A 70,741-nucleotide genomic window follows, 5' to 3' on the forward strand; every position below is an offset into this window, starting at 1 on the left:
TATACAATCAAGTTCTCTTGTGCTAATGAATATACAGTTTTATACAATTTTCATTTTTCCATCAGCTTTACAGAACAGTTATATTTGAATGTATGTATTTTTCCAAGCACTGTTTTCAGGTGTCTCCACATATTTCCCTGGAGCTGGCAGAGAACAAACACAGATCTAAAAGAGTTAAATATATAAGAAACTTATTAAAATATTAGAGCCGTAAGATTTCTCCTAACAAAACTCAAATTTAAATGTTTAAGCATGTGTTTAAACATTGTCCTAGCATGGTGTTATTAGCTTTTCAGTAATAAAAAAAATTACAAAAAACTGAAGAAAAAGTTGTTAACTAAACTTCATGGCTATCCACTGAATTGCTGTCAACATGTTTGACTTAAAAACCGAAAATCTCACAGCGATGCTAGAGGGAAAATCTGCAAAATTCATCCAGTAACCTTTGAATACAGTCTGACTGCATCACACTCACCTAAAAATGAGTGACCCAAACTTAAAAAATTCAACAATGTCCCTTAAACCTGGACCCTTGACCCTAAATGGTTGACTCTGCTGACCCAGAAAGATGGTGCAAGGGAACGGCCTCTTTAGCAGAGCAACAAGAACAGGCTGGATGTATGAGGTAGCACTTCCCCTCTCTCAATCACATTGTAGAAAAAGCCATCAGAATTAAGAGTCGAGCACTGGGCCAAATAGCTGGAGATTAACGGCTCCAAAAATAGGTGAAATGGGCTCTGTATGTGTGTGCCACTGAGCAAGAAAGGAATTAACAGGGAAGAGGATGGCAACCAAAAGAGAGAGAATTATAGAACTCATTTGGTAAAAGGACATTTAAGTCCTTATATAGGTGCGGTTGCAGCTTTTATGCGGTTTAAATCCAAATTTAAAAATTGCATGAAATTATCCACTTACCTGGTAAGTAGAAAAAAATGTGTGTTTCCCTTCCACGCAGCATCTAAACTTACCTTCAGACCTGAAGAGGACTAAAGTTTACAGCTAAAGTTAGCACTGTCTGTCAACTGATCCCAGTCAAGGGTTAAAGGTTAGATCCCTTTCTGGTGCCATGGCTGGGTTTCACAGCTCCAAGGCCATCATGTGACTGTCAGTAAAGCACTTTGAAATGTATGCTATCAAAACTACAAGGACACTATCAAATACAGCAATCAATCATTGGAGCAGAAATAGCAGGTGGGGAAAAGGAATGTGTGTTTTTGAATTGATTTGTCTTCATCTTAGTCAGTTGATTAATTAAATATTCTGCATACTTTCAGGATATTGAAGAATAAGGGAGTCAAGACGAATTACTGTTAAGATTTAATAGCAATGAACTGTAAAATCTAGGAAGAGACATAAACTGTTGTGGTGAAACATGTTTGCGTGACAAATCTTACTGTGCCCCCCTGTGGTGGAAGTTTAAACTACTACGGAAACCACTTTCTCAAAGCCAATACTGCTGTTTTAATACCTGGCGTCAACGCTGCGTGAAACCTTAGAGAACAGCTGTGCTGCCGGAAGGATCAATAAATGCTCACAGAAGAGGAAAAAATTGGAAAAAGTGATGGGTGGAGGAGATAAGGGGCACCAGTGTGGGAGTGGGTGGTGACGCGAGGGACACAGGGAGAAACCGAATGACAGCTGAGGTGAGTCACGTCTATTTTTATTCAGCCGCATGTCTCTGTGGGAAAGAATCAAAGCTAAACAGACGTGTTATCGCTCTCTTGTTTCATATCAACTGATGAGAAATCAAATCTACTGTAAAAAGCATTTCCCTGGAAAACTACAGCAAACAAAGCACACACACACACATGCACACTGCTGCAGAGTGAAACTACAAAAACACAATCACTGAACACAAATTCTTAGAATATATTTATCAGAGCGAGAGTAACAGGAGCTACTTCCTGTCTGTAAAGCAGGATATCTAATAGGATAGCAACAGGTTTGTTTACAGAGTGTCAAAGCTGCACTTTTTACACACGTCAGACATCTTTTCATCGTGTCACTTCATTCTACGCTTCCTGTGTTTCCTTTTCATCCTTTCCCATCTGACATTTCTGTCACACCAGTTTTATCGTTACACATCCTCTATTCTTCAGTTTTTTATGTTTCAATTTACAGAACTTATTGCAGTTTACTCCAACTTCTTTCTTTCAGCCTTTCTAGCCCGTAGTTGATTTGCAATTCTTAAATCTTCCACACGTTCCAACTCTACTTTTATCGTTCAGAACATAGTTTCTTTTAATTAGTATATAACCAAATACTTGAGATGAATAAATGAAAGTGATTAAATGGTCAAATTTTCTACAAGCATGGCCAATCCAAGCAGATGTTGTGATTTTTATCACCAGCCCTTAACTGCAGCTTTAAAAAACAATATTACAACACTAAAAATGCATGTTTAAAAAAATATTGCTCTGTGTTCCTATAGAGCCCTTATTCATTTTGTCCAGTGCGGCTTCTTTTCAGTGCGTGGTGGAACTGGGACGCCAGACGCAAGGCTGCAGACCCAGGTTGGACGTGCTGAACCTAGGCCTGGGGACCCTGCTGGGTTGAGTGCTGCTGGAGGCCAGCTGAGGGGGGTGAGCAGGTTGTAGTGGACTTAGATTTGGAGTACTCTTAATCTGCCTGTTAGCCTGTGCAGCACTGGAGGACTGGGAAAATGTAGGAGAAGCATGAGCAGAGGAGAAGGTAGGTAGCCTAGGGAGTGGGGTGGTAGGTGCAGGAGACGGTGGGGGAGACAGCAGGGAGGTGGCCCACTGAGGCTGGCTCGGAGGTGAATAGCACTGGAAGGGTTTGGCACCTTCACTGGGTGGAGGAGACATGATATCAGAGCGTCGGAGGGGTTCCCCAAGTGTCGTAGCTGATCGAGGTGCAATAACTTTGAGGGTGGGCCCTGTGGCTGTCGGTGGAGGTGTGGAGAAGCGTTTGACCTCACAGACTCGTGCTGTTTTCTGAGGACCACCTGTTAGTCCTCTATCCTGCTGATGGGTGGAGGTGTCTTGGAGAGCCCCACTTCCATAGCTGAACAAAGAAGAGTTGAGCTGGTAGGGCTGGTGGCTCATGATGTCCACAGGCTTGAGGCCTGCTTTCTGCCCCTTAGGTCCAGCTGCTCTAGACTTCGTGATCTCGGGTTTCTTCTGTGCCTTAGGAGGACAGGAGGGAGATAGGAGAGGGTTGTAGTTGATGGGAGGTGGAGCACGGATATTGGATGAGTACTTCCATGTGGCAGGGAGGGAAGGTGTGGGTGAGGGGTCCCTTGTCTGAGCAGGAGAGTAAGGGGCAGCAGCAACAGATGGAGATCGCTCTACAATGTACCGATCCATCCTGTTCTGTCTCCGAGCAAACAGCTGGCCTCCTTTCCCTGCCAGCTGTGGCACTTGAGGGGTCTGTGGTTTGGGGGCTACAGGGGGTGCTCTGGATCCACGCTGTGCCTGCATAAAGTTGCAGGCCTCTGCCCCCAGCCTCAGCCAGTCCTCTTCAGGGCCTGATTCATGCCCAGCCTCCCCACTAGGTGTAACTCCAGATTCACCAGTCGGGGTTCTCTCAAAGCGGTCATCCATGTTTTGGACCATCGACAGCAAGTCCGGGTTTGGAGAGACATCTCTGTTCTGGACTGAGTGGAACATTGGCTTCTTGTTGCTACGACGACGGGCATCTTGCAGGATACCAGTGCGAGACGCTGGGACTGAGATGCGTTGCTCACGTGTCACCGGGGAATCATTGACAGGAGCCTGGGCAGGTGATGTAGCATCTGTCAAGTTATTGTAGGTATGGAAAGATGGAGAAGGAGGAGGCTGGGGTGCAGTAGGAGGAGGAGGAGGTGGTGGGGTGTATTGGCCATGGAAAGAGGTCTGATTAAAATTTTGGGGGTGAGGTGGGGAGATGGGAGGAGCTGAAAAGCAGTTGGAGGGGGGTTGATTAGCAGAAGCAGGGGGAGAGAGATATGACGGTGGAGCCAGAGGGGAAAAGGTTTGAGCTGGTGAGGCACATGGCAGAGAACCTGCAGAGGGAGAAAATGGGATGGAAGGGGAAGCATGCACTGTAGGCTGTGGAGAAAATGTGTGTGCAGGAGGCTGCGTGAAAGATGCAGAAGACAGGGAGGAGGGAGGTGAGAGGGCTGGCGGGGGAGCGGTAACAGAGGGTGAAGTGTTGCTGGTGCTATTTCTTGGCGGGATATACAAAGATGTGCTAGACACTGCTCTCCTTGCATCTGATGGAGGGTGAAAAGTTGGGATATTCATTGTGGAGACAGCGGCCACAGGTTTGGATACCATCGTTATGGGTGTGGGCTTGGGCTGGGGAGGCCGAAACATCACAGAGGTCACAGACGCACGAGAAGGGGTGGAGCCAGAGTTGAAAGGCCTCGCCGTGCGGTTCAGAACTGCAGGGTTAGGAGTGAAGCTGGAGTTATTGTGTGAGTCTATGATTGGGTTGGGACTATGATTAGGAGAAGGATCAGGGTTGCCATTTTGACTTTGGAGGGGTGTCTGTGAGGGCATGCTCAGCACAACACTAGCCCGACTGACAACTGCTGACCCCCCATTGGTCAGAACCACAGCTGGTGGAGACATGTGTGAAGGGGGGTGGTTGCTGTTTGGTTTCTTTGTGAGGCTGCTTGATTCTTGATAGGCTGAGCTCTCCAGTCGTGATCCTTCCAAACCTGGCCTTAGATTTGCAGAAGTCACACGTCCTGGGGTCTGATATGCAGAGATGTCCAGTTCTGCACCCTGATTGGTTGTTGGAGAAGTCGGTGTGGTTGATGGGCAGGCAGAGCTCCTTCTGTCCAGCAGGTCCAGATAACCAGTGTCCCACGTAGGGTCAAATGATCCCGAGAATCCCTCTTCCTCAAATTCTGAGCCACTTAGAATGGAACTTCCTCCTTCTTCCTCAGTCTCTCCTCCTGTCTCCCCTTCTGTGTCCCCTCCTCTATCTCCCTCAGCTTTGCCAAAGCAGGTGAGTGTGTACTTTTTGGCTCTCTGTCGGCGTTTCTTGAACATAAGCACCCCTTTCGAGTTGGGGTTGGGAGCATCAGTGAGCAGAGATGCAATGGAGCGGCATTTAGTACGAGCTTCCTTCACCTGTTTTTCCACCAAACTCTCCCCGCGCTGTAACTCTGCAAGACAAGAAGAGTACAGAAATAAATCAACTGAAAGAGAGCGGAAACAGAGGGGAGAAGCAGCAATGAGATTTTTGACGAATACAAAAAAAGACACAGGCGACAAGTACAGGAAACGTAACAATGTGATAGCGTGAGTAGTGGCTGATTAATACAGCATTATCACAGTGAGGAGCTGCGATGAACAGTGACAGACAGGAGTGCGTGTTGTGGATTTGGAACAAAGAATTCCTGCTGCTCTCCAGAGCTGAGTCACATAGTCCAGGAAGGTTAAATCACAGTGTCTCTCCTGCACAAATCCTTGACTGTGCCTGTGTGCGTCATGGATTTTTGTGAGGGACATTTACCTGGTCACGTTTTCATGGCAAAAGCTTGGCCCTGTAATTACAGCATTTTAGGTAGAAGGCTAGTTTTAAGGTTGAAGTTAAAGTAATAGTAAATGATAGTTTTAGGTTAATGCAATCCAAAGCAAAATAGTTGAGGTGATGGAAGTGATGGAAACTGTGTGGAGAAACTGCATGTGCACATTTGTGTATCCCTGCTTAGTGCTATGCTATTTGTTCGTCTTAGTGTCTGGCTCACCTCACGTAAATATGCTACTGACATAACTGTAGACTGATGACTGACCCTGGCACACACAACGTTGTGTATTATGTTAAAAGTAATAATGAAAATGCACTACTCCAGCACTTTAAAATATAGTCAGCAACCTATTGTTTAATTTTCTAACATTTAACAATAACTATAACATACTTACCATTTCTTAGCAATACTGCAACAGTAAACAACAGAACAAAAGCCTAAAAATTTTAGGTTTTAAAGAAGAGACGAAACAAAGAACAATCTAAAAGTAAGTAGTGGTTACACATGCAAAGGCTCTTCACTCTTCCTCCTATTTGTTACCCTTAAATGCAATAACTGAAGCGCATCATAAGCCAAAAGCCCACACCCCAAATACTAATATGTCATTACAACATGAAAAGAGGAAACACTGTTGTCCTATCCTCATGTTATGTGTCTGCTCTCCTGTTACTCCATATGTCATTTCAGATACTGTGAATTACACTTTAAATCTTGAAAAAAAGAGATGAAATGACACCACAAGGTGCTACTGCACAGTCTGTATCACATTTTATGGCATTCCATCCTAACAAAAGACAATCTGCTGGCACTGCGAGAAGAAAAGTCAGAGGGTCACCAAAGCTATTAGGGTTCAGCATCAGGGGACCATGAAGGAAAGAAATAATAATAATAAATAACCATTAGGTAGCTGTTTGTTTCAGTCTGGTCCACAGTGCTGGTATCCTTTGCCATTCATAAAGCCATGCCAACAGTATGCAGCATTAAAAATAACTATTAATAATTTGTAACTTTTGTACCGTTTATTATTTGCATCAAGTCCCACAATAAGGAATATACACTGTTCAGATAAAGCACAACTGCATGAGCTGGTTTAAATTGTCTTTACAGCGCAGAATGGCACAGAGTTAACATTTTCAGTCGTTTCAGCATAATCAGTCAAGTCTGCTTACATGACTCAGAAATTTGGTAATTCTTCTTGATCTGAAAATAAAAAAACAAACATTTCACTCCAAAGTGATATGTCTTCCAATGCTTCTATAGTAGCTTATGTCTACTTCAAAGGGTGTCATTGATCTTACCTGCGTACACAGTCCGTGGGACTGTCTGTCCACCTACATCTGAACCTGCAGAAGATGTGAGGTCCCTCATCTCATGAGTGTGAATGCACGCTTGTCCTTGACCACCCTCAGACCCTCCCACACACACCCTAACAGTGTCCAAGTCTGCTGTGAGTGGGGAGCCGTTTAGTCTGTGTCTACCAGCCCTTCTCTCAGGGCACAGCCCATGTAAAGACCTTTGTCTCTCTCTAGCACCAAACCAACACATGATGTCAGCCCTCTATTCCTGTCGGTGTGACAGGCATCAAACACCTGTCTGGTCTCTGTCACAGACGCGCACACACAAACACACACACAAGGACGGGAAGACCCCATCACCAGAGGATATTTAGACACCAGTGTCAATGTGTGTGTGTACGTGTATATGAGTTCATAAAGCCAAATATAGGTTACAAAGAAAAGCGTAGTCATAACTCTTTGCTGATGTGCTGACACCTCACACCTGACTAACACTGCACACACAGACGCATAACTCTTTAGAGCTAATAATCCCATACCTAAAACCAATGGCTGTGTGTGTGTGTGTGTGTGTGTGTGTGTGTGTGTGTGTGTGTGTGTGTGTGTGTGTGTGTGTAACATGAGAAAGGGCAGATCTCTGGACGCCACAGTCATGATTTGTCCTATAGCAAAGGCCTCACCATACACCAAAGTCATTCAGGTCTAGGTCCTCTTGAACTGGATGACAGATCTTTCATTTCTGCAATGTTTGCTCATATTAAATCTGAACTCAGTCACTACATAGCTATTAGGTTTAATCAGCTATCATCCTTATTGCCTTGTTGAAATGATCGGTTAGCTAGACCGACTAAAGAACGCTGTAAGGAACAGTTAAGCACGTTCTCATCTTAACATCCCAGCAGAGCAATAGTTGCATTCTCCTATGAATCAATCTAGAGTCCCCAATAAATGTAATCTATACCGATGTGTATTTGGGATGTACTATATATCTGCAGCTGAGTACTGCAGTTTCAGTGCCACTGCCCTCCTAATGCTTCATATGCTGCTTCAGAAAGTTGCTGGAAGGAGACACAAGTCATGAGAACATGGAATTGATTAACTTAAAGTGAGACGTCAAATCCAGCGTATTGTGGAAATATTGGTAAGCAAAGGATAAACATTCAAAATGACTAACAAGCTGCTCAGTAGATTGAGGACACTCTCAAGTAACTTGGAGAGTTTGGATTTTCTAACACAGAGCGCGCTGTGTGACGGCTCTATACAAAAAGAAACTACAAGCAGGATCAAGGATGAAGCAAAGAGCTTCCATGATCAGACTGTTGCTACGAGAGTACCACAAGACCTGAGGTGAGTGCTGCATAGAAATACAGAGCAAAACTCAGGTTAAAGATTGCCTGGCAGAAGCTCACTATCCCAAAAACTGTGCCAGTTAGCTGACAGTAACATCACATTGGCACAGGGGGAAATTTTTATCTTCATCGGATATCCATGACATCATCATGTTGCCTAGGAACTACCAAGCAATGGGATAAAATGTGCCTGTAGCTTTTGTGCACCCACAGCATCCTCGCCTTAATTCCACAACTCATTTATGCTCACAGAAGCTGATGCCTAGCAATAGGATAAAATGACACTTTTTTCTTTTTTCTTTTCTTGTAATTTAACTAATGATTCACAAAGTGTGGACTCCAATTAAACCCCAGAAAGCCATTTAAATTTTTTAAAGTACATAAAATACCTAAATTTTCATTGTAATTTAGCTTGAATTTGCCTTTCATATTTTCATTAAAAGGCAATTGGATCTAAAAACAAGATGTCATTTTTATTTTTTATTTTTTTACCCACTTTGTTTGGTTTTTTTTTTAGCTTGGTGGTCATAGAAAACTAAAATGGAGTAGTGTCATTCAGGTAGAAAGCAGTGCTATTAATGGAGCATGAATGAGTCAAAACTCTAAAAAGAAAATATTTCATTGTGGGCTGTGAGAAGATCAGGGTGGAAAGGTTTGGGTGGAACACAGAATTTCAGAATTTAAAATATGTTTTTAAAAGTGCAATTCACGACTGAACCACCAATTATTATCTGATGAACAGAATCACAGAGAATTTACTGGATTTACTGATACAAGTAAAAACACATCTGTGTGACTTTCATATACACACATAATCACACATCTAGTCTGTCAATCAGAGGTTTGAATAGTTATAAATACACCCATCGGGGCAAATGCTCAGCATACAGTGGGGATATGCTGCTGTTTCAGGGGACAGAAGAGGGGACGAGGGGAGGTGGAATACCTCATGAGTATCTGGTTTATCTCACCCCATCACCACCAGCCTGTCAATATACACTTCAGTTCCAAGAAATGTCCACCAGAGGGTGATTTAAGACTACAAGCTAACTGCAGTTGGAGCCTTTTTAGACACACCAGAAAGAATCTTAGGAGTTGTATTTAAAATGCAAAAACACAGTGGTAGCGACTGAAATAGCTGCTTTACCAGGACACTGGTGGATTGTCGTGAAACTTAAAAGAAGTTTAGCAACAGCTACACGATATTACAACGGAGACCAAAAGCTGCTGGTTAGAATTTTAATGAGAAGAAGTGCCATTCACATACACAGCATGCCTTCAGGTATTAGCACTCTGATGTCAATTATGGATAATTTTCAGCATCAATGTGATTCTTTGTTTACGTCATAACAACAAATGCCCAAAATCCCACTTTTTGTACACATAATCAAACCTTAAGTTAACTTCTTTTTTTCAATTCTTTAACTGGAACTGATTAAAAAAGTACTTGAAATGATATAGATTTAAATAAAAATATATACTCACTGGCTTGCCGTGCTTTGTCCATGTAGGTGGTGGAGAGTTCATCATTTACAGGCATCTGCTGTGGTCCCACCATAGGCACCAGATGTTTCCCAGACACTAACATTAGAGCCTCTTTCGCCCTTTCTGGAGACACTAGGGGTGGGCAGGCAAGCCCATTGCAGCCCCCTGCCTCCTGGAAGCCACTGTCTCCTTCTTCTTCTGCTTCCACCAACCCCTGATCGGGAGTCGGGGTGATCGTGTGAGGAGTCAGCGAGTGGGGTGTGTGTGTAGGAGTGGTCCACTCTGTCTGGCGAGGCTGATAGATGAGCTCTCTGCGAGGAACACCAGCAGCACACTGGCCATCCCACATCGCCTGCGAGGTAACGCCTGTATCTGTAGCACTCTCATAGCTTGTAAAAAAAAACCAGGATGGAACAAAGCTAATCAAATTTATTATCGAGATTAGAAAGTGAAAGACTTTCATAGTGGGTTAGCTAACTGTATACATCTTAGACTTTAATCCATATAATCCAATAATATATAATGTGTCGCCCTAAAAATGTTATTAAAATACGACAGGATGCCGAGTTTTCAAGGGTTTTTAGCAATTTGCTGCTGGAGCTCCACTTCTAAACACTAATAAAAAGTTTAAAATATTACTTTTTAGTCAAACTTCTTTTAAATATGTTAAATTTCTGGGAAGAATGATTAAAGGGGTGGAACGTCTGCTCTCCATCTCTTACCCACTCATCTCTGAGGTCTCCTCCTCTTCTTGCCTGTCGTAGCGTGAAGGTGAGCGTGCGTGAGGAGGTGTGCGACGATGTCGGCGGTGTGTGCGCGAGTTTGTGTCTGCGTCACTGTCTGTTTCTCCATAATAAGCCTCACTGTCTGGAGGGGAGGTAATACCCTGGGGTATCTCGACAGAGGAGAGGATGGAGAAGCTGTTGGAGTCTGCAGGAGGTGACAGGACCCTCATGGAGGAGTGGGGGGATGCAGAGCAACCAGAGTAAGATGAGCACTGCAAGCCAGAAGGGGCCCTAAAACCACAGGGATGTCAAGGTGTGAAAATACAGTTGGTACGATATGACAGCAAGACTGTTGTTTACTGTATGTGAGTGTCCCTGCTCTGACCTTTTGACTCTGAGCATTAGTGTGTTGCTCTGTTTATCTATGAGGCTCATGGCCTCAGCATGACTGAGCTCTGCACAGGCTTGATCACCAATGGCCACCAGCTCATCATGTTCCTTCAGTCCAGCTCGGCATGCTTTGCTACGCCTGCGTACCTGTAGAGAAGAAAAAAGGTGAGTGAATCATTTATATTTGTGCCCATGTAAAGGCAGAGCGGGCACGTTGTTTGATCATTTCAGGCTCTGCTTTGCATCATCTTTTACACTTTATTAGTTATTTGACCTTTTAGGTGTAAAACTGCTCTAAAATGATCTATATCATCAACCTGTTGTTACCTATTACATTATATTTGACACAGAGCAGGTCACTGAACTCTGATTCCTTCCACTGGCTAAGCCTTGAATATGCTGCCACTAGCATGGATATTAACAATACTCAACCGAGTATCCCAGAGTAAGATGTAAGTAAGACATCCCACAATGTTGCCCACAAAAAACAGTTTTCTAATAAAGTTTGTCTAAAATAATATTTTTATGCTTTCTTTTCCATTACTTGAGGGAGATCTATAGTGGGCAGTATATCGTCTTAATGTTATTGTTGCACACATTCCTGCCTTTATATTGTCTTCTCTCATGCTTTTAAAATAGAGTTTAATCTGAAGCTGTGTTTCATAGAATTTAGAGCTATAATCCAGATTTCTTTCATAAAAACTTAGAGCTTGAAGTTTGGTTAGAAGTGTAATCTACCTCCTCCATCTCAACATTTTCTGCACTGGAGGACACTGAATTTGGCTGAAAAGAGGCACGTTATTTTTTTTCCTTTTGGGTTTTACATGGCTGTCGTCTAAGTTTAAGTGTAACTATTTCGTTTTTTTGAGGGGACTACTATGCATAATGTATTTTATACAAGAACTTTAAAGTGAAACGATCTTGTACGTCTTCTTCTGTTTAATTGTGTTTTTTAAATAGGATTTTTTATCAGTACATACTGAACAGCATTTACACGGATAGTGATATCTCTGATAGGCTAATATCAGCCATTAATACCAAACTATATGTCAGTCTGGTTCTAACAAAACATGGTGACGTGTATGAGGTCCCTGCACAGTCGTGCCTTAGTATGATACTATATTGTTTTTTCCTAATAAAAATCTTTGATTGCTCCTGCACAGGCACAGAAACGCTGTCAAGTATTTGTTAGCTTGTTTTTTTATGTCTGACTATATAAAAGTGACCAAAAACATTCTGCAACATGCAGCTCTCCTTTAGCGGCAGTCATTATCGTCCCTGCATCGGAATTAACTTGTGAAGTCATGCAGCTGTTGCTGAAGGTCACTAAGAGATGAGGTCATAGGATCCTTCAGGAAATATGTCTGCTGGGGGGTAGACGCTACTGCGGGAGGGATAGATTGTATAGATGGAAAGGCGACTATTCTTGCCTGATAGATTATAATTACCTCTAAGAGAAAAGGATAAAGCTATCCAATCTGTAGCCTCACATAAACACACTGATACACATACTTTATCGCTGCTGAAGGTAAAAATGTTAATTGTGTTCAAGTGCCTCCTTTGCCTTTATCAGTATCTCCTGACCCAATAATCCAACTCTGTCGTCATACAAGCAAAGCAAGGACAAGCTATTTATCTCCAGCCAATGTACACACACATGTACACACACAGCTCAAGTGAGCATCATGAAAGAGGGGGTTTGAACAGCTGCTTCACCAGTCTGGACCATGGGGCATGCCTGTCATTCACCATATGTCACCCACATACCCGAAATAAAACCTTGCAGAAAAATCTCCCACATTCTTACACAAATGGGGGAAAGACAGATGCTACTATTATGGATAAAACACACACACAAATACAGACATGCAAAAGTAGAATTAATTAAAAAGGAAAGAAAATGTGTGTGTTTGTGTGTGTGCCTGTATTTTTTTATGTGACCAAGAGGTCGTCCTTTTTCCATGCTCAGCTTCCAGCTCCTCTTAGATGAGCTATTCTGATCCTCTGGTCCTCTCCATTCCCAACCTGGCTTATCTGAGGTATGCCCAACCACACATAAACACACACCAACAGACTAAAGCACACACTCATCACTGATCAACCTCCCATCAAACTCCCTTTTCCACTTGAAAGTCTTCAATGAAAAGAAGCACGTTTCTGAATCAGACATTTTGGCTGCTCGTGGGTGAATGATGGACTTTCAGTGTGAGCGAGTCCACATTCCTGCTTTCCAGAATAGCTTTTCCCATTAGAGAGCACATTCTGGACTGTCATCAAAAATAAACAGAGATGCAAAAAGCCTTTAGAGAAACCCAGCCAGAAAAAAAATCTCTTAGGCTTAAAGATGGATTAATGTGTCACACAAATATGTGACAGTGAGAAATATGAAGCAAGTTCATTACCTGTTGTAGGTGTGTTCACAATAGCCGGACGTGTACTCATATACATGGATGACATACGAACCTGTTTCAAAGAAATCCAGGGATGGAACTCGAGTCAAACCCCAAACATGTGTTCACGCTGCTCACTGACCCACTAATTCACTCAAAACAGGTGAGGCACAAAGTGAACTGGGCCACAGCCAAACGAGTGTCAGGAACAGTGGCCAGAATTCCCTTCCCCTCTGTCAAGTATTGTAATGCAATTATTACATTTTTTAACTAGTTTTGTTTCTTTGTGTTGTTTTAACTCAAGCAAAGCAGTTTGTAAAATGACTAGAAGCAAAAGGAAAATGCATTCATATATTTCAATAAAGTTTTTTTTTTTTTACAATCATTCATACAGACAGGTAATCCTCCTTCCCCAAAAGCCAGTTTGGAGCCAGGAAAAATCCTGAACTGTCAAAACTGTGTGAACTTGAAGGGACATTACTTTTGCTCAGAAGTTTATATACGATTACACTCTGATTTAAATCATTTTTAAATGAATTTGCCCATCAAGGAAGTCACTCTTGCCTTTCTAGTCAAGAACAAGTAAATGTAAAATAGCAAGTATATTAGTTTAGTTTAGGATAGGTGAATTTACTCACTTCAGTTTATCTCTTTATTTATTTAAATATTTTGTTAGATGCCACTTACTGTACTTTAAATAACATTACTGCAGTTTTTTTTATTATTATGTCACAGTAATGCTATTTGTTAGAGGCAAAGTTTCATATTTTCAAAAAAATACAAACATTGACTCACAATCACAATCAATTCATGTAAGTTATATTGGAAAAACTTCACTAAATTGATGAAGGCTGAAATGTAAGATGATAGTTTTGTAAGTACATGGAATAGTTTTAGTTTGTTTTGTTTAGATTCTGTGTTAATTCCAGTTAACTGAAATGTATTTTTGCTCCTAGTTTTAGTTCAGTTTTATTTAATTAGAATAACATAAGGACAGCACAGTGAAACAGTTTCAAGCCAGATGTAATTTAGCTATTCAAAATCCTAAAAACACCTACAAGAACCAGAAAGTAAAATCTCTAGTGACTCTAGTGCAGCTGATTCATTTATTCGTATTTCAGGTCAGATTACAAACCACAAGACTCGCTGAGGGCTGAGCCTACAGTTAACAGCTGCAATCTCCATCAAATCGTCTACTCACATTACTACCTTGGCAGCAAACTTGACTACAACATACTGCATGCATACACATATATCAGATCTACTGTACCTTGGCCACCTGTAGAGGTTTTTGCTGCTCAGCTCCTCCCTGGAGTCTGAAACCCCACGGGGCTCCTCCTGAGAGAGACACCACAATCTCCTCAGCTACCATTCCTGCTCTCAGCTCACAGCCTGCTGTGTGCCTGTGTGGTGGTGTATATGCTGCTCTCCCCTTCTTCAGTTCCTCACACTCTGTGAGTATCAATAGGTATCTCACTGCTTTCCGTCACTCCACCCATGAGGAGACAGAGGGTGGCTGGCTTTCATCTGCTCACGCTGGAATGCTGTGTCAGAGGGTGGGAGCTCAGCAGGGTGAGAAGGGGCAAAAGTGTGTAGCGTGCTTGTGTGTATGTGTGTGTGCATTCGTCCTCACTTGGATTCAACACTTGCCATGTCACTCTCCAGCACCCTGTCCTGCAAGGGGCACTTACTGATATATCCTCCAGAAATAACCATCAGCACCACTCCCTCTTCAACCCCCCCAGCTCAGCAAGCCTGACCAGCACCCGCGGTACATGGATCAGTCTTCTTAATGGATGACTATCCAAGCTGACAGTTTCAGAGTGGGTGCTAAAGGGACTTCTGGCTCTGAGGAAGTAGAGGTTTGGTGCTGTAGCTGACTTTGTGAAAACTGTTACAGTTATTTCAATAAATGAGGAGCTTGGCTGATGTATTAAAGCTTCATCACATCAGACGTCGCTAAAGGAAGGCAAACAATTAAAGAATTTGTACTTGACTACCTGATCCAAATTGCAAACCCATTTGAGATGATTCAAAAGAGAAATTGTCCTGCATTTTGCAAGCTCAAAATGCGGACAGATTTGGCAGTTCTACAGTGTATTGGCTTCTTCTGGCTTACATTTAGAGGCGCTGGAAGTCGGCCGCATGTGCTCACACATATTCAGATGGCTACCTCATATCACATTGTGATTATTTGATGAATAGCCAACACTCCTAACCGAGCAAGATAAAACCAGCATCCCTGAAAAGGGTAGCATGGGCTATCAGGAGAACTTTTTGGTGTATGTTCTGTATGTTCTGTATGGTCTGTTGTTAGCCAGAATGCTCAAAATGCTACAGAGGACAGGCATTTAAAAACTGATGGATTGGGGGTTTGTCGTCTTACATTTTTTGAGGTTTTTACTGAGATGTTTATCTATTTATTTATTTTATTTTATTTACTGGCTGTACCACAGCGATGATGATTTACACCAAATGGCATTCCTGATGTATCCAAGCTTCAGACTGGAAGGAGTAGAGTGGCTCTTGGCAAGAGGGAAATGGAAGGTTTACAAGATGGTGAAACCTGCTACATTATATGGTTTGGACTTGTTAGCACTGAAAAAAGACAGAAGGCAGAGCTCCTAAGGATACAACAACACCACTACTATGTACATTTATAGCTACTTTTACTTTCTAAGTAGGTAAAATACTTATTCCACCAAAGGGGAAAAAGAATACTCAATATAAATAGATTCTGAAACTCTTTTTCAGTGCAACATTTGCATTGCAACTGTTTTGCAGCACCTATGTTAACACATAATATAGGTGCTAGAGTTCCATAATACAGTGTCTATATCAGGGAACGAGTTTTCGACACTAGTTTAAAGATTTTCCATATGCCAGATGCCACAAACCAAACTTTATAATAATTTATTTTTATTTTATTTATTTATTGGTATTATTGCAATGAAAATTCAGTTATTCTTAATGATGAGATATTGTCATGTATGTTGCGGGTCCTGAGGACAAATTTCATTTTTATGTGGAAACATGTAAATGAAAATGAAAAGGGACTAAATTTAAACCTAAATATACATTTCTATTTTTAAATGTTTTGCCACTACATACACATTTTTATTGTATTTTATTGTAAAACTGAGACTGAATAAACTCCTCAGGAAGTTGGCATGAAACTCACCATCCTGGAGGAGATGGTCGGTGACTTCTATATTTATATTGATATCTTTATTTCGTTTTCTCTGTTATATCTCTATTTTTGTATTGGATTTATTGTGTGTTTTATGTATACTGCTGTGACATCTCAAGTTCCCTCTGATCTGACCTTATCTGAACAAAACTGCTCAAAAGTGACTCTTTTTTTTTTTTTTTTTTTAGTAAGGGTTGATTACCCTGACCCCAGCAGTACCCTTCCTCCACTGGTTTTTGGTCCCCTCTGGGCCACCACAAATATCATGAAACAGCCCCTGTTTAATAACTTTTTTTAATAACTATAAATGCTTTGATTAAAAAGACTCCCATTTTACATGTTAAATAGTTGGCTGCCGATACCGTATACCAATTACACCGCTGCCTTGTCAAATTCCCGAAGAAAAGGTGAAAAAACAAACCCCAATTCTTACAATGAAACCAAAACTCTCACACAGCAGCCTGAACAGTTTCCAGCAACCACTGCTGCGCTCTCTCGGAGGAAGTCACTTTGAGGAGTCCGGATGTGGACGTGGCACAGCGCTGCAGCAGTTCCGCTGAATGTCCGCTTCTGATACCGAGAAGGGATTAGTGAGCAACACCCCGGTACGACATCGGCGTCTCAGTTTGTCGACCACCGGGCTTCAGAGTTTGCATCAAATCTAGGACAGCCTTACTATTTACATCACTTTGGAGGTAGGTTTAGGTTTTGATACGGTTTATTCTTTGCCCTCCCGGCTTCGCTGGGGATCTTGGATTTCGCTACGTTTGCTAATGCTTGGCTAATGCTAAGGCACTGCTAGCACCGCTCTGACGAAAAGCTAGGAGATTACGAGCTAACTTAGCATTTGGTCACAGCTGATGTGCTGTCATGATTCAGGCTGTGTGGTTGCTAACATTAGCATGCTGGGGTAGCTGGAGTGTGGTTAAATAAGGAACGTGTCCTGCTTTGACCCCTACTTAGAGTCAGAACAGTTACTTGTATAATAAGAGAGGCAAGTTGTTTTTGGCTCTTGGTTGACATGTTGTCCGGCTAATGTTAGCATTGCTAGCGAGCTAATTATAATGCGGCGGCATTACTACTCGCCAGATTTCACACTTTCCTCCTACAAAACAGTCTTTTCCCTACCTGGCACTTGTTTTTTTTATTCTCAAACACCCTATTTCTGTGTGAGTTTTAAAAAGTTCTCCGATGTTTGGATAAAATTACTAGCCCAAACCTTTAGCAGTGCACCTTAGAACTGATGTGGGTCACTCGGTAGGCCCGACATAGTAAAAGAACAGTTACGGTTCCAGCGATTGTGTTTCTCGCTGTGGCACCTGCACTGCTGAATTATTCAATGGCCCCGCTGGTTTAGCTCGTGTTTGTCTGTCAGACGATACTGATCACTCATGTCTTATATTTTAGGCCTGTGTCCAGGAACAAAGTGAATAAAAACACCACTCACCCACATCTGTTAGCAGGGTTAAAGTTGACATGTGATGGAGTTATGCTCATAAAGTTGGTTTTCATAATTCAGCATTTGGTTTCTTCTCACTGCTTTATTTAGTTTTTATTTTATGTTATTGACGATTTAGGATTGACTTACTTTCCATCTTCTCATTTGAGATATTTTGAGTGTGGTTTTCATCACTTTAAGTATTAGATTTTATAAGTTGTTTAGAAAAGTCATGGCAAGACAACACTGACTTTCTGTGATGCAGACAGCATGAAAAGTTGCTTACATGCATTTTATTGGCTTATTTAACCAGCTTGACAACGTCTAAAACCCATTTCTTAAATGGTTATTTTAGTTTTCTAACTATACAGTCTTTAGATATAACTAGTCATAACTATTTTTTTTAATCCTTTTAGTTGTCTACAATACTTTCTCTTTAATAACTTGTAAAACCTGTACTCAGGTATTATCTGATACTATCTTTAATACCACTTTCACAGCTGCAAAAGAGTTGCATAATAATTTTGCATTTTGTGTCTTTTTAGCAATAGGTGTTCGATATTAATGTTTGTTTACTTTCTTTTGGTTGTAATCTTTTTATTTAATGTTATTTAATTTTTGTAGCACATTGTGTAAAAACTCAAAAGGCTGAGGGTGTGGCCAAGTCAAACATAAAAAGCCAATAAAGGTTTTGTCACTGAACCAGGAAATGTTAATGTCATAAGTCAGTGGGATTTAAATAATAAATAAATAATAATGTCAGACTGTAGACAGTTAGAGTTTAGAGTCCTGCAGGGCAAAGCTCTTCTGTGTCAGTTTGCCTGTTTTTTAGTTCAGGTGCTTGGTGCCAAAAACTTCATTTTGGATCCATTATGTTTTATGTGGGTGTTAAGATCTTGTTATTTTAGTTAGACTTACTGTTTAAACTGCTTTGGAAAAAACGTTTTCTTAAACATGACAGTTGTCAGTAAATGTTCTAGCAGTATGTGCAAGCACTGCTGTGGACAGATTCCCCCTGCTCTTTGAAAGAGTCTGTGTCTTTGTTTCAGAGAAACACAATACCTTCACAACAGCCTTTATCAGTACCGTCCTTATTTCAGGGGCTTTCACACTACAGGTGCCCTGGTTGTATTATTGTTCACACACACGAAGCAGGCGAAACAAGTTTAGTCCTTAACTATGACATCTAAGTAACTAACTGTATTGTTATTTCACAATTTCATCCAGATTTAGGGATGAACTGAGGATGAATGTAAACCAGCACACGCCAATGGCCTCTCCATATGGCCAGCCCCAGCCTAGTTTTGGCCAGCCTGGTTACGCTCCCCTGGATGGGAGCTATCCAGCACCCTACGCACCCTACAATGGCCCTGCGTCAGCCTATCAGCCTGGGGCTCCACCGCAAGGTAAAGTGCAGTTTGTTAAAAAATGTGCGCATGAGTGAGACATCCAGCAGTTCAGGTAGGCTGTACTTTAAGCATTCAGAGGGATATAACCTTGGAGTGTCCTACATGCCTCCTGCCATGTGAGTGATCATGTATGTGTGAGAAAAGCACAGCACCTGTGCATACTAATCTGATTCTCAACTGCCCTCTCCTTCCTTCACTTTGCTTCATGCACTTCTCTTCATCTTCTTGTATTTGCCTCCTTCCCCTCTTTTCTTCTATTTCAGGTTACTCTCCTTTCACAAGCTTTCCCTCTAAGGCTTTGGCAGCCAACCCAGTCTCTGACCTCCCCTCTCCTCTTGACTTAGGTAACCAGCTCATCTCTGTTTCTCACTCATTTCACACTTCATATGCCCTGCAATCATCAAATCCTCTCTGTACCTGCAGGTATTATTCTTCCTGCTGTGTCATTTTTCTCAGCATATAATTGAACATCTTTCTGAGACTAATGCCAGTGACGTTCAAGTACAGCAGCCAACTATACACCAACCTTTGTGTAGGCCAGAAATATAAATTATATCTCTGTTATGTGAGAGACATAAATTTAGTCTTTGAATCCACTGGTCATTACTTCTTTTGCTTTTGATTCGCTGCCTTTTGCACACAGAAGGTTTTAACAGCAGGTGGGGAGGGGGTTTCTGCACTCAAAGCTAGAGCTCTGCATCTCAGATGACCATATTAGAAATATCCCCTCCCTTGTTGACATTGTACGTAAGAGTAGAAAAAAACTAATTGTTGGACTTAGTCGTACATATGTTGACTTGATATTTGGTCATGTTTGTTATGAGCATCCACCTTTGCAACAATAGATATTTGGCATAATAGGTTCCCTTTAAACAAACTATTAGGGTCAGATTTACAGTCTGAATGGTGAAAAAAAAAGTTCCTGTATGAACTTGTCTTACAAATCTGGTTGATACTCCTCAAACACAGCATTTGTTATCTTGGTTTTCTATCTGTGCAAACCCACGAGGGAAAAATATGTTTGGCTTATAATAGTGTTACCTCAGTTAGGGGTGGGCGATATAAACGATATACGATAGAAACGATATAAATTTGGCCAACGATAGAGATTTTGACTATACCGCTCTATCGCGATAGCGCATGTTGATGATGTCATCAAGCTGAATTAGTTTCAAAAATCTCTCAGTCAGAACATGGTATGTCATGTTTAGGTGGAAACTAGCGAGCTAACTTCCTGCTAACTTCTAACGCCGTTAAATTTAATAAATTCTGTTTTCATGGATGCCTGGATGTTAAACTTAATTGTTACACCTGGTAAAGCAGCAACGCTGATGATTTTATTAAAGATGAAAGAATTTAGACCGTTTTTAACTCTTAAGTGTTCGTTTGACTTTCGGACCTGAGGGGACGGAGTTTTGGACCCAGATTACTCCGCAAAGCTCCTCACTACGGCAGCCGTAATGCTCTGACAATCCATCAAAACATTTTTAACAGATTTCTGCACTCCAAAATCAGTTTGAGGTCAGTAAGCACAACCAGAATTCATACATAAGGCACACTCGATTTTTGAGAAAATTAAAGGATTTTAAGTGTGCCTTATAGTGTGGAAAATACGTTATACAGAAGACAAGAATATATCGCGATATATATCGTTACCGCACGTGCTTCAAATTATACCGTGATATGGATTTTAGACCAAATCGCCCAGCCCTAACCTCAGTTATCTCAACATACTAAGGTTCATACCAGAGTTGATTCACGATTATTTGGTAGCGAAGTTGCTTTTTGTCACTATATGTAGTAATTATTTGGCTCTTGCATTTCAGGTCCTGTCAGGGGTCCTCCTACCTCTGGACCCCCGCCTGTCTCAGCACCTCAGCAGTACAATCAGTACAGTCAGAGTCAAGGGAGCATGCAGAATGGACCCCCACCTCCTACACAGGCACCACCCAGGTAATTTGTTTTCGCCTTTGCTGTACAAGTTTATTGAAGCAGTTGACAGAATCCATTATAATACCCCAGATACTAGTACTGAGACTGTCAAAATCTGGTGCTTTCCTTACAGGAGTGACATGTAGACTACAAACCAACCAAAGCACATTTTTAGAAACAGTGATGTGTTAAGGCACTCGACAAACTGCACAGAAACTGAAATTTAAGAAAGCAGGAGGTACCTTGGTTGCCAATACTCTGCATTTCTTTTTGTGTTTATCTGCTGTTTAAAAGGCTGGATTAGGACAGGTGATGTTGAGGAACCAGGTGAGCTTGTCATGCTAGGATATTGTTATCCTGATTGGATTTGCTCCAAGATACGCTAATAATAAGCTAAAAATGTGCATTCCTTGTAAAAACATGGACAATTTTGTAATCAGGTTGTCCTAATCAGTATGTTAGTTCAGTTACAGTAAATTTGAGGATACAGACTGAAAGTTTATATTTTATTTTAAAAACATGGCCACCTTATACTGTTTAATTGATAGAAGAAGCTGTGTCAGTCAGCCCTGACCTGACCCACACCTGTGCACGTGTCAGAGCAGAGTCACAGCTCAGGGAGAGGACACTGCACAGCATATCTTCACAACTCACATGGGTATGACATTTATAAATATTCAAAGGTTAGATGGTAGAGGAGGTGAGGTACATAGTGTGCAGAAGTTGTTAACTTTCTGCAGAGTCTATCACCTCCAACCTTTATGTAGCCTTCAGATTAGCTCAAGAACAGTGAATAGAGGGCTTCGTTGAATGGGTTTCCATGTCCAAGCAGTTACATCTTAGCATTACATCACAAAGCATGATACAAAGCGCCGGATACAGTAGTGTAAAAAATGCTGGGAGACATGTTTTCTGGAGTGACGAATTACACCTGTCTCTCTGGTAATCCAGTGGATGAGTCTGGGTTTGGCAGTTGCCAGGACAACTGTACCTGTGACTGCATTGTACCAAATGTAAAGTTTGGTGAAGGGGGGATTATAGTGTGCAGTTATTTTTTCAGTTTTTTTTCAGTCACTCGGCCCCTTAGTTCCCGTGAAAGAAACTCCTAAAGCTTCGGCATATCAAGCCATTTTGAACAACTTCATGCTCCCAACTCTGTGGGAACAGTTTGGGAATGGCCCCTTCCTGTTGACTGGCCTCCACAGAGTCCTCACTTCAACTTGATAGAACACCTTTGGGATGAATTAGAGTGGAGAATGCAAGCTAACATCAGTGTCTCCTAGTGCAATCAACTACTGAAAGAGCTTTGTGTTTTCAGACCTGCTGTCTCTCAGCCGTACAACCAGGGTGCTATGAACCTATCGGGGCCGCACCCTTCTTATCCCCAACACTATGGACCCCCATCCACAATGCAGCAGGTTACCAACCAGATGACGGGGATGCAGATCACCTCTGGACCACCAACCGCTGCTGGACCAGGATATGGTAATTTGAATAGATTTGTTTTTCAGTTTAATGCATGCAGTCTTTTATTCTCTTTATGATATTTAAAGATTGTATTGTCTTTCGCTCTCTATTCAGCTCCACCTCACAGCTCCCAGCCTCCTGTCAGCACTGGGTACTCGGCCGCACCCCAGGCCTCCTACACCCAAGCCCCACCCCCTGTGTCCTCTGCTCCCACCCAGCCGCCACCTCCCAGCGGCCCCGCAGCTCCTCAGCAATATTATAGCGGCCCACCGCCTTCTTCTCAACAGCCATTCAATTCCTCTCTTCCCCCTACCTCTCAGCAGCAGCAGCAGTTCACCTCTTCTGTACCTCCACATCCTCCTCCTCAGCAAACCTTACCTCCATCCTCCTACTCGGGTCCGGTGCCTACACAAAGTCAACCTCCTGTTCCCCCAGTGTCCCAGGCACAGCAGTCCTTCCCTACACCCCAGCCCCCTTTCTCTTCAGCACCTCCACCTGTCAGTCAATCTTCCTTTGCCACTGGCCCTCCGCCTTCTGCCCCAGGCTCGTTTCCACCTCAAGGCCCCCCTCCTAGCTCTCAGCCTGGTTCTTTTCCTCCTCCTGGCCCCCCTCTAACCTCAGCCCCCTCTTGCCAGTACCCAGGTCCCATGCCACCCCAGCAGCAACCCCCTCCATCTCAGCCATCCCCCTATCACTCAGGGCACCATCCTCCTAGACCTCAAATGCCTCCCACTTCCATGGCTCAGAGCAATCACCTGCCTCCAGGACCCCAGGGCCCGGCAGGTCCTCCTGGGCCACTACAGCAGCCTCCATCTCAACCTGGGATGCAGACAGGATACCCTCCTCAGCAGAATGGTTAGGAGACGGCTGTTAAAGTAAAATCAAAAAGGCTTATCATTCGTTTTCTTTGTATCTCAGCTGTTTTGCTGTTTTCTGCAGGTGCTTTTGGGCAGGTGAGAGGCCCTCAGCCTGGGTATTCAGGCCCTTACCCTGGGCAACCAAACTATGGCGCACCAGCTCCTGCTCCACCTGCACAGAAAAGACTTGACCCAGATGCCATTCCTAGCCCGGTGAGCTGACACAAATACATATACTGTTTAATTCTCAATTGTTTTGGTTTGCCACACAAAACCAATTCTTAAATCTCCAACTTTTAGAATCTGTATTTGGTTGTAATGATGTACTGAGCTGCATTATATTGCGAGGCTTTCTCAATGTTCAACCCTCAGGGGAAATAAATAAATGTAACAACTAGGCCATCTCAAATTCATGGCCCAGGCTACATCCGGGCCTTTGCAAGTTTCGACCCACATATGGGTTTAGATTCTTTTTTTCTAAAATTTCACTCTTGGTTCTGATCCACACTTCATATGCAACAGTCCTATGAAATTAAGTTTCAGATTTTTAGTCTTTGTTCCTTATTAGATCTTATCTTTTATCTTTCATCTGGTTGAATTAAAAAGTTGTGTGGAAAAATCTCTTCACATGATGGATCGTAAACAAAAATAATGAATATTTATGATGCAATTTAGTTCAAATCTTTGCCCATCTGTCTTTAAACATTTTACCAAAGTAGCGTTAGCAAGGAAGGTGGAACAAGTTTCTCAGTGTTAGAATTGTTGCATATTAACACATTAATACAGCGTAGTTAAGTATAACATCACTTTTAACTATGATGTTCATATAATCTATAAAAGATTTCCCTTAAAAGTGGAATTTATGCGAAATCTGATGGTATTGCACTTGATTTTATAGGCCTAAGTGGACACTGAGTGTGAATGATTTTTGCATGCTGCACCTAGAGCTGTGTGATAATTCTGTTATTATGTGTTCTCCTTACAACTGTTATTTAGATTAATTTAATTTATTATAAAAGATTCAGAGTTTAGTTCAGTAATAAGAATTAAAATATCTCAGCAGTTTATTCCTAGAGTAAGTTTTTGTGTAAATGCATGTGTGTTTACTCAACATGGTCATAAATTTGGATTTCATTGTAAATGTATTATTTTCATACTGCAAAGCTCTAGAATGGAAGAAATCTAACCTTTTTTAACTATGTAACCTCAGATTCTAAGCATGTTTGCTACCACTAGTTAGTTTAAACTTATTTCCACTTGAGCTTACAATATTACTAATAACTAATCAATAATACTGATGTGTTTCTGTCTACATAAAAGCAATGCTACCTGCTGCTGAGCTCAGTCTTGCTGATCTTTCTCCTCTCACACTCCTTTTTATCTTTTACTCTTTGTATTTACTTGTTTTGCACAATTTGCTGGACAAACATTTGAATGTAAAGCAAGCGTCTGACATGCCGGCTGTGCAGAAACCGAGACATAGAATAGATCCAGACGCTATCCCAAGCCCAGTAAGTTTCCTGTGTGCCTTTTCCTCTGCTTCATCCTCTTCTTTGTGCCTGACTGCAGTAACCCACTGCCTCCTCCTCCTGTCTTTTTCCTCTACTCCCTTAAAGTTAGCGATCATGACAGTTTTTTAAAAATTTATGTTATGATCCAGTTGTTGTGTCACAGATACATTTTGATATGCCGATATCTGATATGTTTTTAGCAGAAATGCCCAGATGAAATTGTCACAGCCCAAACAAGACACAACAAAGACGTAATATTTCAAGGGAAAGTTTAACATTGTAGAAAATGTTTCTTTGTGTTTTCTTGTTAAGAACTGGATGAGAAGATTGTTACGAGGGCTGTTCGATATAACGATATGTATCGGATGACGATTTAAAACATCTATCATTTTACGCTATCGTTTGTTTCGTGGTGTCGCAAAATAAACTGTTTACGGCAATATTTTTTTCATCGTTTTGATGGCCACTGTAGCGGCTATATTAATTTCTTAAAGTTCTCTCTTTCTCTTATATTTTATATAACCACACTACGGACGGACAAGCGCCTGTTTTTATGTGTTGTCATTAGCAACAACGACGGTAAAACCATCGCGTGTCCACTTGTTTATTTTCCACATAAACCTTTCACAATAGCTCAAGATCCTGTTGAGACTTTTCAAAATAAACTGAATTACGTGAAAGAGTATGCAGAGTCTTTACGGATGAGAAGCAAAAAAGAGTCGTCAGGTGCTAAAAAAATAAACCTTCGACTCAAATGTTAGAACAGGCTTTTCCCCGCAGCACGCTGTGTAATAAATACTCACAAAGAAAACAGCGGCCTTTACAACTTGTGTCTAAAAATGTATAGTTTCATGCATCGGTTACAACACTCGACTCCAGGTACATGACGCCCAGCTGGAAACACTTCACGCAAGTCGAGCTGCCCGAGATTCACAGAATTTTCAGAAAATGTAAAATTTTTGTGATTTATATCGTTATGGGGACGATAGATGTCTTATATCGGGATATGAGATTTTGGTCATATCGCACAGCCCAAATTGTTACCATTCTCAATCTGGACAGTAGGTGTGAAACCAGTACATTTATCCTGCTAATCCTTTAACATAGCACAAATACATGAAATAATGATGAGTGTGAGTGTATTAGTTCCATACCATGACCTTTAGAGCTCCTTAAGTAACATGTTATTCTTTGTATAATTCATTCAAAAACTGAATGGTGAAGATGAGGCACATCTGTGCCATGACCCTTTAATCTTTAATGGTTTCCTGTCTGACTGATTTTTGTGGGATCTTTTCATCCAGTTTGCAACAATAAAGAAAAAAAAAAAGCATTTTCTAAAGTCTCAAGCTGTCTCAAGTTTTCAAGAGACTGTCAGGAAAAATGACTAAGATGTAGTGCAACTTTTTGTGAAACTCAGATTACACATTAACAGCCTGTACACAAGGTCGTATAACCATTGCCCACCTCACTGTTTGTGTTTTTGGTCAGGATTTTGAGGCAGCTGGTTCTTAAGAGAACTTCTGTCTTTCAAAGTAAACTTTATACACCCACACAACGCCTATAATCCTTTTCCAAGCCCTGCATGCTAGCCTGGATTGGATTTACCATCAAGTCTCTTGCATTTAAGGCATGCCTTGATAAATCCTTCCCGGTTCCCGGGATTTAATTTTTTGTTTTAAATTCTGACAGAATGGCTTCAGCATGAATTGACTTTGTTTTTGTCCACTGATCAACACAGGGTATAGTTGTGTGTTAGTGGCTGCAAATCTCTGTGTGGGGGAGTTGTATACAAGTCTTTTCCTGCATGAGTGGTTTTCATGTGCCTCTTTTAATTTTTGTGAGACTCTGGGATAGTGTGTCCTATAAATGTCTTATATTGATGCTGTGATCATGTATGAACGTGGGCCACCTTTTGTCTCCCCCTCTTTATTAGATCCAGGTAATAGAGGATGACAAGGCTAAAACTACCGAGCCATTCACCACAGGGGTCAGGGGTCAAGCCCCACCACTGGTCACCACCAACTTCCAGGTTCAAGACCAAGGTTGTTCTCCTTTTTTTTTTTTTTGTCCTCTCTGGTTTTCTCAGCCACAATTATCCTGGAGTTCACTTCATTTGTCCAAATAGTTAACAAGATAACACTAAACTCATTCTTGAAAATAATTTTTACATTTAGCATTGATAATAATGGAGCAACTGTGCTTGTGTTTAGGGAATGCCAGTCCCAGGTTTATTCGTTGTACAGCCTACAACATGCCTTGCACAGCTGATATGGCAAAGCAGTCTCAGGTGCCATTGGCTGCTGTCATCAAGCCCCTCGCCACGCTGCCACCTGATGAGGTGAGTGATTCCTTTGCTCTGGCGCTCTCTCATATCTCTTTTGTGTTGTGAATTCTGTAAGTTACGATTAGACAGGGTTTTTTTTTTCTCATTTGGAAATGCAGTATTGTATTAGGAAGAAAATCTTCTGCCTAGAGATTGAACTTTAAAAAAAAAAAAAAAAAAAGGCAAACAAGCTCTGAATGCAAAAATATATCTTTGAAAATGCTGAATGTCTTTGAAAATTAATATTCTATTGTTTATTTGTCCCATTAACAAGCTTCTTTTGCATTTCATCGTCTTCATCTCATTGGTATCTGCGGCTGCATCTTCTGCTGCAACAGTGGAACAGTTATTACTCGGAGCCAGATTTGATAAAAGATTATTTTTCAGGAAAAAGCCTAATATGTAGATAGTATCAGAGGATGCACGTAATGTCAGTGGGATAATCTCTTCAAATCAAAGGTGGGAGTGGCTGCATGACCCTGTTTCATGCTGTCATCACGCCTAATATATATCCATTTGGATTGGACTTTCATGTTGTGTCATCTGGGTATGAAAAACAGCTGTAGGGAAAAGCAGGCATGACTTATTTATTTTTAACTGATAACAGTTTGGTACATATTGCGTCTCGGTTGAGTAATTGTGTCCACATTAGGGTGTTTGAATCCTTTTTCTCGTCCTGGTGAAGTTTAGTTTCATCTTACTCTTTTCGCGAATATCTCCTCAGGCCCCTCCACTCGTGGTGGACCACGGCGAGAGCGGTCCGATCCGCTGCAACCGTTGCAAGGCCTACATGTGTCCATACATGCAGTTCATAGAGGGAGGTCGCCGCTTCCAGTGTGGTTTCTGCAGCTGTGTCACAGAGGGTGAGCACATGTGTCCATAGTGATATGTGAAAAGATGCAGCGTTTGAGAGACTATAAATGGTACCCTGATGTGCGTTGATATCATTTCTGCTTTTCCCCCCACAGTGCCTCCACATTACTTCCAGCATCTGGACCACACTGGTAAGAGGGTGGACTGCTACGACCGGCCAGAGCTTTCACTGGGCAGTTATGAATTCCTTGCAACTGTTGACTACTGTAAGGTAAGACCCACGATTGAAAGCTCCATGAGGGGAAAAAAGTCTTACTGTGGGGTTTTCATGCTTTAAAGTACCTCATAAGTCTGCAGCTGACTATTTACCATGTATCAATCATCATTTTTTAAAATTAATTTTATGGTTTAATAATAAGTGATTAATTCTCACTAAAACGTCTCTATCTCAGTATGATTAAATTATTAATGGGCCTTGGTGGATACGATATTAATGGGATGGGATCTTTAAAAAATATATATCACCAATGACAGTGGCTGATACTTACTCATACCATCATAGCGCTTATCTTATTTTGTATTTATTTTTAAATTTTCAATTATTTACCTTTTTAATATGGTGATATTAACAAAGAAACTGGATCTATTATGAGTCTTGTCTTAGTAAATATCATAATTCCTCTTATTTAACAAGATTAGAAACATATTGACTTAATAGAAGCTTTTAACACTTGCTTTGCTATTTAGTTTTTGTAGTTATTATTTAGTAATTATTTGGATAAATACATTAGAAACTTTTCTTCATTTGGTTAGATGTTGTTGATAAAGTATGAGGTTCTCTTTTTGTTATCTTGGCTGAACTTAAAAATGTGCAGTGGCTAAAGAAAAAGCCTGCACTAGATTTAGTATTTTTGAGCAAAAAATGTGAGTGAAGCACAACGATCACCATCAGACGGCAGCTCTAGTTTTCTTTAACCCAAGTAAGGGATTCCAGATGTGACATGCTTGATCAGGCTAGGACTGAGGACATGTAAAGTGGAAAGAATCTGAAAAAAAAAAATATGTTGTATAAGTCTTGGTACTAAAGTCCGAGACCACATCCAATTAAACAACGAGTAATTCCTGAATGTACCTGTGTATCTATTTATGGCTTGTCTGTTTACAGAATAACAAGCTCCCTCCGCCTCCAGCCTTCATCTTCCTTATTGATGTGTCCTACAATGCTGTGAAGAGCGGCATGGTCAACATTGTCTGCCAGGAACTCAAGACCCTACTAGACTGCCTCCCCAGGTACTCAAGCACACACCTGAATGAAGAAAAGTACTGTCAGATTTGTAGCTCATCTCAGGGAATGTGGTTTTGATTTATTTATGTATTTATTTTTTTGATTCAGGGAGAATCCCGAAGTGGAATCTGCAGTGCGAGTGGGTTTTGTCACCTACAACAAGGTTTTGCACTTCTACAACGTCAAGTCGAGCTTGGCCCAGCCCCAGATGATGGTGGTGTCAGACGTGTCAGACATGTTTGTACCCCTGCTTGACGGGTTCCTGGTGAATGTAAATGAAAGCAGACAAGTTATCGAGAGGTGAGCAGCTATAAAGTGGACATTGACACTTGGACAAATACATGAATAGACAGACGGTCAGACACATTGATCTGGGTTAATTACTTGCTGCTTGTTTTTCCAGTTTGCTGGACCAGATCCCAGAGATGTTTGCAGATACCAGGGAGACAGAGACGGTGTTTGGACCCGTCATCCAAGCGGGACTGGAGGCACTAAAGGTAAACGCCTGTCGTGTTTTGTGTCCAGGTCCAGAAATCTTAGAGACTTCTTGAAGATGAACATAAAAGTTAACTTTCAAACTTTGAAAACCTTTAAAATGTCCATTTTTTCTCACTTGGTACCAAACTGCTTATGTTATTAATGTAAATAATAAATAACCTTTTAATGAAATTTGCTTTTGCTGCCAAATAGTAACCCTCTGGGGTCCCGGGTATAATTGGCTGCTTTTTACTGCTTTTGATTTGACGTCTATCTTTCACCTTTAAAAGCAGTTTACCTTGCCTTGTTTGGTATCATTCTTTTCAGCACAACCTCACATGTCTGAATTTCCAGTTATATTTTCATTTTCACTTACTGTATTAACACAATTGATCAAAAAGTAGAAAAAAGTTATATTTTTCTGTAAAAACCACAAACATATTTAGCTAATTTCCCTTCTGTTGGACTAATAAAGGTTATCTTATCGAATCATTTTAATAACTTTAAATGCAAATATAAATTGTACATTTTAAAAATCTATGCACGACTTTGGCAAACAACAAAATTATTTGCAACTATTTACATAAAAATGCAGCCAAGGCCTCAGGCGTGTTTTATATAACCTCTTATAGGAGAACACCACAGGCCTTAAAGCAGGAGGTGTTTCTTTCGCTCGCTGTGTCATTGGTAAAACTTATAAAAATGCCACATGTGGCCATATAGTTTTTTGAAAAGTCGATATGGTACATTTTTCCACCAATAGCAAGAGGGTGTTTTTTGTCTGTCCTCTTTTTTTAGAGTGCTTGCTAGCACTGAAATGCAGTTTTTAAAAAAAATAAAAAAATTTCCCACCAGTGAACACGACGACAGTATTCAGGAAAAAACATTGTGTATATTTTTTATCATAACTCTGGTTCTATGTGGTCTATCGACACAATTTAAAAACTGCTATGTATTTTGAAGTCGGTACTTTCAACACAAGTTGAAATGGAGACTGTATCTTGTTGCCGTGTCTTCTTAAATTGGTCATGTGATTTGGACGCCCCGTCGCGTACGTTGATCCCAGAGGGTTAAAGCTACAACGATGGGCAGCTCTGAAACAAAACATTTGTTTATATTTAATTTTTGACTAAATCGATCTTAAAAGAGGGGCCTGTTACACTTATTTTCAGTTCCATATTTTTATTTTTGGACTCTTCTAGAGTAGCTTTGTGTTCACTGTTCAAAATAAACCCTGTTTATCTTATACTGCAGCTTTGTGCAGCCCTTTAGCTTATGCACTTTTTGAAACATTTTCATAATGACAGCTTCTGACACAGAAAAGCAGTAGGTGGTGCTCCAGTGCCATTTATTTGAGTCAGTCTGATGACCTGTGTCTTCTCTCCCCACAGGCTGCTGACTGTGCTGGGAAGCTGTTTGTGTTTCACACCTCTTTGCCCATCGCGGAAGCCCCAGGAAAACTAAAAAACAGAGAAGACAAAAAACTGATTGGAACAGACAAGGAGAAGGTAGCATGAGACATGACTTCATATTGTAGCAGGTCAACTTCTTGTGTTATTTCGCTCACTCTCTTTCCTTTCTTGTCGTCCACAGTCGCTATTTCAGCCTCAGGTGGGTTTCTACAGCTCTCTGGCTAAGGAGTGTGTAGCCCAGGGCTGTTGTGTGGATCTTTTCCTCTTCCCCAACCAGTATGTGGATGTTGCCACATTAGCTGTGGTTCCCGTCTCCACTGGAGGTTCAGTCTATAAATACACCTACTTCCAGGTGAGCAAAAGTCATTCTGCTCCTTCTTCAGTGTCACTCCAATAGATAGCATGAGAGTTTTGTTTCAATGTTCTACATCCAGCCACTTTGAAGAAAACATTGTGAGTCAGCACCAGCTGGATTGTATAACTATGTGCTTTCTTTATTGCAGGCCCAGTCGGATCAGGAGCGATTCTTAAACGACCTCAGACGAGACGTTCAGAAACTAGTTGGGTTTGATGCTGTTATGAGGGTGCGAACCAGCACAGGTGAGACTTCAGCACTTCAAAACCAACAAAAAAGGGCTATAGATGTAGCATGTAACAGCTGACTTTAATTTCCCTCCCCTCAGGCATCCGAGCAACGGACTTCTTCGGCTCCTTTTATATGAGTAACACCACAGATGTGGAGCTGGCAGGTCTCGACTGTGACAAGGCCATCACTGTTGAGTTCAAACACGATGACAAGCTCAGCGAGGAGACGGGGGCACTCATGCAGGTGTGCATGCTTGTAACTAAATCCTCAAAGGAGAGTGTAAACAAACCAGGCTTTTCAAAGGGTTTAAAGTTCTTACAAATGGCAGCAACGATGATTTAGTAAAGCATCTGGCATCACACTGTGTTTATGTCAGATGGATAGAGTTCTCCTCTGCAGATATTTTATTTAAAAAGGGGCGAGTACAGTTCGCTTGCTCTCCTGTGAGTTATCTCAGTGAACTCCAGGATAAATGTCATGCACTGCAGCTGTCGGCAGCAGTCTTTGTTCTGTTCTGCAGCCTTGGTGAGCTCTCATTGAACCAGTTCTCCACCTGCTACAGGTGGTACTGGTTAACGTCGCCCTCAAACTCAAAGTGGATCTGCAGAATAGAACAAGGGCTTGTCCTCTAGATCAAGGATAGGAAAGACTGAGGCTAGCTGTTTAGAAATGAATGTTCAGATAAAGGTAATATAGAAAGTTGCCAAATATACTCGTTTGATGTGGAGGACTGGTGATTGTGGTTACGTTTACGTGGTTTCAAGAAGAGGCAACGTAAGTCGCACAGCATTGCTGAAGTATGAAAAGTTTTGTGTCTCTGTTCATTCTAATAAAACCTGTTTCCTCGCAGTGTGCCGTGCTGTACACCAGCTGCAGCGGCCAGAGACGTCTCCGCGTCCACAACATGGCCGTGAACTGCTGCTCTCAGCTGGCTGACCTGTACCGCAACTGTGAGACAGACACAATCATCAACTACTTCTCCAAATACGGTGAGTTTTTGTGCTGTGGAGGAGTGTGAACTCCTTAAATGCTCTCTCTCTCTCCCTCCAGTGTTCTCTAACGAGGTGTGAGTGGAGAATTGAATGAATAACATTTTCTAAAAATAATACCAAACAGTGCTGAGCTGCTCCTGCGGAGCTGCAAATTGCCTAACAGTAGTAAGCTGTAGCTCCTCTTGAGAGCTTGCTGTTATCAACAACTTTCTAAGGTCACTGACTGAAGGGAAGCAAAGACGGTAAATGTTAGATATCTGAGAGAAAAGTGGTTGCAGTTAATTTCATTTAGATGTCAGTGTAATGCACCATAGCAGGTGATACATGAGTGCGTGTGTTTTTGGTTTCTTCCAGCTTTCCGTGGCGTTCTCAGCAACCCCACTAAGGCAGTGAGAGAAACTCTTGTGAACCAGTGTGCTCAGATTCTGGCGTGCTACAGGAAGAACTGTGCAAGTCCCTCATCTGCTGGTCAGGTACTGTGAAAGCATCCACATCCACACACGGTTCACAGAGAGACTCAGAACTGAATGTTTAAAAGCTGCACTGCACTCAAACGAAACACAAGATGATGATTGTAATCACTGTTTTCATGACGCTTTTATGGATAAAACAACAGATGAATAATGGAAGCTAAAATACAAATGAATCAAATGAATCCCTTTCCTCGCTATAATCTATATCCGTTTCATATCAAACCCACAAAAACCTGCCTTTCTCATAAACTGATTCAGCATATTTACTCGTCATTAGGCGTTTGAATTGATGACAGTGGGTTTTTGTTTTGTTTTCTTCGTTCCCCAGTTGATTCTCCCAGAGTGTATGAAGTTGCTCCCAGTATATCTGAACTGCGTGCTGAAGAGTGATGTGCTGCTACCTGGAGCCGACGTTTCATTGGATGACCGAGCTTACCTTAGACAGCTGATCAGCTGCATGGATGTTGCAGAGAGTCACGTCTTCTTCTACCCCCGCCTGCTGCCAGTGGTGAGACCGCAGACAAAGGCCCCCAAAAATCTAATCTGTTCACGTTCTCGGCTGGATGCTTTGGCCACAAAAGTCTAAAACTGGGGGTAACACTAGAAATAAGTTCATATATGATATGGCCACTCTGATGCTGCTCACTTGGTCAGTGCAACAGCCTGTTTTATGAAGCCAAATGCAAACAAATGAATACAGTGATGCTCTCAAAGAGCACACAGTGAAATTGCTTTGTGTTTTTTGACTATATTGGCTTTGATATCTGTCTGGTATCATTCGTTTAAATATTAAAATTTTAGTGAGGTTTATGGCTAAATAGTGTATGAATACAGGATTCAGATCATCAGAAAAACCCAAATTCTGTAACATGTGACCACTCTGAGGTAGCTGTGGCTCAGGACGTAAAGTTTTGAGGTGTTCTTGGCAAGATGCTGAACACTGCATCCTTGGTGGTGTGTGATATGTTAAAAAGCCCCAGAAATACAATTCAAATGAAATTATTTCTGTTTGTTGTTAAAATGTAAGCTAGCTTGAACTAAATCTACCACCTGATCAGCAGGCTGAAATGCCAGCAGACAGTAGCATCTAATTTTTTTTGTTCATCTTCCAGATGAAGTTGGAAAGCGGTTCGTTGCCAGTGGCAGTGAGGGACTCTGAGGAGAGGTTGTCAAAAGGAGGAGTTTACCTGCTGGAGACCGGGCTCCACCTTTTCCTGTGGGTGGGAGCCAGCGTTCAGCAGGAGCTGCTGCTTAACATCTTTGGCACGCCGAGCTTCAGCCAGATCGACTCAAACGTGGTATTGAAGAGAGTTCTAATGAAAGGCTAACAAAATCAGTCATCCTGAATGTTTAATGTGAATTTTACCACAACATAAACAGTTTTATAATAGTGATATTACAGTTGTTTCCTGTATTGTAATGGTTTAAAGTATAATATATTTTCTGAATGTTTCTGCTTTTTGTTTCAGACAAGTCTGCCTGTTCTTGACAACCCCATCTCTCAGGCTCTCAGAGAGCTTATTTATTCTTTCAGAGCACAGCGATCACGATACATGAAGGCAAGTTTTCTCTTCCTTCTTTTACCCCATAATGTTTCTGAAAAGGAGCCTGTTATGGTTTGGGCAGCTTTGCATGATTCATAGTTCAAAATAATCCTTATCTCGCTTATACTGGCTCTTAGTGCTACCCCACAGGCCATTTTTAACTCCTCTCCTTTTAAGCCTGCTTTTCCCTGATTGGCTGCTGCTCCTAAACAGAAGGTTTGAAAAGCAGCTGAGTGGAGTTTTCTGTGATGCGTGACTGAGAAGACTGTTTAAGGATACCATCTTTGTGGCATCATTCAGGTCCAAAAACATAAAATAAACTGTCTAAACTGAGAATTTAAGGCAGCTTGAAACCTGAGCTTTTGGTCAACAGGAGTTATTTTTACATCTGCTGACCTCATTATTGGAAACTCTGGCCATGTTAATATGAGAATCCACCACTGCAACAATGTCTACATGACAGACAATAAGAAAATGTGCAACAGGTGCACTTTAAACAATTTGCATGCTACCTCTGTTGAGAAATAGATTTTTCATCTTCTTCTTCAAGTTGCCCCCATCTCACCCTATCCCTATTATCCTCCTCTGTCACACCACCGCTCTGCAGCTCCTCTACTGCATCCATTAATGTCCTCTGTGGTCTTCCACTTTTCTTCTTGCCCAACAGCACCAGTATATTCACCATCTTTCCTCTGTACATGTTAAATCCATCACAGCCTTGCCTCAAACTTTGTCTCCAAAATGCTCAACCTGAACTGTCTCGAGACCATCTCGTAAACCTTTCTTGTCGCTCTTTGTGCTATCCTTTTGTCACAAATCACTCCCAACCCTCGTCTCCACTCACTCCACCCTGCACGCACTCTCTTCTTCAGTTCTTTTGTGCACTGTCTGCTGCTTTGGGCGGGTCAGTCCAGTTATTTAGGTGGATAAATGTCTTTTTCTAACTTCTGTAACGCAGACTTCCCGATACGTGTATCTAACCTAGTGTTTGGTCCTAATTGGAAAGTTAGGAGATAAACAAAGAATTAAAATTCAGCTATTTTTAATAATTGATGAAACATTTAAGTGAATATTAAAACGGAAAATCTCAAACTCAATTTTTTTTAATTTCATGATGTAAGTTTTAGGAGATGCTTTGATTTTTTTTTTTTAATACACTTTTATGTTTGTCTTGTTGCAATAATTGTGAGCTGGATGCTCAATACGTTATTTAATTGTATTTTTTATGGGCACATTTTGTATCAAGTCTGCCTCCTCTTTCTCACACACCTTTCTCTGTCATTTTGCAGCTGATGGTGGTGAAGCAGGAAGACAGGGCCGAGCTGATATTCAGACACTTCCTGGTCGAAGACAAGAGCGCCAGCGGGGGAGCGTCATACGTAGACTTCCTGTGTCACATGCACAAGGAGATCCGCCAGCTTCTCAGCTAGGCCCCCCCCACCGCAAATTCCCACCTTCACCTGTATGAGCCCCCACCACTACCACCACCACCACACAGATCCATCCCAGTCACCTTTCCATGTGAAAGAAAGCGCTTGATCTTTTTTCCTTTCCTTTTTTTTTTTTTAAACCTAATAAACTAAAGCTCCCCTTACTGTCTGTCAGCTGAGCACCAGAGACCAGCTGGTAGATCACATGTGTGCGTGACAGTGCGAGTGTGTATCTGTGTGTGAGTGAGAGAGAGAGACATAGGGGGGATCTGATGTTAATAAAGCTTTACTCTGCCTCAAATCTGCTGCTCCACAGCAGCAGGAGCGAAATAACTTATGAGGGAGAGTAATGTACATACAAAAATGAACAATTACGTATGCAACAGACTGACGGAGAAGGCGGATGCCGGCTGTAGTTGGTGTAATGTCTGTATTAAAAGCACTGAAAGGCTGTTTGGGTGCATGAATGACTCTTGGATAGAAAACACTTTTTATATGACTAAATCCCATTACAGTAAAGGACATAGGGAATTGAATAAATGCTGTTCTTTCTGTCTCTCATCCACTATAATCATGGCCTTAGTACCCCCTTCCTCCCCTTCTGTTCCCATGCTGCTCCAATCATCCGTAATGTGTGAGTGTGTGTTTCCAGATGTGAGAGGATTAGTGACCCATTGCCCAGTTTTGTTTTTTAAATCTCCTGCTGTGTCTTCAGGTGCGAGCATCTGACTTTAAGCCCTAGATTAACAACTCAAACTGGAGTCTGATGTGATCTTACCAACAGTAAGCACTGAAAATAAAGGTGCATGTAATTTCTGTGACTGCTGAATCGCTACAGTAATCGGCAATTCAGATTGGTTTCAATCAGCGTCAGTTGAGTTTCGCTCACCGGGGCGAGCATCTGTCTCTCGAGACTGTCATGAGAGGAAGCTCTCATTATTTCCAGGTCTATGCAGCACTGAGAAAAGCCAGAGACAAACTGAAGGGGAAATGAATGAGGCGTGTGAATCTATTATTTTAAGCGTCACAGTGAGGGGAAACGTGCTCCCGATCGCTTTGTTTGTTGGGCGATTGTTGAAGGCGAGTAGTGCTGCAGACTTTATATTAACAGAAGGCGTTGATGTCCGGGTCTGTCTGAAAGCAGGCAGGGATGAGCACAGAGCGGCAGCAGACGTGTGAACACCAGTGAATGTTTGCAAAGTTTTGGGTTGCCTCCACACTGAGAAGTTGACAAGCTGTTCAGTGTGTAAATAAAATATATAATCTGTACAGAATTAATAGAAAAATAACGATTTTAAAGGCCTGCCTGAACGGCTGTGGTTTGTTGATGGTTGATTTGTGTCACAAATAGCCTAAATATAAAATCATGGCTTTTACTGAGGAGAGGAAGACGTGGCTTTTCTCTTTTTTTTTTTTTTTTTTTTTCTTTTCTCAATATGTCTGCGTGAATGTGAGGTGTGCGATTGTGTGAATGTGGGGTCGGTCCTGGTGAATTTCTCCTGAGGAACAGAGGGATCAGCCAACACACACACACCACCCGTGAGGTTAAACTCGGTCTTCATTTATCACTTTGTTCCTTTTATAACGACGTGACTTTGTGCTCTGTGTGTGTGTGCAGCCCTCTGTTCCGTCTTTATGTTCACTGACTTCGATTGACCCGCCGTCTTGACTGTAATCATAATTTCTGTTCCTTTTATTCTTTTTTTTCATTGCCTCTTGGGACTGCTAATAAAATGATTGTTTAAAGTGAAACGTTGTTTTTTTTTATTCTTGTGTTATCGCTGAAGAGAGTCTTACTTATCCATCACTTTGTGGGGGGAAAAAAGCAAAATTACAAAACATTGTCACTTCCTCTTTTTAACAATATGATACATTTATGATGGGTCTGCATTTTTCCGCATGCTTTCACTTCTCAGTTTCTGGATCCACAAAAATTCTCATAGTCTAGGGAAGTGTAAGTTTAGCATTGAAAAATTACGCTTTCCTGTATATTGCCTAACTCAGCATTTTATCAGGACCGCTGTACTAACTGAAAACCTCATGAAACGGTTATTTTTAATGATATCTGCTTTATCTGATGGCGCTAATATCTGAGCAGATATTTATCATGATCCCAAACGATTAAGTCTGCAGGTAGCTAGTGTATCTGAGGCTGCCTGCGATATCATGTGCTTGAAGTTTTCTTGCTACTTTATCCGTCTGTCACATTGTTGTGAAGGAATCTGAGCCCTCTTTACTGCATTACTTGAGTTCATTGAAGTTTGCAGCCACTGTACTTCAATCAGGTTCGGGTCTACGTTTTGATTCGGCCATTGCAGCCAATCTGTTGTAGAGTTACTGCTGTGTTTGGATTCATCCTCTTATTGCATGACCCCAGCTTTAGCTGTTGGACAGGTGGCCCCACAAGCCTTCATCCAGAGTCGTCAGGTGAAAACCAACCAGGTCACCTACTGTAACTGATGCTCACCAATCAGTGTGTTAGACTATTTAACAATTAGTTTGAGGGAGTTTGTGTTTTTTTTGTTTTTTTTTTAACATAGGTAAATATCTAAACCATAGCACTAGGGAAATGGATAAAACAGACCTAATAAATTCACACTAAAATGTAATCATCGTGGTTTTATCAATGTGGAAACAAGCACATGACAGATGTTGATGCCCTTTTTTGCACCCAGCTTCACAGTTTGAGACCAGTTTGGAGTCAAGAAACGTTATTTATATATATATATATATTTATTTATTAGGGGTGCAACGATATTCGTATCGATATTGAACCGTTCGATACAGTGCTTTCGGTTCGGTACGCATATGTATCGAACAATACAATTTTTTTCAATTTTTTTTTTTTTTTGTGTCCCGTTTGGATCTATAGCCATCAGAATTGTTGTCTTGAGGCCAAGAAAGATGCCAAGAGGATTTATTTTAAGTGGATCATCATATTGGTCCATTTGATTGACCTTTATTATAATTATGAATTTATTTTATTTTCAGTTGCAAACGGGACAGACATGACTGTGGGATAGGACAGGGGGAAAGAATGAAAGAAAGAGGGGGAGAGAAAGAAAGAAAACCAAAGGGGAGAAAAAAAAAAGAACAATACAAAATTTGTAATTTATTTTATCAACTTTCCTTCTGACGATGCTGTCTGTGTTGAGCGCTCGGTGAATCTGCATTTGACTACTCCGCCTAGGCTCGAGAGTGCAGCCTAGGCGGAGTAGTCGAACGCAGATTCACTGAGCACTCAACACAGACAGCATGGTCAGAAGGAAGAGCGCAGGGCAAGCTAGCGAGACAGAAGTGGACCTCCCCACCCTCATTCAGATCTGGCGTTTGGAATTATTTTGGTTTTCATGTGACGTATGACCCTGAAGGTAAGCGAGTCATGGACTAAAGTAAAACAGTATGTTGGATGTGCCATGCAATGCTCAATTACATGGGTGGGAGCTAGTGTGTTAGCGCAGTTAGCTCGTTAACGTGTTGGCCGTCTAGCCCCTCTGTATAGGGTAGCTCCTTAACGGAGATTTGCCGTGTTGTGGCGTTAAGGTTATTTCAACGAGATTAACCTGAAAGCACTAGTGGGAACACAACGAATATGACTGCACATTTACACCGACATCATCCTAGTGCAAAGACAAAAACAACAAGCATGCATGCTACAAACTTTAGCCGAGTCATTTAGACAGCTGTTAGCACAGGAGTCTCCTTATGGAGACCTGATATGTTTAATATGCTGCTGAGAATATAGCCCAGAAGAAGCGGATAGTATAGCTTTTATTTTGGAAAGAGACATTTCTCTGTAATAAACTCTCTTTTCCAAAGATGAGTGATTCCTCAATCAGATACAGGGCTCGCAATATCGCTAGCCCGACCTCCCGGGGCTATCTCTGCCCTGCCTGTCGGGCTATTGTAGGAAGGAAAAATATATGTCAATGCTTTTGCATTCTTTCAGAAATGTAGCTGGGTAATTATGTCATTGGGTGAGCCACTGTCAATATGTGACATATTGAAATCGTGTTTGAATTTGCGCTTGTTTTTTTACTTTCACTTTGCAATCGCGCGAACTGTGTATAGAGAGCGACAGCACTGATCTGTGAGTGATGATAATTTGTGCACCAATTCCTCTGACATCGTCTTATTAATTGTTAGCTTACTATGCAAACATGACAAGTGAAATCTCCCGCAGCTTAAACATGTGAGAGGTTGATCGCGCAGAGAATCGCTGAGCTTATGTGAGTGCGGCAGGATATATATTTCACTACGATGACCTGGATGATTGAGAACCTTCACAGACAGATATATATTTTAGTTCTGCTGAGCCAAATAAGACAGGTCAGGGTGAAGAAGTGACAGCCAAAGAAAAGCTTACCACAAAACGGAGAAGTTATGACAAATCAGACTATAAGGCAAAAAGAAAGTGCAGCTTTATGGTTTCATGGACAAAATAATTTCTGTGGCTGCAATATGACGAGCTAAAAAACAACACGCACAAGGGTTAGGGTTAAATTTAAAAACTGTACTTTTGTGTTAAAATATATATTTACAATTTTAATAAATGACAAATTAAAAAGGCATGAACATTTTTTTTTGTATCGAAAAAATATTGAACCGTGACACCAAAGTATCGAACCGAACCGAACCGTGAATTTTGTGTATCGTTGCACCCCTAATATATATATATATATATATATATATATATATATATATATATATATATATATATATAGATAGATGGATAGATTGTTGACTGAACACATCCTTTGCGTATAAGTACATTTTAAAAAAATTGGTTATGTGTTTTGTCTTAGATATGTGTCAGAGTAAAAATTGAAAATGTAATTGTGTGCAGTGATTTTTAAGCTTATTCTTCAATTTTGAGCTTGTCTATTTATTACTTCATTAATAAAATCCTTACCCTTATCTCTATATAGTGTTTCTCGGATTCCAAATCTGGGAATTATTTCTTTTATTGGGGTGTGTATGAGTCCAGTTTAGCACAGGGAAAAGCCTCCACTCATTTAGAATAAGGGTCAATCATTACTAGGCAATATTTCTACATAATCCATGTGAGTGTGTTGACACTCACATGGAGCCAGCAGTGGCCCACAGCTCATTTAAGTTTGAGACCCTGCTCTAAAGAGATTAAAGTTCAGTTTTTCTGGTAAGTACATTTTAAACGTGATGTCATCTAAATAAACATCACAGTGAATAACAGAAGCACCTTTACAGCAGGCTAGGTACTGATCACAGTCAACCTTTTTTCGTTCCTTCAAGACCACACAGTGTGGTGTTATCTGAAAAGCTCACATCACTAGTATCATTGTCACTCATTTCATGGAAATATATACAATGCAATGTTTCAGCTTGAATCCAAAGTTCTGAACTGTCCAGAATTACCATTCCATACAGAGCCAATATGGCTAATAGCAACCAAAAAGAATCCTGGTGTAATTTGAAATTAGCTGCAGCTCTTTTATCACATTATGGGCATCAGGCTCAGAAGTCCAGCATTTAGATGAAACAGAATTCTCGGGTGTCTCCAGATCAGAAAAGCAGATTGGCGATACTTAGCACAAATAAACCTTTGAGTCCACCCAGCCAAGGTGAAACCCGGGGTAAACAGGCTCATCGAAGGTAGTGTGGAAGGTGTGGAGGAGTTTAAGGGAACCACAAGAGAGCATGTAAAAGGAGAGCATCCCTGCTGACCAGTCCAGGAATACTCCTACTTTGTTGGAGTTGGGTTTGGTGGTTATAGGAATGCCTGTGCCTTTGTGCAAGGCTTTGTATCCATCTTTGTTGCAGTTCAAGCCCCAGGAGGAGTTATTTCGACCTAACCAGCAGTCATCAGTCTCTCCCTTCCTGGATATTCGTTTGTAGGCTACTCCTATGAAGACTCTCCCAGTCCACTCCGCCTCCCAGTAGTAGCGTCCTGTGAGCCCTTTTCTACACAACACTTGAGGCCAGAAATCAAACCTTTCTGGATGGTCTGGATATGGCTGCTTGGTCCAGCGTGTTGCTTTCCTGTTTTCCTCGGATAGAGAAAGATCTTTATGTGCTGTGTTTGGGTCCAGGGTGAGTTTGATGATATCTGATGAATCAGATTTAAAATTTCAGTTCATATTTTACATCACACAGTTTTCTGAGTATAGGAGAAAGGAGGGAGGTTGTGGTTACTCACATTTCTTTGGACCTGGCTGAATCCGGAACTCACCACACTGGTCCATGCTAAAATCATAACAGAGGGACAAATATGTTCAGACACTTGCATCACAATTAATGTTAGTTGTGTACACTGGTGATACTGACATTATCTGGTGGAGAAACTATCTAATGGTTGATGGTTACATCACCCAGTTCTTCACTATTTCTGCACTGAAATAACCTGTTACTTTTCAGATGTTGTGGATACCATCACTACCTGAGTTTCACCAGGCTGCATTGTGGGTCCTCTTTCAGAGCTGTTAGAAGATTCAACCCTGAGTTCCCTGGGTGGTTGTAGCTCATGTCCAGCTCTCTCAGGTGGCATGAGTTTAAAGCAGATGCCAAGAAAATGCAGCCCTCTTCTCCCACACTGCACAGGGACAAACTTCAAGAAATACAGAAAGTTATTTCATCCAGCTGTCTCCATGACAGTGACAAGAACAACTTCAGTTTGAATCTGTCTTTGTACCAGTACATAGCCTCACACTCAGGACACTCACTTGAGGGTTTCCAGTTTACAGTCAGAGCTCCTCAGTCCATCAGAAAACCTTCTAACTCCTAAATCGTGAAACTCATTATCACTCAGGTCCAGTAGTTTTAGCAGGCAAGAGGCAGAGCTGACAAATGATGCCAGGTCATTGGAGCTGCGTTCTGTTAGGCTACAGCTCCTCAGTCTGCACAAAGGAAAATGCTGTAATCATGTGCTTACATTTTGGCTGAGAAATAAAAATAAAAGAAACATGTTGAATATTAACCTGAGCGCCTCCACTTTGCTGTTCCTCAACCCACTGGAGAGCTTCATTAGTCCTACATCTGTCAGATTGTTGTTACTCAAGTCCAGTTCTCTAAGTTGGGATGAACTGATGGCATTCGCCAGGTTCTCACAGCAGGTCAACGTAAGGTTGCATGCATTCAGACTGCAACAGGGAAAACAGCAAGAAAATGGTAAGTAATCCCAGGAAGCAAAATCCCCTTATATATGCAGATTAGAAATACGTCTGTTATCCAGCACTGTTTGAAATTTTATGCAAAAACATCTGTCAAAATGTTAGCTAACTGCCTAACATCATGTATATTTAATATATATACTCACTAACTCTTTGTTAGGTACTTTTGTCATCTGATCAAGTGTTAATACAAACATCTAATCAGCAAATCAATGCATTTAGGCATGGTCGGGACATTCTGCTGAATTTGAAACCGAGCATCAGAACAGGGAATAAAAAATGTTTTAAGTGACTCTGAATGTGAAATGGTTGTTGTGCCAGACGGATCTAAGTATTTCAGAAACTGCTGATCTAGTTGGGATTTTCCCTCTCGAGCTTTACAGCGAAAACCTTGTGGTGTTTTCACATCAAACACAGCCAAAGCTTTAAATAATGTGTTGGGCATATGTAACAGAGATTCGAGCCAATAGGTCAGGCTGCAGCTTCCTCTAAAAGCTCGACTTTAAATGTGCTTTTTTCTATGCTTGTGACAGGCTGATATTAGCTATGCACAGATGCCCTGATTTTGCCCTGGTCATTCCAGGTAGGAAGAGATTAGGAGATGTTACTTAAAAGCACTGGGTTCCAATATCAATTGAGGAGTTACTCTTCTCAGTCTTTTGGAGTTTTGTTTTTTTCTCCTGTAGAAATTAATAACTGTAAACTACTTACTTTGCTACTTGGGCTGTTTTCACGACAGGTAGCAGCCTGAGAAGACCCTCCTCTGACCTGGTGTAGTTGCCCAGTTCAAACGTACTGTGCTCTTCTTCTGATGTCAGTAATACAAAAACTAGTGTGGCCCACTGGGCAGGTGAAAGATTGGCTCTGTTAAGGCTACCTGAGCTGAGGTAGCTCTGAATTTCCTTCACGAGGGAGTGGTCATTCAGCTCGTTCAGACAGTGGAAGAGATTGAGGCACCTGTCTGGTGATGGACTGGACCTGATCTTCTCCTTTATGTGTTTAACGATTTCAGTTCTTGTCTTTTGTTGTGTTCGGTTGTTGACCATTAGATGTTTCAGCAGCGTCTGATTGGACTCCAGGGACAGCCCCAAAAGGAAGCGTAGAAACATGTCAAAATCTCCTTTCTCACTCCGCAAAGCCTTTTCCACTGCTTCTTTGTAGAGGGTGAGCTCAGATGGTCTGGATAGAAAGCGTCGTGACGCGGACAACTTCACCAGGATGTTAACGTTGTCGTTGTGGAACGTGAGGAAGACGTACAACGCTGCAAAGAATTCCTGAACACTCAGATGCACGAAGCAAAACATCTTCTCCTTGCACACTGTCATCTCCTCATGGAAGATCTGTGTGTAGACTCCTGAGAACATGGATGCCTGCTCAGTATCGATACCATTCAGCTTTAGGTCGCTTTCATTGAAGATCAGGTGGCCTTTCTCGAGTTCTTGGAAAGCCAGCTTTCCTAAAGCCAGGAGATTAGCTCTCACACAGTCAGCATTTGACTCCCTTCTTCCTGTCAGCCTTTTCTTCATTGCCTCCTCACACAAGGATAAGAAGTGTATGTACATTTGAGTGAGAGTCTTTGGTGTGTCTTTGCTCTCTTTTGTAGCCATATTTTTCTCGAAAACAGTCGCTGCCATCCAGCAGAAAATTGGTATGTGGCACATGATGTGAAGGCTCCTGCAGGTTTTCACATGTGCTATCACCCGGTTTGCTAAGTTCACATCACTAATTTTCCTCCTGAAGTATTCATCTTTTTGCAGGTTGTTGAAACCTCGAACTTCAGTCACTAGATCAACGCAGTTCGCTGGGATCTGACTGGAAGCTACGGGGCGTGATGTGATCCACACGAGAGCCATAGGGAGCAATCTGCCCCTAATGAGGTTGGTCATTAATACGGCAATTGTGGTAGTTTGAGTCACATCTGACAGTATTTCACATCTGTTGAAGTCCAAAGAGAGGCGACTCTCATCCAGGCCATCGAGGATGAAGAGCATGTTTTTTTTCACATTAGTGAAAATTTCTATGTCTTTAATTTCAGGGAAAAGCACAACAAGAAGCTCCGCTAGACTGAAGTTTTTCTTCTTCATCAAGTTCAGCTCTCGGAACGAAAGTGGAAATACAAATTCTAGGTTTTCATTTGCTCTCTCCTCCGCCCAGTCCAGAGTGAATTTATTGGTCAAAACAGTTTTTCCAATGCCAGCAACTCCCCGTGTGACGACAGTCCTTATGTCACAGCCACGTTCAGGCAGAGGAGCGAACAGGTGATCGCAGTGGATTGATTTTTCCTCGCCCACATGGATCCTGGGTGTCGTCTCGATGTGTCTCACCTCATGCTCCTTGTTGACTTCGCCGCTTCCTCCCTCGGTGACGTAGAGCTCTGTGTAAATGTTATTGAGAGAGATTTTGTTTGTTTCTGTCGCCTGCCCCTCGAGAATGTGGCTGAACTTCCTCCTCAGAGTGGCTTTCAGGTTTTGTTGACTTTCTGCAACCTTGTCAACTGAAAGAGAAAACATTTATTTAAATGGTTTACTTTTTTAATGTAACATTTTTAAATTAAATAATTGAGAAGCACTCACTTTCAGGCGGCAGAGCACCACAGCTGTCTGTATGGTCATTGTTGAGGTCCTCTTTACACTCTGCAAAACGACACAAAGATCAGAAGAGACCAAACGGCGCATTCACTTAACTGCGTGTATCTACATGTATCTACCTTGCGTTGCTGAGAAGATATTGATGTTTATGTTGCCAACATTTGAACCAATTATGGAAGGAGCGACCACGTTGCCACCACTCTGTGCAGTGTAGTTTGGCTGGAAGTGATGAACCGCAGCCTGAATAAAGGGAACTGACTCGGAGAGAAAGCAAGAATAAGAGATCACTGAAGAAAAATGGTTGCTGGTGCTTTTCAGATTATCTTTTTGTTGCCTTACATTAAAAAAAATTAGACTTACCTTCAGAGAAATCATCTGTTTTATTACTAACGATTGATTGGTCCATTTTCTTTTTACAGTACTTTAATCCTCATGTAGTTTCTGTCAGGGAATACTCCTTGTCCTCAGTCTTTAACATCTCTGACTGTTCACTGAAGATATTTGCTTCCAAACAGTCAACTAGATGGTCAATAAATACATTAAACAAACCCTATTTTTTACTGTTACAAATCTGCTAAGACACCATTAAATCTAACAGACCAGAAGACGAATGCATGGCTGCTTACTAAAGTGAAACTGCCACTTAAATAACACACTGGCAGATGGTATTAAAGGAGAAGGTTACTTCCTGAGAAAAACAGGAAGTATGGTTTCTTGCATGCACAGACAGTCTGCCTTCTTAAACAAACCACAAAAGTTTCGTTTACTAAAAAATGTAAATGTCAAACAGCTGCAAGATATTTTGCTTTGTTTTATTGATTGCTTGATTGATTTTGGACAAACTAACTTGGTATCCAACAAAAAAAAAAAAAAACAGCAGTTTTTTAGGGTAAATGTAACAACCAATACATCAGACACAGATTCACACACAGGCAGCTAAATGCAGTGACAGAAGACATGTAAATTATGCAAAATCAGTATACCCAAACACAATTTCCATGAAAGGCCCGGAAGCAAGGTGGCATGGTGGTTAGCACTGTTGCCGCACAGCAAGAAGGTCCTGAGTTCAATTCTACCATCAGGCCGGGGTCTTTCTGTGTGGAGTTTGCATGTTCTCCCCGTGTTTGCGTGGGTTCCCTCCGGGTACTCCGGCTTCCTCCCACCGTCCAAAGACATGCAGCTTGTGGGGATATGTTAATTGGATAATCCAAATTGCCACTAGGTGTGAATGTGTGAGTGCGAATGGTTGTCTGTCCCTGTGTGTTGGCCCTGCGACAGACTGGCGACCTGTCCAGGGTGTACCCCGCCTCTCGCCCTATGACGGCTGGGATAGGCTCCAGCGCCCCCCGCGACCCTGAAAAGGATAAGCGGAAGCGAATGGATGGATGGCCCGGAAAGTCCCAAATCAGAGAGAAAATAAATCAAATGAATATGACAGAATATTTCAACAACACAATGGAACTTTTTGAGCTGTTAAACAAAAAAGTGTAGGGTAGGGTATTCATTCTGAAACGAAACAAATAAAAAATGTACTTTATAAATACAACGAAGTCAAACAAAATCATCTTCTATATCCTAATATATTGGAAAAGTTTTACTTACATTTTTTTGTCAGTTTGACCAAATTCTACCACGACCAGGATGAGGAGCCTTTGGTTTATCTTTATTGAAACTGGGAATGCTATGAGTCAAGCTTGTTTTATTCTACAAATACAGGCCATTTATTGTTTTATAATTGTCTTATAATTGATTAAAAAAAAAATCACTAGCCAGTAATAAAAATTAACCACCTAAGACCCGAACGCTTTCATGGCATGCATTTTTTATTTCTCTTTGATATTTGGGTTGATTGGGACCCAATGAATGTAAAAACAAAAAATTACCTGATTTTTGTTTCTGAGAAAAATTAGATCCACATATGATGACATTCGTTTTCAATTTTGCTCTTCTCCCTGTACACCAACTGCTGCACCTCCACCCACCAGTCTGTCAAGCTAATCAAGTTCGCAGACGACACCCCCGTCATTGGGCTCATCTCGGACGGGGACGAGTCTGCCTACAGGAGGGAGGTTGAACGTCTGGTGTCTTGGTGCAGCCACAACAACCTGGTGCTGAATGCCCAGAAGACAGTGGAGATTATTGTGGACTTCAGGAAGCACACAGCCCCACTCCCCCCCATCATCCTGACTGACACCCCATCACCTCTGTGGACTCATTCCGCTTCCTGGGTACCACCATCACCCAGGACCTGAAGTGGGAGCCCACCATCACCTCCGTCATCAAGAAAGCCCAGCAGAGGATGTACTTCCTGAGGCAGCTGAAGAAATTCAACCTGCCAACACGGACGATGATGCAATTCTACACTGCAATCATCGAGTCCATCCTCACCTCCTCCATCACCGTGTGGTACGCTGGAGCCACTATCAGGAACAAACAGAGACTGCAGCGTGTTGTGCGCTCTGCTGAGAAGGTGATTGGCTGCAGACTCCCATCTCTGCAGGACCTGTACACCTCCAGGACACTGCGGCGTGCAGCCCGGATCTCAGCTGACCCTTCTCACCCTGGACACAGTCTGTTTGACCTGCTCCCCTCAGGCAGGAGGCTCCGGTCCATTCGCACCAGAACCTCTCGCCATAAGAACAGTTTCTTCCCCTCTGCTGTTGGACACATGAACAATAACCACATGATTGTCCCCGCCACTAACACATGACCCTACGCTGTGTCACTGCATCATTTCATGTTTGGCACTGATCACCACCTGCACTCATGTATATATCTTTCTACGTAGCACTCATAATTCTTATTCTCATGTATATATCTCATGTATATCTCATGCACATATCTTTCTTTCTACATAGCACTTTAATTCTTATTGTCTGCACTGAAGCACCGCAGCAATTTCCTAATGTTGTAAACCTCAACATCTGGCAATAAACCCATTCTGATTCTGATTCTGATTCTGATTCTGAAGAGTGGCAGTTTAATGTCCTCGTAAGTGGAAATCAGGCCCTTGTAGCGAATTTGGTATTTTGGTCTAGACAACCCAAAATGTGATGTCCGGATATGTGGATGCCAGGTCCTAGGAGATTAAAGTGAAACCAACCATTTCTAAGCACTAAAACGGTGAAGACAGCAAACCCACTCTGGAAACTAAAAAACCAAAGTTGACTAAAAACAGAAATATAAAAACAAAACACCAAAATGTAACACCTCAGCCATAAACAGGGATAGTCTCTTACGCGACACATCTTACTCCACTGGAGGTTCTTATCTAGAGTAGATATGATGTCATCACGTTGTCTAGCAACTACCTACAAACCCATTACCCATTTGTGGGGTTTGTACGCCTACAGTACCTTATAAAGGTATTGCATTGCTCTCATTTTGCAATAACAACACCTCATTTAGAGAATAGGGAATACACTCATTTTTGCCATGTGAATTACCCCAGCCTACAAAATCATCATAATACATATAAATATGCAACCATAATGAAACTTATACACTTTATGCAGGTGAATAGTGTCTGGAAGATGTGTGTAGTAGTAGCCTCATTTCTTAGACATGAGATAGCTGACATTGTTTTTTAATCATACATTGATGTAAATACTTTTTTCTGTATGCAAACACACTTTGTCCTCAATATTTATCTTTATTTAGATTAGAAAACATTTTTTAGTGTGATTACATACATCAGTTTACCAACAGCATGAACAGTTAGTGTGATATTCTGTTATCACACTAGCATCAAATTATATCACTTTTACTGAAACCTGTGATTCATGGATTTGTATTAGACCTGACTAACATCATTTTCCTAGTCTACAGGATCACCATAATATTATTAGTCATCATCAGCATCATTTATCTCAAAAAAGTGAAATAAGAGTAAAGCTTCTGAGTGAACGTCTGGGTTTAGATCAGAATGGTTCTGCTTTCTTAAAAAATATCCAGTCTAAATTTTTGCTTTTACATTTTATTTAATGCAACTTCAGACAAAAACATAAAAGATAATCAAATCATCCTTCCCGATAGAAGACAGAAATTGATTCTACCAAAATAGAATATTACATATGAAAGCATTAGCGAGGCATCAGTCACTGAAAAGAAGTTAAAAACATATTAGTTCACAGTTTGGTTTCACACTCTCAGACCTGCACACTGTAGCTGTGCTTGTTGAACACAAGATGGAAGCAAAGTCCAAGTTGTGCTTTGTCACTTTTACAGCATACAAAACACACGATACTGCCAAAAGAACTTTAAATGATGTAAGATCTACAAATAAATAAGACTAACAGGAAAGACACGAGAGAATATTTAACATAAACTGTGCTACTTTTCATCTAAAAGAAAGAGGGATAAAAAAAACCATAATATGCAATTAATACAAGTCATCTTTAAGTGAACAGTGAAACCATAACCATAGGAGGAGTTACAAATACATAAAAATAAGGAGGAGGAATGTTTGAGAGGGTCGTGAAGGAGCACTGGCTCATTTAACCCTCATATCTCATCAAGGTTATTATGTTGAAGTTAACTGAAAAGGTTTCAGTCTTCATCAGCTTCACCAAACGTGACAACAGTCGTTACAACTAACGTTTCAACAAATTTAATGATGAGCACATGGGGAACATTTTCTTTATGTTTGCCAAACACTGAAGTCTCCTCAGTCAGATCTTCAGACAGTGGAAGCTCTGGAGATGAAGGAGTCGACAACTTCAGGGGCTGCAGATTAAAAGAGCAGAACAGAAAAACACCGATGGTGAGTAAGAAACAGGAAATCTTCTCTGGATTAAAGATTATTGTGTTTTATGTTGCTAATCATCTTCTTTAATCCTGGACTGGAGGTGTTACACATTTATCCTTGCGTTCTGGGGTTCTCACTTTTTATTCTTAGTTTGTGGTTACTATAATCATCCATTATGTCCCTAATGGATAATGGATAACTTCAAGAAAGCAAACGCTCAGAAGCACAAGGAAAGTCAGTGAATAATAAAAAAGCTGTTCTCTGGAATCCCAGAGTAAAACTTTAGAGCTGAAAATGAGCTCCAAAGAATCATTTCCTTCACTGGAGGTTTAGTTACATCAGCCTGACTAGTGAGTTGTTTGGGTTAGGTCAGTTTGTTGGGGTGAGTTTTGGAAAGTTGGGTTATTTCCTGTAATGAAACCTGCTGGACTGTTTGTCCTTCATCTCCTCTCTTAGGACTGATGTGTCCTGATCATTCCGGCACTTAAATATGCTGTGCTAACTTAAGACTAACTGCTAATTTTCTGAGCACTCTGTGCGGTTGTAAAAGTAGCTGAATAAAGATGATGGTGATTAATTATCGCACATCATCCATAATTGAGTCAAAGTGCCTAATGAACCTATTAAGATGAAGCTACATGGTTGATATATGGGTGTATGAAGCGTATAAAGAATGAAGCACACTCACCTGCACATTTCTTTGTCCTCCTGATGGATCAACTCTGTCGCTTTCACTCAAACTCATCATGGAAACATTAACTGGAGGCTCTGGGTTGTTGTTGACTTTGTTACAGAGTGAACATTTAAAAGACTTTTTCCACTTCTCACATTCTTGCACACAGCCGTTACAGAAGCTGTGGCCACACTGCAGCACCGCAGGCTCAGTGCAAACATGTGAACAAAGTGGACAACAATCCTCAATGAACGCTTCATCACTCCAGCTTAAACCACTGTTGGACTCTTCATCTGTCTTTGTGACTTCAAAAGGCTCTTCATCAACTTGATCTTCAAAGTCTGAATCTTTGAATTCATCATTTGGATCTTTGTGACTCAGCACTTGAGCCCAATCTTGTATTGTAGCTTCCACAGCATCTTTCTCATTAATCTGTACCGGCTTATCCAAAGTATTCTCCAGGTTGCACATTGTTGGATTCTCTCTCGTATGCTGTGCAAAGTGCCAGTGAAACGTAGAGCTGTGGGCTGATGGTGAAAGTCCAGAAACAAGACTTTAGAATAAATTTATGAAAGAAAATGAAACATAAATTAATAAAAACGGTAACATCTTTACATTTTAATTTAAAATAGATTTAAAAATTGAACAAACTCATTAATTTGATGCTCACCTTTGTCTTTCAGGCTGACTCCAAGTAGCTTCTGCTATTTTCCTGTGTAGAGTTCGTCTTTCACTCTTCAAATAACCAACAACTTGCTCACCTTAGATCCTTTATTTGGAATGGGGGCGGGGCTCCAGTATGGTAATGCATTTTCTCTTGAATGTGATTGGTTAAAGTAGACTGAGAGAAAATAACCTGTCGACTTGCGGAAAATGTGCAGTTTTTTTTCTGGGGAAGACTGAAGGCGGAGTTGTATTGAGTATGAATTATTTGACATCCTTTATATTAATATGACAACTAAGAATAATAAACAACTAACTCTCTTCAACAAAGAAAACATCGTGGCACGCAGCAATCTATCAAACAAGCTATTTCTGAAAGTAACAGAGGCAAATGTAATATTATTTCCAGATTTACAGTCCAGTCAAGGGTATTTGGTCAAGTAGTGGTTATACAATTCATGCCATGTACTGACATCACTATGTCTGTGGAGTCAGAGAAATGTCATTTCAATCCTCACAAGTACACCTGCGTGAAAACAAAGAAATGTCAGCAAGTTCTGGGGAACAAGGAAGTATTTATTTTCCAGGGCTGAAAAACATCTGTACAAATGACTTAAGAACACATGTTTCTGTGTAAAAGTTCTTCCTGGTCAACATTTGTCATCACCATCTAGGCTCGGGGATTCCCGTTAACAAGACATACCAGTTTCTATACAAGCCAGAAAATAACTGTCTGTTCGCTAGAAGTGGATTGTTTTTCTGTGTATCCGGTGCGGACTGACCTAAGCTTCTTACTGACAGCTCTGAACATGTGATATATTTTCTATTAATTAATATAACAGCTAATAATAATAATCCACAACAAACTCTCAAAAAAAAAAGCAGAAAGTTGGCCCACAGGGCTCAAAACTTCCCATGGGTGTTCAAATGAGCTGAGATCCTGTGAATGCCATAAAACATGACCCCACAGTGGGGATCAAGCATTCAGATTATGCTTTTCATTTCTGAACCATCACTGAGGTGCATTTCTTCACAGCAGCTTTGTTTGAAATAATGGGAAATTTATAGCTCATCATTTGTCTGCAGCTAAAAGAAGAGAAGAACACCCCAGCAATGGACATAAAGTGACAAGAAGTCAAAGCCAGGGGCGGATCTACAGGTGGGCAAAGGGGGACAACTGCCATCCTGTAGAGCCTTGCCCCCACCCCCAACTTTTATGTCCTTGACTCCATTTACGTATTTTCACATCAAAATCTTTTCTGTGTTCATAATTTCATCAATTTTGACAAGATACACAACATCACCTCCTGAAATGCAGTCCCAAATCATGACAGTCTCCAGATGTTTTACAGATTGATGTAGACATAGAATTAATAAAAAAAAACCATTTTATGTCTGTCAAACTGTTGTTTTTGCCATGTTTCATCCTTTTGGCTAAACAATTGGAACAAATTAGTCATTTTTGCAACAGGCTGCTAAATATAAATTGATTCTTTGCTAAGTTATCTGTTATGTGGTGACACAACATTGGCTAATTCATGCTTAAATCATAGGTCAGTTCTAATTGGTACAACAAGCAAACAAAATAAATTTCCCAGAAAAGGATCAGATTCAATAACTGGAAGGAAAACTTGTGGAAAAACAGCCAAAGTCCAAAGAAAATCTTTGAAATGCCTTCAGGAGAGATACAGGAGAAAAATGACAAGAAACTCTGGCTCCTTAGAAGCAAAATATAAATAAATGAGGGATGATTCAAAAGTTTTGCACAGTACCACATATATGTACTGTTACAAAAGTGGAAACCTATATTACACATGGTAAAAGCCTAAAATACAAAAAGCAAAACTGTAGGCTTCATTCTCTTAAATGCTTTGCTTGTGTGGATTCGGCTGAATGGTAACAGTAACAGTGAACATCGCTAATATGGTCACATTAGAAACATAACTATGGTTGTGCGTATCAAAGCCCTACCAAGCAAGCCTTGTTCCTTGTTCCTTAAAACTTGCTCACATTTACGATAAGTGGGTCAGCAAAGGGACAGAAGTGTTGCACTGCGATCAAATTTCTCTTGAATGTAATTGTCAAAGTCTGCAGTGCCAGTAATGGACTGTTTCCGCAAACAGTAAACAGATCAGTGCACTTTTTGCTCCTCTTCCTCCTCCCTGCTCTGCTGTGGTTTTTGTTGTTGTCACATGACTCAGCTGTGCTAAACAGATATGTATGCTACATGTAGTGGGTGAGAAAAAGCCGGAGGGGAGGTATTTCATGGCTGCAAATAATAACCTTGTAAAGATGTAGGCGTGTAAGAATGAAATTCAATACTTTGGCAACACAAGCAACTTGTATAAAAACTTGAAAACCTGTGAAAAAGAGACTTTTTCTGGTAAAAGATACTGACGGAGGAGGAAAAAAATCCTTCAGATAGACCCAGACCCCACAGAGTTCTTCCACAGAGGCAAGAAATATCCAGCTGAAGATAATGATTCAGTTGTTTTGGATCTTAAGCATTAGTTAATTTTAATTAAGTGTTATCATACCTGTAGACTATATTCAGACATTCCCTGCTAATCATACATAAGCTGCCTTTGTGAGTTAAAAGCATCTTTATCAATACTTGCTATCAGCAACAATGGCTGTGTATTTACTTGGGATTGGATCCAAATTTTGCAACATCACATATCACACATACCACTGTTTCAAACCTTCAAATGAAATGTTTTCTTTGTAAAGAATTTCCTGTTGCAGTCATTGTCACAGTCTATTCCAATGAACTGATCATACCAGTTACTATATGAAGCACAAACTTACATGTCTATTCGGTTGAAATGGGATGTTTTTCTGGGTATATGTTGCCGACTAAAAGCGACCATTATTGACCTGAGCTTCATACTGACAGTTTTTTATATTAATCCGATAACTAATAATAATCCACAACTGGCTATCTTCAGCAAAGTGCACATCATGGCACGCAATAAGCTGTCAAACAAATTCACAAACTACATGGTGATGTTAGTTAATGCTTGATGTGTTAACAGCTGGAGGGGCTGTGTCCTGTATTAAATACTGATGGAGGACAAATGAAAGAGAGCAAATATTCCCCAACATAACTTGTGACCAGCAGGAGATCTACGTCTGCTGTTTCGAAGTTTTAAAACAAAAATAGGCTCATTTTGAGCCTCCTTTCAAAATAACACAGGAAACATGGAGAGACAAGGCACGATAACACAAGCTTGACAATGGAACATGGAACATGTAGACATAAAACACATGACAGACTGGGGATGCATGGAACACAAGGAGAGGTAAATGAAAACAGATTAGGGAGACCAAGGCACAGGCTTAACTTACACGTTTAACATAGGGAACAAGACAGACTACACAGAAGACAGGACAAGACTCAAAAACATGGCGACCTGGAAGAAACATAAATTAGACTAAGACATACTAAATAAAAATACTAAAACTTAAAATTATCTTATAAGTAATCAAAAATACAAAATGGCTCAACTACAACCTTAACTAAGAACAACACATGAACTAAACGCTAACATAAGAAATCAACAATACCAAATAACTCAAAGCGCTGGGTCACAGATCCGAGACGTTGACAGAATGATTGGAAAAGTTGTTATTGTAAGCATCACATAGCCTTTTAATGTGCTACATTTGCATTAGATAGAACAAGGTGCAATAGTTGCTAATAAAACGTACTAACTTAGCTTTTTCCTTGATTACTGACAACTGTGGTTTACAACATTTCAGTCCTGTTAGACAGTTTTTGTTTTTTTCATTTGAAGCACTTTTGTAAATAAGTCAGACGTTGATGTCATGTGTTTGTGTAAGAAGTTTTCCTGGTCAACAGATGTCGTCACCATCTAAGACCGATACATTCCAATGAACTAGGCACACCAGTAAAACAGAAACTATTCTCCCTGTTCACTAGAAGTGGACTATTTTTGTGGGTATAAGGTGCAGAACATAAGTGGTCCTTTATTGACCTGAGCTTCTTATTCACAGTTTTAATCACTGACATCTTTTATATTAATTTGATAACTAATAATGATAAACAAGAAACTTCCTTCAACAAAGCACACCTCATGGTACACAACAATCTTACAAACATATTAAATAATTTCAGTATTGAGAAGGTTACTTTTAAAATGTATTCCACTACAGATTACAGAATACATGCCCCAACATGTATTTTGTAACGTATTCCGTTACGTTACTCAATGAGAGTAACATATTCTGAATTCTTTGGATTACTTAATATATTATCATGCTGTTTACAACAACATGAATGTACTATTGCTGTGTGATTTATTGCTATTACTTAAGGATAGTCGCCATACCAATAACAACTAGATTTTTAAATCTTAATATAAAATGAGTAACAGTATGTTGACATTAAGTAAGGCTGCACTTTTAGCAGTGATCTCCTATTCTGCGCGTATATAAAACAGGTCTGTGGCTCCAAACCGCAGTAAGGGGACCTCTGGCTAATATGTCGGGTTCTGTGTCGGGCTTGTAGCCGAAAACTAGCTTTTCTTTGTTGTCTGGGTCAACTTTGCTAGCGAGAGACAGAGAGAGGCACTGAAAGGCTGCTCCAATGGAACTTATTGTTTCGGAGGAAAACACGAACACATAGTCGAGTCTTAATTATTTACTTACAACTGGGCTACACTGCCCATAAGGCTACATTCTTTAGGTCTATGCCTGTAACACTCTACCTATTGCTTTCATATGAAAAAATTTTTTGAATAATAATTTTTTAAAAATACTTCTTCACGTCATTATGCAGGCCGAAAGTAGAGGTGACATGGGCAGCGAGACTGAGACACCGACATTAGAGCCTCTTAATGCGTGTTTTGTTTGGGTTTTCTCCAGCGTGGAATTACCAAAAATAGAGAAGGCATAGCCGAACATATGAAACAGGAAAAGACCGCCGTGTAATCCATTCATTTCAACAAAGTAACTGTATTCTGAATACCACCTTTTTAAATGGTAACTGTAACCGAATACAGTTACTCATATTTTGTATTTTAAATACATAACATGTGTTCCGTTACTCCCCAACACTGAATAATTTACAAAACTACATAACCAAATAACATATTAGTTAATAGATGATAGCCTGGAAAGTAAAGTCTTTATAAAGAATTTTCAGGTATCCATACTTTCAGTGTTGTGCCAAAAAGTGTTGAACTGTGAAATGCAATATTTCCATCAGCTCAACAAACATCAGCAAACACACAAACACACATTTCATGGCTGATGATGCTTAACTGAATTATTTAGACTATCTATTGATATGTTTGTGTTTGTAGTACAACTTATCCTATTTGATCAAACTACTATGAAAGTTTTATAAAAGGGGTTTTTTGTTGTTGTTCTTTTGCTATGTGAGGTTCAGAAATTCTCACTAGTCTTTTCCAATGTCAAGATTTCTGTCAGTGTATGCTCAAATATGGGACTTTACAGTACTGCCTGAATTTCTCTTCATACTTTTAAATAGCCAAGTCGTGGAGATTTTTTTTCTTGTGTCCCAAATTACAGATTCAAATTAAATTTTTATCGTAAGAAAGGAACATGAACGTTTCATCTTTAATAGTTGCTGAGATATTCATGTTCAGACATGGCCTAAGATTTCAAAGAGTGAAAATCATATTGGCAGCGCCTCCAACTGCCCAAATAACTCTAAAATTTTGTGTGTTTCATTAGTGTGGTATAATCACTGATGCACAATGCAGAGTGTAAAAATGCAATTAAATTAGACTCTTTAACAGTGTGACAATATCCAGAAGATAGACTGTAGACGTGTTCTTATCATGGTGTTTCATGCAGGCCACATACTAGAACCCTGAAAGAAAAAGTATGATTTCATGTTTGGATTTTTGAATTGTTCAAGGAAATGGAATATATATAATATATAGTAGATAATGGAAACTGAGCTATTGTGATCTCAAATGCACTTTGATAATATCATTTAATATCATGATGTCATGTAGAGAGCCTGTATAAATCTGTTCTTGAAACTGTGATGAGAAACAGATTCTGTTACAGCTGTGGGTTTACCAGCATTTCTATATCTATCTATTTATTTAGATTATAAAACATTTTTTAGTGTGATTACATACATCAGTTTGAGATTTTTAATCTCAATGAGATTTTTTACCTGGATAAATAAAGGATTAATAATAATAATAACAGCATGAACAGTTAGTGTGATATTCTGTTATCACACTAGCATCAAATTATGTCACTTTTACTGAAACCTGTGATTCATGGATTTGTATTAGACCTGACTAACATCATTTTCCTAGTCTACAGGATCACCATAATATTATTAGTCATCATCAGCATCATTTATCTCAAAAAAGTGAGATAAGAGTAAAGCTTCTGAGTGAACGTCTGGGTTTAGATCAGAATGGTTCTGCTTTCTTAAAAATATCCAGTCTTAATTTTTGCTTTTACATTTTATTTAATGCAACTTCAGACAAAAACATAAAAGATAATCAAATCATCCTTCCCGATAGAAGACAGAAATTGATTCTACCAAAATAGAATATTACATATAAAAGCATTAGCGAGGCATCAGTCACTGAAAAGAAGTTAAAAACATATTAGTTCACAGTTTGGTTTCACACTCTCAGACCTGCACACTGTAGCTGTGCTTGTTGAACACAAGATAGAAGCAAAGTCCAAGTTGTGCTTTGTCACTTTTACGGCATACAAAACACACGATACTGCCAAAAGAACTTTAAATGATGTAAGATCTACAAATAAATAAGACTAACAGGAAAAACACGAGAGAATATTTAACATAAACTGTGCTACTTTTCATCTGAAAGAAAGAGGGATTAAAAAAACCCTCAAAATATACTGTTACAGACAACAGAATAAACCATTTCATAAAAAGACCAGCTCGTGATGAGTTAACGCCAGCCTGTTAATGCACTACATGAAGAGAAACCATATGAGGAGTTATGTTCATAAGGAGGAATGTTTGAGAGGGTCGTGAAGGAGCACTGGCTCATTTAACCCTCATATCTCATCAAGGTTATTATGTTGAAGTTAACTGAAAAGGTTTCAGTCTTCATCAGCTTCACCAAATGTGACAACAGTCGTTACAACTAACGTTTCAACAAATTTAATGATGAGCACATGGGGAACATTTTCTTTATGTTTGCCAAACACTGAAGTCTCCTCAGTCAGATCTTCAGACAGTGGAAGCTCTGGAGATGAAGGAGTCGACAACTTCAGGGGCTGCAGATTAAAAGAGCAGAACAGAAAAACACTGATGGTGAGTAAGAAACATGAAATCTTCTCTGGATTAAAGATTATTGTGTTTTATGTTGCTAATCATCTTCTCTAATCCTGGACTGGAGGTGTTACACATTTATCCTTGCGTTCTGGGGTTCTCACTTTTTATTCTTAACACAGTTACTGTGTGGAAAAAGTTTGTGGTTACTATAATCATCCATCATGTCCCTAATGGATAATGGATAACTTCAAGAAAGCAAACACTCAGAAGCACAAGGAAAGTCAGTGAATAATAAAAAAGCTGTTCTCTGGAATCCCAGAGTAAAACTTTAGAGCTGAAAATGAGCTCCATAGAATCAACTGCTAATTTTCTGAGCACTCTGTGCGGTTGTATAAGTAGCTGAATAAAGATGATGTTGACTAGCTATCGCAGATCATCCATAATTGAGTCAAAGTGCCTAATAACCCTATTAAGATGAAGCTTTATGGTTTTATACGGGAGTAGGAAACATTCTGGATCAACAGTAAAGAATGAAGCACACTCACCTGCACATTTCTTTGTCCTCCTGATGGATCAACTCTGTCGCTTTCACTCAAACTCATCATGGAAACATTAACTGGAGGCTCTGGGTTGTTGTTGACTTTGTTACAGAGTGAACATTTAAAAGACTTTTTCCACTTCTCACATTCTTGCACACAGCCGTTACAGAAGCTGTGGCCACACTGCAGCACCGCAGGCTCAGTGCAAACATGTGAACAAAGTGGACAACAATCCTCAATGAACGCTTCATCACTCCAGCTTAAACCACTGTTGGACTCTTCATCTGTCTTTGTGACTTCAGAAGGCTCTTCATCGACTTGATCTTCAAAGCCTGAATCTTCACGTTCTCGAACTTTAAAATCTAGAACTTCATCATTTGGATCTTTGTGACTCAGCACTTGAGGCCAATCTGGTGCAAATTTAAAAAGTACGTTAATAAAGGGTAAAGAAATAGAAATGGTATGGTTCATTTAATCACATTAACTGCTTAGTAACAAACAAATCGTTGCAGATCAATGAAGATTTAAATGTTTGCATGATGCACAGATACAGATTGTGCCTTGCACACAGACAAACCCGCTGTACAACAACATTTTACCTTCAGTGAAGTTTACTGTGAGGCTGTGGTGTTTAATGCTACTCAGTTTTTCCATTGTAACATCCACAGCATCTTTCTCATTAATCTCTACCGGCTTGTCCACAGTTTTCTCTCTGAAAGTATTCTCTAGGTCGCACATTGTTGGATTCTCTCTCTCGTATGCTGTGCAAAGCCAATGAAATGTAGAGCTGTGGGCTGATGGTGAAAGTCCAGAAACAAGACATTAGAATTAATTTATAGAAGAATTAAATTTTATTTAGGCTTAGAAATTGGTTTTTTTTTTACCAGCAGTTTCTGGCTGCATAGAATTACAGTGACAGGTTAGAGTAAGGATAAAGTCACTAAATTTTCTATTAAAAGCAAGAAAAAGAAAAAAGACAGGAAGCAGAAAATTTACGCCTGGTTTGTTTTACTCTTTGAAAAGGTTCTCAAAGTTTCAGCTCTAAGTGCCAATAAAGGAGCCAACATAGGACTTATAGTTGTCTAAACATTACTGAGGTGCATTAACAGCTGCTGTACTTTGCATAATGAGGAATTTATAGCTCATCATCTGTCTGCAGCTGTGAGAGCATACCCCAGCACGCTGCAGAAAGTGACCAGAAGTCAAAGCCCACACAGTACAAAATTTACATTTTAACTTAAAATAGATTTTAAAATGGAACAAACTTATTAATTTGATGCTCACCTTTGTCTTTCAGGCTAACTCCAAGTAGCTCCTGGTGTTTTCCTGTGTAGAGCTGGTCTTTCACTCTTCAAATAACCAACAACTTGCTCACCTTGCTCAAGTTATTAGGAACAGAAGGGGGCGGGGCTGCTGTTTGTTAATGTGGTTTCTCTTTAATGCGATTGGTCAAAGTAAGCGGACAAACTAACCTCTCGACTTGCCCCTGTTTTTGCAGGGGCAGATTGAAGACGATGTTAAATTGTTCATTCACGGTTCTAATTATTTGACATAATTTATAGTAATATGACAACTATAAATATGAATATTCAGCAAAGCAAACATCATGACACAGCGTCATCTGTCAATTTAAGAAACTAATAATGTCAAATTTATTATTATTTCTAGATTTTGCCATTTTTTCTTACTTTGGGTTTGTGTCAGATATCTGTTGTTATACCTCTTGAAGCCACACAAGACGATTTCTATAACAGTACATATGAGGGTATTTGGACAATTAGTAGCTATATATTTCATGCCATGTAATGATATCACTGTGTCTGTGGAGTCAGGGAAATATAATTTAAATTTTCACAAGTATACCTGCATGACACTAAGGACAGTTAGCAAGTTCTGGGGAACAAGAAAGTATTTATCTTGCAGAGCTGAAGAACATATGTATATATGTTATAAGAGCACAACTTTCAGTGTAAAGATTCTTCCTGTTCAACATCTGTCATCACCGTAAAGGTCCGTGCATTCCAGTGAACAAGGCATACCAGTTTGTATGCAAATCAGAAAATAACAGTCTGTTCACTAGAAGTGGAGTGTTTTTCTGTGTATGAAGTGCGGACCGATATAAGCTTCTCACTGACAGTTCTAATCATGGGACATTTTTGTATTAATATGATAACTAATAAGAATCCACAACTAAACCTCTAACATAAAAATCCTTTAAACAGTAATGAAGTGTAATACAACTTAAATAGGGTGGGAAGTAACAAAGTACAAATCTTTGCTATTGTACTTCATTATCTGTGCTTTACTTGAGTACGTATTTTTCTGGCAACTGTTTTACTTTTACTCCCTTCATTTTTAAACAATTACCTGTACTTTCTACTCCTTACATTTTCAAAACAGGCTCGTTAGTTTTGGTTTGACTAATTTCAGGTTAGTCAAACGTCACTGTGGACCTTTAATCCAGATTGAGCCTAAACAGTATCACAGGTGCTACAAGTGTTGCAAAGGCAAACATGGTCAGTTATAAGTTTGCAAAAAAAAATTTATTGAACGGTTAGAATTTCAAATTACTTTTACATGGTGACATGGACCTCCATCTCTCCGCACCGCTCCAGGAGACAAAGGCTGCCATCCCCAGGCAGTAAACACTTGGTAAAAACAGAATGTTAACATAACATTGGTCAAAGTTGGAGGAAAGCCTTTAGACCCCATGTCCGCTCACATTTTATCTTCTGGACCTTTCGGACATCTCCCTGTAGGGAGATGTTGCTTCTCACATCACCACGGCAACCATCCTAGGTTGGTGTCCGGCATGCAGAGAGAGAGAAGGGGGAAAGAGAGCATTCCCTAACACCAGAATTTATGGCCCTGATTTTTTCTCTTACAGAGTCAGCATTAAAGATTTGTACCTTCTTGTGCCATCAGCAGGCCAAGCAGACTATCCCTCTCAAATTCCTCAGAGAAGAACTGATGTAGACAAACTGCTATTTAAATGCTGCAGGTTAGTGCTGGCTAAACCGGTTAGTTTGCTGTACTGTGATGGATTTAGATCAGCTGATCACGATCTGTACATTAAGAAAATCTACTGGAGCTCTCAATAGAAATTTTTGTGAGTTGTGATTCTTTTCCTCACACTGAGCTTTACAGTCAATTTTAGGGTTCCCCCACCTGCTGAAACCCACTTGAACCCCTGACTCTACACGTTTTCCTGTTTAAACACAAAGTCACCCACGACAATGAGGCGACAGAAAACAGAGCTATTTTTATATTCTTTCTTTTCTCTGCTCGTGTTCTACTTACCTGATTAATTACCTGACCATATTAATTAATTAGAATTAAAATTTAGACCAAAATAAAGTTTGTGTTTCCATCTACTAATAATATTTTATCCATCCATCCATCCATTCTCTTCCAATTATCCTTATCAGGGTTGGGGGGAAAAGGGGCTGGAGGCTATTCCAGCTGTCATAGGGCGAGAGGCGGGGTACACCCTTTCACAGGGCCAAACATAGAGACAGACAACCATTCACACGTATGAGCATTAAGAATCCACAATTAACCTAACCCCACTAACAATAATTATTTTATTATTAAATTAATATAGCTAGGTTCAGTTAGCTTAAAAATCAGTGGTACAAATTAGTACTTTTCAGAGCCTCTACTTTTTCACTTTTACTTGACTAAAAAAAAATTTAATGGTAAATGGCCTGTATTTGTATAGCGCTTTACTCAGTCCCTACGGACCCCAAAGCGCTTTACACTACATTCAGTCATCCACCCATTCACACACACATTCACACTTTCACACACTGAATGGGGTGAAAACACATAAAGTGACCAGAATTCAAAGCAAACACAAGAAAAAAATGTAAATTTCACTTAAAATACATCTTAAAAATTTCCAATTGCTTATTAACATAATTTTCCTGTTTTCTTGTGTAGAGCTGTTCTGCTGCGCTCTCAAATAAATGTTTCCTTGTTCCTTAAGTCAGCAAGGGGGGCAGAAGTGTTGCACTGTGGTGCAATTTCTCCTGAATGGGATTTCTGCCAGAAACGGACTCTTTCCGTAAACAGTAAACAGATCTGTGCAAACACGCTCCCCTCATGCCTGCACAGTAAAAACAAAAAGAGGCTCGTTTTGTTTCTTTTCTGGTCTTGCTGCTTCTTATCTGGAACATCACTGTTGGTGATTCTCAAGAAACACCTCCCACACACGCAGGACAAGGAAACAGGTGAGGACAGTCTGTGGAAAATATATTGAACTGACGTTAATATGACCAACCTGAGCTGAGACAAATCATGAGGGTATCTTCAGACACTGATGCTGTTTATTTCTTCTTGTCCGCAACCTCCTGTGACTTTAGTTCATTTTTGTGGAGAAAGAATTCTGATTAATATTAGAGGACTTTCAAGAGTATTTGGAACCCAGAGAGCCCAGAGAGGATAATGATTCAGACAATGTGTCACTTCTTGAATAATCAGAAATGTTATTCTGTGTCACTGGAATTGGAAAAACAGTTATTCTAACCATGAGATGGCTGTTAAGTGTGCTACATTTGCATCAGGTAGCACAACATGAATAAACATGAATAACTGTGGTTTACAACACTGAAGTCCTTTTAGATTGTTTTCTTTTAAATTTGAAGAATTTATGTAAATGAGTTAGACCTTGATGTCATGGCTTTGTATGCGAATTCTGCCTGTTGAACATCTGTCACCACCATTTAAGGCCGGTACATTCCAGTAAACTAGACACACCAGTTACTATATAAGCAGAAACTATTCTCTCCATTCATTGGAAGTTGGCTATTTTTGTGGGTATAAGGTGCAGACAGAAAGTGGTCCTTTATTGACCAGAGCTTCTTACTCACATTTCTAATAATTGATATCTTGTATATTAATATAATAGCTAAAATAATCAACAGTAAACTCCCTTCAACAAAGCAGAGGCAATTGATAAACTGCAAATTTAAAGGTTACATGTCACGTCATAATTTTTATTCACGGTGCCATCGGAGCTGCAGAAAGGCGTCTAAGAAGTATAGTAAGCTGTCCATACCTGAGGCCTTGGAAACTGCCAAGTAAGACTCACAGCCTTGGCCAGCTGTTTGAAAAGATACACCAGAGAGATAGAAGGCAGAAGAACAAACCAGCTGTTCTCCACAGAACCAGCCAAGGTGTACTCTCAGTGGTAAGGGAACAATATGAGAACAGCACCGCCACCAAGGCTGAAGACGAAGTAATACTGAAAGAGCATTTGGGAGAAGGATGCAACACATAACAACAATGCTCAGTGGCTAGTGGATCTAAGAGTAGCCCTGAACAGGATCCAGTAACCATCACAGTGGCAGGCATGCAAGAAAGGATCTCCAGTCTGAAGAGCCGGACAGCACCAGGCCACAACACGGCTGAAGAAGCTGACTCCGCTCCACGAGCATCTGGCAGTAGAAAATGAATCAGCTGCTAGTCCATGAGAGTAACCCAGAATAGCTAACTGAAGGCCGGACAGTCCTGATCCCCAAAGACCCCCAGAAGGGACCGATCCCATCAAACTATCCACCAACAGTGATGGGAATAACGGCGTTACTAGTAACGCTGTTACTAGTAATGCCGTTACTTTTTTCAGTAACTAGTAATCTAACTAATAACTATTTCTATTGTTTCAACGCCGTTACAGTTACAAACAAGAAAATGCAGGGCAGACATGTTACTATTTTTTAACAAACTGTTGACACTGTCTTCCAGTAATGTGTCATGCTTTGTAGTGAATCAGAAGAGCAAACTCCCATCGAGTGAGAGCCAGCTCCCCACTTTTTTTTTAACGAGGTTTGTTGTTTTGCCACAGTTTTTAATTGTCTTTCCACATACATCGCACACAGCATAATTTCTATGCTGAACGTTAACACAGTTATGGTTTGTGAACAGTCGAGATTGTGTGTTTTGTGGTCTAATGTTTTGTGCCCCAGGGTTTCTCATTGGCTTACACTCTTGAAGAGGTGTAGTATGCACATGAATGAGAGGCGGAAGGTGATTGTAGTTCCTATTAACAGGAACTACAAGTTAGACCTTGATGAATAAGTTAGACATCAGAATCTATATTACCAGGTTGCAGTTGAGTTGTCTAAAGGTAACCTCCTGTCTTCTTTTTTCAGCCACCTTTCCTTGACCATATTTTCCACATTTTCCATCAAGATCAAGGAAAGGTATGAAGAACAATTAAGAAGGACTTCACAAAAGAGACACACAGTGCAGAACGTCCAGTTGCACTTGAATTAGACTCAATGTCCTGAGGATAGACTACAAAAGTGTTTGTAGCAGGCGTGGTTGTGTATTTTTTGTTACAGGTGGAACAGGTGGCAACCCATTGTGTTTTTCTACTAGTGCACTTTCGTCTTATTCTTACCTTTTTCACACATATATTTAAAAAAAGAAAAAGATGAAAAAGAAGACTCCGTGGAGCAATGTTCCCTCTAAGCTGCGCGCGTGCGCAATTGCGCACTGCTGGCACGGTCTCTGCGCACAGAAAATCTGTGTTGCGCATGAAATGAAAATAAATACGTTAACAATTCTGTTTGACAATGTTAGTCAGTAAGTGACTGGCTGCTCCCGTATGGGATTAGAACGATGCCACCTTATCCCATAGGGGTGGGCAATCTCAGTCCACAAGGGCCGGTGTCCCTGCAGGTTTTAGATCTCACCTTGGGTCAACATTAGTTCGTTACCAGGCCTCTGGAGAACTTCAGGACATGTTGAGGAGCTAATTTAGCCATTTAAATCAGCTGCGTTGGTTCGAGGACACATCTAAAACCTGCAGGGACACCGGCCCTCATGGACTGAGATTGCCCACCCCTGCCATAGTCCAACCAATGATGCGATTCACATTCGTATATATACGCAGCTAATCAACGTCGTTGACAGGCTATGGCTGTATCCCAATTCAGGGTCTGCAGCCTTAAAGTACGCAGCCTTAACGGTCAACAAGGGCCACGTACTCAAAGACCGCTAAGGCCGGAAGTGCGAGGCTTGTGAAATGGGACGTAGCCTCCGTCGTGCTGCCCAGGTTGCCTAGCAACCATGATACTAACAGCTGAAAACGTTTCATACAGCATTGTTTGACAGAAATGAAGGAGAAAATCTTTTCAGGACAGACGGAACAATTGACGGAAAAAATGTGGACTTTATACCAGTTTATAAATTGTGTTGATAGGCCACGTAAAACCAGAGTTATGATAAAAAATATATGCAATGTTTGGTTTTCTTCCTGAATACTATCGTTGTTTATATTGTTTACTGTCTATATAAGAAGTAGCTATATAATTAATTGCCCAACATTGGTCATTATTTACTGTATTTTGCAGACAGAGAGTTACAGGACTCTCTCCCAGACTACAGACTCATAATACAAGTCAGAGCTTTATTAAAAAAAAAAAAAAAAAAAAAAAAAGAAAGTTGTGTTTTCAAAACTGGAGTTCAAGTTATTTTTACTTCCAATAGTGTTAACATACTACACAGGTCATGAACAGGATTTTTTTTTAATTTTCATTGTAAGTGGGATAAAGCACTTATTTAAAAGTAGTCTAACATAAATGTAAATGCTGTAATTTGATTATTTTAATAAACCATGTAACTTGGATGCTGGCGTGACCACAGTGCACACGTCTGCTGTCGCTCACAGTGGTCCAAGGGACCGCTCAGGGAGTTTGTGTGTTCGCTCAGACACATGAAAAATTAGAGGGAACATTGCCGTGGAGAGTTTTAGAGCTTGTCTTGGAAAAGATAATATGTTTAGCTTAAAAGCTAAAGCTGCCAAACAAAACACGCTAAAAACAAAAGTTTAAATCTGTGAAACAAACTATTTGCAACCATCATCTTGATGGTATTTGATTAATAAACTGTGATTTTTGTACATAAGCAGAATAGTCTTACCATACATCAGCAGCTCAACAGAAACGTCTGCAACATATTTTACTTTATTTTTTCTATTATTAAATTACTCTTTGGCGGACTTAACACTTTTTGGAGTTTTTGTACTGTGTAACATTTTAAAACCAAGAAATCTGAATTTGTTACAATTGTGTCAGTAGCAATTCTTACAAGTGACTCAAGCATGTTAAACCAAGTAACATCTGCAAATTACAAAAAAAATTACAAACAGACAGAAATAAGAAAACTGTATTTTCCTAGTGGTCAGTTGATCCACTAGGACATAGGTGTCAAACTCTGGCCCGCGGGCCAAATTTGGCCCGCAGCCTAATTACATTTGGCCCGCGAAGCCATACCAGATTACTATTAGAGCTGGCCTACTGGTATTATACAGCTAATATATATATTGTTTAGTATTAAGCTTTGCTTGTTCCATATACCGTTTTTCAGAAAAAACTGAATACTCAAACGTGTTTGAGTCCATAAGAAAAGATTCATTCTTATATCTGGAGAATAAATATATTTCAATAAATATAAACGTTAGCCCGCGACTTTGTTCCTGTTTTGAATTTTGGCCCACTGTGTATTTGAGTTTGACACCCCTGCACTAGGAAAAGACAGTTTCAAAAATAATTGGAGGTTCAGGGTTGTAGACGACTTGCTGATGACACGACATTTCCTAGATTTTTTCCCACCTCCAGCGCATCATTGAGGTTTCAATCAATGGACTCTTCTTCTCTTTTTGACCACTGGCTCTCCATCACTCCACTCTTCATCTCTTGACTCTTCATCATTCCATTCCTTATCTGCGTCCTCTTCATCATTCCATTCTTCATCTTCTTCCTCTTCATCATTCCACTCTTCATCCTCGTCCTCTTCTTCATTCCACTCTTCATCCTCGTTTTCTTCTTCATTCCACTCTTCATCTCTTATCTCTTCATCATTCCCCTCTTCATCCTCGTCCTCTTCTTCATTCCACTCTTCATCCTCGTTTTCTTCTTCATTCCACTGTTCATCCTCTTCCTCTTCATCATTCCACTCTTCATCTTGTGATTCCTCATCAATTGAATATTCACCACTTGCCTCTTCATTATTTGGCTTGTCCTTTCTGGAAGTTGCTTAAAATAAAATATATACAAATGTTATTGTTAATTTAATCCAGTGCAAAGGGTGTGGCATCTCTGTCACTGCTATTTAAACCAATGCTGTAGACACTATAAAAGATGGATGCAGTACTGATGAGTTCTTAGCCAACGAGTGAGAATACCAAAGAAATTTCACATTTTTAATATCACAAAATAACCAAAATTTACAAAACAGACCATTTTTATTCAGTATGACCGAATATAAATGACAGAGACCTTGAACTCAGGAGCAAATGGTTTACAGAGAGACTTGTATAGATCTGGAGGTTTTTTGTCGCCATCTGGTGGCCTTTACATGAAATGCAGGTTTAAGGCATTTAATCATTGGCTTAATTTTTCTGCCCCAGAAGCTGCATCCATCTTTGATGATGTCTATGAACAGGTTCTCATCCCAACGCGTAACATACCGACGACTGTGACAAATCGTCAGCATGTTACTGCCGCGGGGTCCTCTCAGAAACTTCTCCCGAACAAATATAGGCGTAGTCAGGCAGGGTTCGGAGTGTGTACTTTATTATGCTGGCCTCCCAAGTGCACAAAGAACTAATTACAGAAAGAATTTAAAAAATAAATAAACGTAACTCAATGAAAAACAAAAAAAAAGTAGTCTATTTGCAAAGCTCAAGTGGCTGAACCACCCTACATGTTACCCTCACCGTAACCATCTCACAACCGTAACCATCTCACACTCTCCAGTAGGCCCTGATAACCTTCCTTTATACTCCACTGCCCATCCCAGTAGGCATAATAATTATCAATCAAGGCAATTTTCTTCACAAAACAATACTTTTCTTTGCTCATTTCCAGCCATATTTTCTATGATAATCACAAATGTATTTATGATTACTTTCTGGAAACCTACAGTGTCCTACAGAAAACCCCCAACAAAAGTATAACTCTGGGTGAGGAATGATGGCTACCACCATGGGCCTGGTGGTGCTGTTTGATAGCGAGTTGCAATCCTGGGAAGAATATTGTGAGATTTTGGATTACTTCTCTGTCGCAAATTATTTTAAGGAGGAGGAGAAGAAGCGAGCAGTGCTGTTGAGTGCTGAAGTTTTCTCAAGCAAAGGAAGCAGGTAACAGAGACACTGTGGGCTTGAGGAGCATGACGGAGCAGTCGTGATTCAGTAAACGAATAGGATCGGTGAACAAGATGGAGGACGTCGGCTCGAAGTCACAACAAGATATCAGGGAATGCTACAGATGTGGAGGGATAAATCATGTGGCCGGTGACTGCAGGTTTGTTACAGAAAAGTGCCACAACTGTGGCAAGGTGGGACACATAAAAAGGGTCCGCAGAAAAAACGGAACAAAAAGGAGGGTGTGGCTGGCAGACAAGGAAAACAAGCATATGTCTTAGAAGAGGAGAATGGGGAGAAAACATCTTGATGCATTCTCAATCATCCAGGAAAGTAAATCTCCAAAAGTTGATTCTGTTCATCTGGACGTAGCGTTTTGTGGGAGAAATGTTTTGTCACTCATCCAAGTGAGGAAACATTTCTCTCACAAAACGCTACGTCCAGATGAACAGAATCAACTTTTGGATAATGGGGAGAGTGAGGAGAAAGAAGCTGAAATCAATCAATCAATCAAAATTTATTTATATAGCACATTTTAAAGACCAAAGTACACCAAAATGCTTTCCAGTAAAATCATGATACAGATAAAAATCACAATATAAAATATAAATTACAGATATAAAATATAAAATAATTACATAATCTAAATGCAAAGCCAGATGTAAATTACCCTAATTAGCCTGGAATGCCAGGTTAAACTAGAACGTTTTTAGA

General features: G+C 40.4%; 5 protein-coding genes and 1 long non-coding RNA gene across 8 annotated transcripts in view; 1 reads left to right on the plus strand and 5 right to left on the minus strand.

Annotated features, from left to right (window-relative positions):
- Window positions 1-1,639: 1,639 nt before the first annotated feature.
- On the minus strand, window positions 1,640-14,632 carry synpo2lb (synaptopodin 2-like b). Its single transcript, XM_085466617.1, has 5 exons — window positions 14,387-14,632; window positions 10,722-10,873; window positions 10,334-10,627; window positions 9,612-10,000; window positions 1,640-5,116 (listed from the first exon to the last, which is right to left on the minus strand). Exons 1-5 carry the CDS (start codon window positions 14,486-14,488, stop codon window positions 2,466-2,468), a joined length of 3,588 nt encoding a protein of 1,195 aa, XP_085322743.1. The 5' UTR covers window positions 14,489-14,632; the 3' UTR covers window positions 1,640-2,465.
- Window positions 14,633-16,842: 2,210 nt separating this feature from the next.
- On the plus strand, window positions 16,843-38,010 carry sec24c (SEC24 homolog C, COPII coat complex component). 3 transcript variants are annotated; one of them, XM_085466618.1, is made up of 25 exons: window positions 16,843-17,001; window positions 18,972-19,150; window positions 19,417-19,497; window positions 20,980-21,106; window positions 22,404-22,570; window positions 22,667-23,407; window positions 23,492-23,622; window positions 24,852-24,920; window positions 26,857-26,965; window positions 27,134-27,261; window positions 27,971-28,109; window positions 28,215-28,330; window positions 29,225-29,349; window positions 29,453-29,644; window positions 29,748-29,841; window positions 31,213-31,329; window positions 31,415-31,585; window positions 31,737-31,833; window positions 31,917-32,062; window positions 32,670-32,808; window positions 33,166-33,284; window positions 33,613-33,792; window positions 34,397-34,582; window positions 34,754-34,843; window positions 36,118-38,010. In XM_085466618.1, exons 2-25 carry the CDS (start codon window positions 18,991-18,993, stop codon window positions 36,256-36,258), a joined length of 3,765 nt encoding a protein of 1,254 aa, XP_085322744.1. In that variant the 5' UTR covers window positions 16,843-17,001; window positions 18,972-18,990; the 3' UTR covers window positions 36,259-38,010. The 3 variants fall into 3 exon arrangements, with proteins under 3 accessions (XP_085322744.1, XP_085322745.1, XP_085322746.1); XM_085466619.1 differs by lacking the exon at window positions 24,852-24,920; XM_085466620.1 differs by lacking the exons at window positions 19,417-19,497; window positions 24,852-24,920.
- A 3,383-nt stretch (window positions 38,011-41,393) lies between these two features.
- Window positions 41,394-46,621, minus strand: LOC146703409 (NACHT, LRR and PYD domains-containing protein 3-like). The gene is made up of 9 exons (XM_085466621.1): window positions 46,352-46,621; window positions 46,111-46,245; window positions 45,977-46,036; window positions 44,115-45,897; window positions 43,212-43,373; window positions 42,957-43,130; window positions 42,674-42,841; window positions 42,434-42,480; window positions 41,394-42,343 (listed from the first exon to the last, which is right to left on the minus strand). Exons 1-9 carry the CDS (start codon window positions 46,395-46,397, stop codon window positions 41,823-41,825), a joined length of 3,096 nt encoding a protein of 1,031 aa, XP_085322747.1. The 5' UTR covers window positions 46,398-46,621; the 3' UTR covers window positions 41,394-41,822.
- Window positions 46,622-49,631: 3,010 nt separating this feature from the next.
- Window positions 49,632-52,134, minus strand: LOC146703410 (uncharacterized). The gene is made up of 3 exons (XR_014922098.1): window positions 52,082-52,134; window positions 51,427-51,964; window positions 49,632-50,716 (listed from the first exon to the last, which is right to left on the minus strand). It is a non-coding gene; the product is annotated as an uncharacterized LOC146703410 (long non-coding RNA).
- Window positions 52,135-58,312: 6,178 nt separating this feature from the next.
- On the minus strand, window positions 58,313-61,219 carry LOC146703411 (uncharacterized). The gene is made up of 4 exons (XM_085466622.1): window positions 61,162-61,219; window positions 60,477-60,671; window positions 59,884-60,287; window positions 58,313-59,340 (listed from the first exon to the last, which is right to left on the minus strand). Exons 2-4 carry the CDS (start codon window positions 60,613-60,615, stop codon window positions 59,164-59,166), a joined length of 720 nt encoding a protein of 239 aa, XP_085322748.1. The 5' UTR covers window positions 60,616-60,671; window positions 61,162-61,219; the 3' UTR covers window positions 58,313-59,163.
- Window positions 61,220-67,979: 6,760 nt separating this feature from the next.
- The window catches only part of LOC146703412 (uncharacterized), a 7,777-nt gene continuing 5,015 nt past the window's right edge, over window positions 67,980-70,741 (minus strand). The window contains exon 2 of the mRNA XM_085466623.1: window positions 67,980-68,918. Coding sequence (XP_085322749.1) covers window positions 68,521-68,918 — 398 coding nt within the window. The 3' untranslated portion in view covers window positions 67,980-68,520. The remainder of the gene's footprint in view (window positions 68,919-70,741) is intronic.

Source organism: Copadichromis virginalis, linkage group LG8 (assembly GCF_057382275.1).
Source record: "Copadichromis virginalis isolate Kocher_CV1m ecotype Utaka linkage group LG8, C_Virginalis_male_GT1.1, whole genome shotgun sequence".
Classification (NCBI taxonomy): Eukaryota; Metazoa; Chordata; class Actinopteri; order Cichliformes; family Cichlidae; genus Copadichromis; species Copadichromis virginalis.

Coding starts and splice junctions, on each gene's coding strand:
- synpo2lb (XM_085466617.1), bottom strand. CDS start 14,488: ATGGTAGCTGAGGAGATTGTGGTGTCTCTCTCAGGAGGAGCCCCGTGG. Junction 10,628..10,721: donor CTAATGCTCAGAGTCAAAAG/GTCAGAGCAGGG, acceptor CTGTGGTTTTAG/GGCCCCTTCTGGCTTGCAGT. Junction 10,001..10,333: donor GAGACCTCAGAGATGAGTGG/GTAAGAGATGGA, acceptor TTTTTTTACAAG/CTATGAGAGTGCTACAGATA.
- sec24c (XM_085466618.1), top strand. CDS start 18,991: ATGAATGTAAACCAGCACACGCCAATGGCCTCTCCATATGGCCAGCCC. Junction 26,966..27,133: donor CTTCCAGGTTCAAGACCAAG/GTTGTTCTCCTT, acceptor GCTTGTGTTTAG/GGAATGCCAGTCCCAGGTTT. Junction 33,793..34,396: donor ACCCCCGCCTGCTGCCAGTG/GTGAGACCGCAG, acceptor TTCATCTTCCAG/ATGAAGTTGGAAAGCGGTTC.
- LOC146703409 (XM_085466621.1), bottom strand. CDS start 46,397: ATGGACCAATCAATCGTTAGTAATAAAACAGATGATTTCTCTGAAG. Junction 43,131..43,211: donor AGCAAAGTGGAGGCGCTCAG/GTTAATATTCAA, acceptor TCCTTTGTGCAG/ACTGAGGAGCTGTAGCCTAA. Junction 42,481..42,673: donor TGCAGCCTGGTGAAACTCAG/GTAGTGATGGTA, acceptor TTATGATTTTAG/CATGGACCAGTGTGGTGAGT.
- LOC146703411 (XM_085466622.1), bottom strand. CDS start 60,615: ATGTGCGACCTAGAGAATACTTTCAGAGAGAAAACTGTGGACAAGCCG. Junction 60,288..60,476: donor CACAGTAAACTTCACTGAAG/GTAAAATGTTGT, acceptor AATTTGCACCAG/ATTGGCCTCAAGTGCTGAGT. Junction 59,341..59,883: donor GAGGACAAAGAAATGTGCAG/GTGAGTGTGCTT, acceptor TTTAATCTGCAG/CCCCTGAAGTTGTCGACTCC.